Here is a 72,089-nt window from a genome sequence, read left to right as displayed (position 1 = left end):
GGGTGCAAACAAAAAAATACACAAATCTAGACAAAAATAGGTGTAAAGGCATTAATGAATCTGCACAATTATTAGACGATCAAAATAGGTCAATCCAAAAGGTTAATAAACCTTAAACCTGAATATTTAAAGGGAACCTGTCAGGTCCCCCATGCTCTCCAACCCTTCTTTTCAATAAAAGTCATTAGCCTTCCACCCATGGAGTCTGTTAGTTTCTTAATCTGTTGACAATCAACTTTTTGGGCAGCATCAACAACAGCCTCCCAGACACTGTTCAGATAGGTTGGACTGCTTTCCTTCATTCTAAATATCCTGTTTAAGAAGGACCCACAAGTTCTCAATAGGGTTTAGGTCAGGTGAAGAAAGGGCCATGTCATTATTCTATCATCTTTAGGGCTTTTACTGGCTAGCCAATCAGTGGATTACTCTGATGAATGCAATGGAGCATTGTCTGGCATAAAAATCATGATTTTCTTGAAAGATACATACTTTTCTCCTGTACTCCAGTATTGCTTGAAGAAAGTGTCTTCTAAAAATTGGCATTAGGTTTGAGAATTGATTTTGAGTTCATCTTCAACCGAGAAAGGTCCAACCAGCTCACCTTTAATACTACTAGCCCACAGCAGTACCCCTCCTCCATCTCACTGGCATTGAAGTGGAGGTCTGTGCCCATTATTGATCCAGCTGAGGGCTCATCAAGAGTCACTCTCATCTCATCAGTTCATAAAACATTTAAAAAATTTGTCTTCAGGTACTCCTTGGCCCAGTCTTGACTTTCAACTTATGTGTCTTGTACAGTGGTGGTCAGGTTTCAGGCTTCCTTATCTTTGGCATGTCTCTGAGCACTGAATACTTTGTATTTCTGGGCAGGCACTACATGTGGGTTACAGTTCTGGAATACGACAGCTCTGCAGTATAATATGTTCCTGGACGCTTGACGTTGGATTTTTCTCTAATCTCTAACAGTTAATGTGCATCTTTTTTCCTCAACACATTTTTTGAGAACCTGTTGACTATTTGCACCAAAACTTTTGATTGTTCTGTTATCACTCCCCAAATTCTTAGCAATTTCAGGAGTGATGGATCCCTCTGTAAGACTTTTAAAAATTTTTGAGTTTTTAGAGTTAATCAAATTTCTTTTTTGGCCCAAGACAAGCTGCCTAATAATTCTGCACAACTTGATAAAGGGTATTGTATCCTTAGGCCGCACCCTGCCTCATTATATAAATACACATAATTTGATATGCTTCATCCAATAAGCATTCATGTTTATATAGCTTGGAGGTGGAAAATATGCATAAAAATGAGCATGTGGTGAAAATACTCATCTAATAATTGTGCAATTGTGACTGATGGGAGTAATGTCTTAAAATATGGAGGCCTTGGTTGACTTTTATAGGAACATATGGGTAGAATAATGAGAATATGATCTGCAAGGAAAGAAAAGGAGAATTGTAATGTAGTAAATAAGGAGATCTGTATATAATTTTCCATTTACAGTATTTTTCGGACTATAAGACGTACTTTTTTCCTCAAAAATTTTGGAGGAAAGTGGGGGGTGCGTCCTATAGTCCGAATATATATACAGTACAGACCAAAAGTTTGGACACACCTTCTCATTTAAAGATTTTTCTGTATTTTCATGACTTTGAAAATTGTACATTCACACTGAAGGCATCAAAACTGTGAATTAACACATGTGGAATTATATACTTAACAAAAAAAGTGTGAAACAACTGAAAATATGTCTTATATTCTAGGTTCTTCAAAGTAGCCACCTTTTGCTTTGATGACTGCTTTGCACACTCTTGGCATTCTCTTGATGAACTTCAAGAGGTAGTCACCGGAAATGGTCTTCACTTCACAGGTGTGCCCTGTCAGATTTAATAAGTGGGATTTCTTGCCTTATAAATGGGGTTGGGACCATCAGTTGTGTTGTGCAGAAGTCTGGTGGATACACAGCTGATAGTCCTACTGAATAGACTGTTAGGATTTGTATTATGGCAAGAAAAAAGCAGCTAAGTAATTAAAAACGAGTGGCCATCATTACTTTAAGAAATGAAGGTCAGTCAGTCTGAAAAATTGGGCAAACTTTGAAAGTGTCCCCAAGTGCAGTTGCAAAAACCATCAAGCGCTACAAAGATACTGGCTCACATGAGGACCGCCCCAGGAAAGGAAGACCTAGAGTCACCTCTGCTTCTGAGGATAAGTTTATCCGAGTCACCAAACTCAGAAATCACAGGTTAACAGCAGCTCAGATTAGAGACCAGGTCAATGCCACACAGAGTTCTAGCAGCAGACACATCTCTACAACAACTGTTAAGAGGAGACTTTGTGCAGCAGACCTTCATGGTAAAATAGCTGCTAGGAAACCACTGCTAAGGACAGGCAACAAGCAGAAGAGACTTGTTTGGGCTAAAGAACACAAGGAATGGACATTAGACCAGTGGAAATTTGTGCTTTGATCTGATGAGTCCAAATTTGAGATCTTTGGTTCCAACCACCGTGTCTTTGTGCGACGCAGAAAAGCTGAACGGATGGACTCTACATGCCTGGTTCCCACCGTGAAGCATGGAGGAGGAGGTATGATGGTGTGGGGGTGCTTTTCTGTTGACACTGTTGGGGATTTATTCAAAATTGAAGGTATACTGAACCAGCATGGCTACCACAGCATCTTGCAGCAGCATGCTATTCCATCCGGTTTGCGTTTAGTTGGACCATCATTTATTTTTCAACAGGACAATGACCCCAAACACACCTCCAGGCTGTGTAAGGGCTATTTGACCAAGAGGTAGAGTGATGGGGTGCTACGCCAGATGACCTGGCCTCCACAGTCACCAGACCTGAACCCAATCGAGATGGTTTTGGGTGAGTTGGACCGCAGAGTGAAGGCAAAAGGGCTTACAAGTGCTAAGCATCTCTGGGAACTCCTCCAAGATTGTTGGAAGACCATTTCCGCTGACTACCTCTTGAAGCTCATCAAGAGAATGCCAAGAGTGTGCAAAGCAGTCATCAAAGCAAAAGGTGGCTACTTTGAAGAATCTAGAATATAAGACATATTTTCAGTTATTTCACACTTTTTTGTTAAGTATATAATTCCACATGTGTTAATTCATAGTTTTGATGCCTTCAGTGTGAATGTACAATTTTCATAGTCATGAAAATACAGAAAAATCTTTAAATGAGAAGGTGTGTCCAAACTTTTGGTCTGTACTGTATATATATATATATATATATATATATATATATATATATATATATATATATATATATATATATATATATATATATATATATATATATATATATATACACACTGTGGACATGGGGAGAAGTGGATATTCATTTTCCTTAAGAGCGCACACACTGTACCCGCAGCATGGCTCCTGCAGCTGCTCGGCGGTCACATGTGCCCGTTATTAAAGACCATGAATATTCAATATAATCAACTCACATGGGGGTGGGGAGTAGTGAATATTCATGCTCTTTAATAGCGGGCACACGCGATCGTCGAGCAGCTACAGGAGCCGCGCTGCGGATACAGTGTGTGCGCTATCAAGGAGAGTGAATAGTCACTACTCCCCACGTCCATAGTCCCGGCGTGAGGAGGGAGCAGTGACTATTCCGGCAGACCATCTCACAGTGTGAGGGCGCATGGCCATCTTGCGTGGCTCACACTGTGAGATGAGTGCTGGCAGCAGAGCAGGACGCAGCGCTGGAGCAGAGGGAAAAAAGGTGAGAATAATTGTTTATTTTTTTGTGTGCAGCATAATGAGGATGGAGGTGCCAAGAATACCAGGAAGAGGGATGAGGGGGCCATGCATACCAGGAAGATGGATGAGGGGGCCATGCATACCAGGAAGCGGGATGAGGTGTGCCATGCATATCAGGATTGAGGGGTGCCATGCATACCAGGATGAGGGGGGCCATGCATACCAGGAAGAGGGATGCCATGCATACCAGGATTGAGGGGTGCCATGCCTACTAGAGTTGAGGGGTGCCATGCATACCAGGATTGAGGGGTGCCATGTATACCAGGATGAGGGGTGCTATGCATACCAGGATGAGGGGGACCATGCTTACCAGGATGAGCAATGAGGGGTACCATGCATACCAGGATGAGGGATGAGGGGTGCCATGCATACCAGGATGAGGGGGACCATGCATATCAGGATGAGGGATGAGGGGTGCCATGCATACCATAATGAGGGGGCATGCATACCAGGATAGGGATCAGGGGGTGCCATGCATACCAAGATGGGGATCAGGGGGTGCCATGCATACCAAGATGGGGATCAGGGGGTGCCATGCATACCAGGATGGAGGAGTGCCATTCATACCAGGATGGGGATAAGGGGTGCCATGCATACCAGGATGGGGATTGGGGTGTCATGCATATCAGGATGGGGATGAGGGGTGCCATGCTTACCAGGATGGGGGATTGGGATGTCATGCATACCAGGATGGGGATGAGGGCCACATATAAGAGGAAGGAGGGGGCCATATGTACCAGGATGGGGGATATTAACAGAATTGGGGGACATAACCCCTATAACAGTGACAGCAGCAGACCCCCTCCCCCTAAACAGTGCATCATGACCACATTTTTTGCTTACATTTTTTTTCTATTTTCCTCCTCTAAAACCTAGGTGAGTCTTATGGTCCGGTGCGTCTTATAGTCCAAAAAAATATGGTGCTTCTCTGCCTCACCTTTCTGATCCTGTTTTAAGATGAGGGTAGGCACTGTATATAGGGGAAAGCTAGGGTAAAAAAAAATAAGAAACAAAATAGACGAGGATAAAATTACACACAAATGTACTTTATGATAAATGTAGAAATAAAGAAATAAAAATCTACAACCAGATAATTTTAATCTGAGTTTAACAGCTGCTAAAAAAAAAGGAAAAAAATAGAAACAGAAGAAACACTTAAGTCATAACCATTGGATAGTTGTACTCAAAACTTCAGCTTTAGGATCTGATATTAAAGAACCCCATGGGTACATGGTTGCAGTAATAGCAACCTCATCCCCAATCCTGGTATGTATGGTACCCCTCATCCCTATCCTGGTATGCATGGCCCCCCTCATCCATATCCTGCTATGTATGGCCCCCCTCATCCCTATCCTGCTATGTATGGCACCCATCATCCTCCAATACTAGTATGTATGGCACCCTTCATCCCTATCCTGGTATGCATGGCCCCCCTCATTCCTATCCTGGTATGTATGGCCCCTCATCCCTATCCTGGTAAGCATGGTACGCCTCATCCCCTAATCCTGCTATGTATGGCCTCCTCATCCTTATCCCAGTATATATGGCCCCTCATCCATATCCTGGTATGCATGGTACCCCTTATCCACATCCTGGTATGCATGGCACCCCCTCATCCCCAATCCTGGTATGCATGGTACCCCTTCATCCCCAATCCTGATATGTATGGCCCCCTCATCCCTTTCCTGGTATGTATGGCACCCCTCATCCCTATCCTGGTATGTTTGGGCTCCTCATCTCAGTCGCTCACACATTTATGAAATAAAATAAAAATCTGGCTGCAAAATATAGCTTAAAATACCATGGTAAACATTGTTTCTCTGTTGCTCCAGCCCTGATACTCTCATGGTTTCCCATCTGGTCTCTGTTTTCTGCAGCAATAACATGCCATATTAGCTTGTAAGGAGCGAACATTGAAATTATGGTGCCATTTAGCAAAATTGCTAATTGTCCCCTCCCCAATAATATTTGGCTTAGTAGGTGGTGTCACGGCACATAGTCACAATCACAGAAGGGCATACATTTCACTTTTAAAGACAGGGAAAAGGACATATATTGCAACATGAAGACAGTAATTGTACTGCTACTAATGCCCTTTTTTTTTTACCTTTTTATTTATTATGCTAATTAGTAAGGAATGTACTACATCGGAAACACGTACAATGCTGCTGTGGCTGTCAATTCATCTGTTGGCCATGGAGCACCGAGGTCTAGTTATGCAAATTTAGATCTGTTCAAGCCCACGTTACCTTGATTCAAGTTCACAAAATTGATGTAAACCCTGTTGGGGGGAGTATGCAATTCCTTTGTCAAAATATCACTCAGTAAAGTAGTGTACTATTCATTATGTGGACCTCCAATCTTGCCAATGCTCTTCAAGTTGCAAAAGGCACAAGATTTTGTTGTGCCTCCAAAGCTCATCATCTGATCAGCCAGGATGTGCACATCAATGTAATCGGCCGGCTTGCCAGTCACCTTAGCTAGTTTCTCCTTCAGGCTTCACAGGAGATATTCAGGAATGGCATACCGGGCCACGTTAGTGAATAGCTCAAAGGTGGGCATGTTGTGTCTGTGTAGACAGTGGCGGGTGATGGGTACTAAAGCCCCTTTATGTCCTCAGCCACTTTGATACTCCTTTCATTGCCCCCATAGAGTATGATGGCAAAAAAAATTCTCCACATTCACAATATGATGTCCCCATGGTGAATTATACACTGAGCCCCAACAGTACCCCACACATGCACAGTATGATCACCCTACAGTGCCGCCATCAAAGTATGATGTTCCCAGAACCACCAACACCATATAATAACAATAAATCTATAAACCATTAGCTCTCCCACTTCAGTATATAAAGTTGCTCTCCATAAAGCACTTACTGCCTTCATGCTGCTGGATAAAAAAAACAAAACAACATGAGTGTAGTGTACTTATATGTCCTAGATCTATAAAATCAAAAGGGGCACTGATTTATCCCCAAAATTTTACGGTGTGAAATGCCTAAATGTAAGATTATATTAGAGTCCTACCATTCAAGTGATCTAAAATATTGGTACATTTCTTACCTACCTTAAAAAAACAACCTTAAAAAAGGACAGTATGCCACTCGAACAAATCCAGTTAATCAGTAAGTTATACAATTTTTTTACCCATGATTATTTTAAATGCAATAATGATTTTTATTTACAGAAATGGGGTACTGTGATGGTGACCAAATTCGCATCGGATTTCACAAATCTGTATGTGGGTCAATGGGAGGAGCTTAACTTGACCCCCATTGTACAGCCTGGTATGAATTTGGTCCTCTGGAAATATTTTTTATTTGACCTAGGAGGGATATATATAACCCTCGCAGTCAGGGCACGACGCATGCACCACTGGGGCTATCATAGGGGAAAATCTCACAGGTCCACCTCCTGCACTTGGAGCAAAAATTGCTGCAGCCGGAGACTTGTTCACTGGCACAGATGGTGGAGAGAGTGATGATGGTTTGGTTCCATTTGCTGCCAAAGCCGGTCCAGTTGGTTGGCCAGGGAGATCCCCAGAATGCAGATGACCTGGTCGGCATAGTGGAGAGGTACCTGGCGGTTGAAAATTTCCTGGGGAATCAAGGGGATTTTAGGTCACCTTTCTGGGATTCCCAAAGGGGGACTGACTACAGAAGAAAGAAGGCTAAATCCTCACCTATGGGGCCTCCAAAGTCCAAGGAGGGGTCAGAGTCTGGTTTAAGGGCTACAACTTGGGACATTATCTGTTGAAGGTGTCGTAGCCCGGGAATATATCGACTAATTGTCACCTGACCTCGGAGCCAATGGACTTCGGCATAGGCATGCACTGTTCCTACGTCACCCACCCTGCCTGCAACCCACCCTGCCTGCAGTGCTGTGCCTCAACCTGGCAAGGGGCCTCAGGTGTGCTGGGTGATGCCTAGTGACTGGACTTCTGAACTCCAGGAGTGTGGTGACCCTGGTAGGGGCTACATTTCCACATGTGCCAGTCCCTGGGGAGTTGTTTTGGGGTGAGGTATATCCATAGGGAAGCCAAGAACTTTCCGATGGCTTAGATCGACTGTAGTTCCATGACAGACGAAGTGGGAGTGGTAAAAGGCTTGAAGCATCCAGTGATAAGCGGACGGGACTTTCCTGTGTTATGGGAGATGTGGAGCTAAGCAGTGTCACTGGGTAATTTGGATTGCAGCCAGGTCCTATTTACAGAAACCTTGTCACAGGCCGAAGCTGGCGGGTTTCTGTTTTTTGGGTTTGTTGGTAATAAGTAAGAGGTAGCATCCCTTGAAGCCAATGTTCCTGAGCTGGGTGAATCCAGGGTAAATGTTGGAACTGTCCAACTCAGGGACTTAGGTAATAAAAAGACTTGGGTAAAAGTAAGGCTGCGAAACATGATTCCCCTAGAGTCAGATCCTGTTAGCTATGTTCCGCAGTTGGCTGGGCATAAGGGTCAATTATGTCAAGGGACCAAAGTGAGGGGACAGGAATAACAACACATTCTCAAGGCACGAGGGGTTCAATCCCTGGGGGATTGTTGGTTGACCTGCATGAAGAGATTTAAGCCTGGGGATCGGGTGTGGGTGTTGGCACACACAGAGGAGAGCACATTCCTGGCCAAGTGGTAAAGTCCCTATGGAGTAGTGGAAACGGTTGTAGAGGGCCACTACAAAGTTCACTGATCAGATAATGCGGATGCCCTCTCAAGAGACCACGGTATGGTGGTGGAAGGTGCCCTGCCCCCGGCTTTGGGCAGAGGGGGAGGGTATTTAGACAGGCAACAAGCTGGCATCTGCTGTCAATAGGTCTGGGATGGAGTGGATGTGTCACCAAGGTACCTGGCCTGGGTGATGTGACACCTGAAAAAGTCTCCAGCATTAATAAGGTGCTGAGTAGTGATGAGCGAACGTGCTCGCCACTACTTGGTAGTCGCCTGAGTATCACGGTGCTCAACAAGCACGGCGAGTATTTCCGGGTTGCTCGGGTGGGAACTCGGGTCCGCGCCCTGCATGTTTGGCGCTCTTTAGAGAGCCAATGAACATGCAGGGATTGCTTGCCACGCACTGTAATGCCGTAGCCATGTTGGTTGTGGGCATTACAGTGATTGGCTGGCCGCACGGCATCATCAGGTCTATATAAGACCTGCCGCCGCTATGCTCGTCACAGTCTACCCCGGAAACAGGCAGAGTAGGGAGAGCTGCTGCTGAGTCAGGAAGAGATTTGCTTGTTTATAGTTAGTATAGGCTTTCCACAACATATACATATATATATATATATACATATATATATATATATATATATATCCATCTGAACTAACAGTCCTTTTGAGGACTAATCCAGCTGCATATATTCAGTGGTGATAGCAGGAGTTAGGCGGGCAGGCAGGCAGTGTATATGGCAGACTGCAGTGCATATAGTGCAAGAGGGTCCATTGAACGTTCTGTCTGCTGCTGCTGTTCTTACAGATATTTGTAGACATAGCCCCAAATATCAAGGGTCAGGGCAATTTTTGTTTTCTTAATCCTGGTTATTTGCTTTAAAACCAAGGCAGGCAGGGTATGTGACAGATTGCAGTGCATGATACAGTGCAAGAGGGTCCATTGCATATTCAACTTCTGTCTGATCCTGCTGTGACAAATATTTGTAGACATAGCCCCAGGTATCAGGGCCAGGGCAATTTTTTATACCTTAATCCTGGTTATTTGCTTAAAAACTAAGGCAAGCAGGGTATGTGACAGATTGCAGTGCATGATACAGCACAAGAGGGTCCATTTTCATGTTCAACTTCTGACTGATCCCGCTGTGACAAATATTTGTAGACATAGCCTCACATATCAGGGGCCAGAGCTGCTTTTTTTTTTTTTTTTATCTTAGTCCTATTTTTTTGCTTAAAAAGCAATCCAGAGTACACAATTTTTCTGCTCCATTTGCTTGTTAGCACTGCAGAATACAGCCAGAACTTTTCCATATTACAGCGATAAAAATCCAGAAATTTGTAGTGAACATGAAAAATATTGGCCTTAATTTTCATTTTGTTGCAGTGTGTCAGTGAAGCTATTCACACGAGGTTGCTGTGAAGAATAGTACTAGTAAACTACAGGCCCCCTTTTTAAAACTGTGGTTCTCCGTCAGACGTATCACATATAGCTGCGTTCCAAAATTTATAGTGAATGTGGAAAATATTGTCCTCCATTTATAGATTGTAGCAGTGTGACAGTGTACACCATTTTACAGCTCCATTTGCTTGTTCAGAGAATACAGACAGATTTTTTTAGCGTTATTCAAATTACGGTATTGTGGAAACAGTGGAGCTTTTTTCAACGATCAGATGCACGTGATCCATATGACTGCCGTAATAATACAGAAATTTTGTGGAGCGTGCCAAATATTCCTCTCCATTTAAAGTCAGCTACCTGTGTTTTGTTGAACCAATTGACACTTGGTCGCTGATAAATACCATACTATTAAGCTACTGCCTGAAACCGTGGCCATCAGACGTTATCCCATATGACTGCCCTAATAATCCAGCAATTTTTGTGAGCATGTCAAATATTACACTCCATTTATAGTATTGCAGTTGGGGGTTCAAACCTATTCACAGTTGGCCGCTGACAAATAGCATATCTGTGAACAATGTTATCAGAGTATTACGCCACTTTTATGGACTGACAAAAAAAACATACAAAAAACAAGCTAAAATGGAAAAAATGTTAAGAAACATTCTTTCCAGGGTAATGACTTGTATATAAGGCCAAAGAAATAAAAATAAATAATGTTATGGACTGTGGAAGACATATATGTGACCAGAAAGAACACTCATCTGTAGCTGGTGATGATACCACCTAGCGGCATCTGTCCCTATTGTAAATGCATCTAACAGCTGTAGCATCGGTGTCTCTGCCTCCTGCCGGGCAGAGACGCCGTTCCCCTCACCGCCGCGGTCCTGGTCCGGCGTCTTCTTGCTCCCCTTCTGCTGTTGTTATGGTGCGCAACACGCGCAGTTTCCCAGGCACCGTCCTAAAGAGTCCCCGGACAATGGCCGGAGGACTTCCCCTTTATAAGGCACCTCCTCTGAAATGGAGGTGCCTGTGCAAGGTTGTTGTTTTGTGTGCTAACACTATCCTCAGCCCTCAGGTCCCGCTGTTATGTTCTGCTACCAAAGCTAAGGAAAGAGAGGAGATCTGTCCCTACTATAGGACTCAGCTGAATCCCTACGATGTAACAGGGAACCTGATCCTGCGATCAGACCTGCTAAAGTCCTAATCTAGTCTGTACGGAGACCTATAGATGTGGGGAGGGAATCCCTACAAGTACTAAGGACTGGGAGGAATATGGGACACCTCCTAACAGAAATAGTAGCAGACAGACGAACAAACAAAATAGATAGAACATAGAGGTCCGTAGACCAAGCAAACTAACAGAGTTAGATACAGAGCACAGGCTAGCTAGAAAGTAGATATACAATGAAGTCCAGCAAAGCCAGAAGGGCGGAGCAGGATTAAATAGGCCAACAAGGTCATGTGACCAGCAAAGGAAAAAAAACCTAACAGCAAGGTTCTAACAGTACCCCCCCTTCTAAGAGGATCCTCCGGATCCCCTAGGACCAGGCTTATCAGGAAATCTCCTGTGAAACGCTCTGATAAGTCTGGACGCGGAAACATCATCTGACCTCACCCAAGAGTTATCCTCGGGTCCGAAACCTTTCCAGGCCACAAGATACTGCAAACTACCTCTATACCGTCTAGAGTCAAGGATGCGAGAAATTTCATATTCCCCGTCCTCCACCACCGGAGGAACAGAGGCAGAGGCGTCACCATCCGACACAACAGCTTTTTTTAACAGAGAGACATGAAAGACCGGATTAATTCTCCAGGAGGTAGGAACCTCCAACCTAACAGCAGATTGGTTGACAACCTGAAGCACCTTAAAGGGCCCTACAAACTTGGGACCCAATTTCTTAGAAGGAATCCTCAACCGCAGATTCCTAGAGGACAACCAAACCATGTCACCAACAGCGAACAAAACCTCCTGTCGTTTCCTATCAAAGTAGTCTTTAGATTTTCTGTTGGCCTCCTGAAGATTACCACGCACATCCGTCCAAACTCTTTCCAAATCACCGGAAAAATTCTCCTCCTCAGGCACGGCAGATCCCAACTTGGAGAACGACCCAAACGACGGATGTCTCCCAGAACAACAAAAAAAAGGCGAACAACCAGCAGAAGAAGATGTATGATTGTTCAGAGCAAATTCGGCAAGTGGCAGAAACTCAGACCACCCCTCTTGATTGTCTGCCACAAAACAACGCAAGAACTGCTCAACATCCTGGTTTTTCCTTTCTGTCTGGCCATTAGATTCAGGATGATATCCGGACGAAAACGACAAATGAATTCCCAACCTGTCACAAAAGGCACGCCAAAAACGAGCCACGAACTGAGGACCCCTATCAGAAACAATGTCAGTAGGAACGCCATGAAGTCTGACAATTTCCTTGACAAAGGCCTTAGCGAGAGTTTTAGCGCAGGGCAGTTTGATGAAGGGAACCAAGTGACACATCTTGCTAAAATGGTCCACGACCACCCAGATGACAGTAAAACCCTCAGAGGGGGGAAGGTCAGTTATAAAGTCCATAGCCAAATGTGTCCAAGGAGCACTGGGGACCTCCACAGGACAAAGCAACCCCGCAGCAGGAGTATGTGAGGACTTAGATCTAGCACATATAGTACATTGTCGCACCCACTTAATGACTTCCTTCTGCCATCCAGGCCACCAAAAACTGCGACCCACCAGTCTCTTGGTCTCAGAGATTCCGGGATGACCTGCCAACCGAGATTCGTGACACTCAACAAACAAATCTCTCCTAAAGGTCCCAGGCACAAACAACCTCCCATGAGGAGTGTTAGATGGGGCATTCTCCTGAGCTTTAAGAATCTCATCTTCCAAAACGGAGTCTAAAGCAGCTATCACAACACCTTCTTGTAAAATGTTTTCCTCTTTCTCAGCACCGACTATGGGAGAAAAACTGCGAGACAAGGCATCCGCCTTAACATTCTTAGTACCAGGGATGTAAGTAACGGAGAAATTAAACCGCGAGAAAAACAGTGCCCACCTAGCCTGACGGGCATTCAGGCGCTTGGCAGCATCAAGATATATCAGATTTTTATGATCCGTAAGAACCTGAACGGGAAATTCCGCACCTTCCAAGAAGTGGCGCCAGTGTTCAAATGCGAGTTTAATAGCCAATAATTCCCGATTACCAATATCGTAATTCAGTTCAGTCTCCGAAAATTTTTTTGAAAAAAAGGCACAGGGATGTAATCCATCCCCGTTATCCTGAGACAATACTGCGCCAACCCCCACAGAGGAAGCATCAACCTCAACCAAAAACGGCCTAGTAACATCAGGCTGCATAAGGATGGGAGCAGAGGTGAACCTCTCCTTGAGATACACAAAAGCTTCAATGGCCTCAGAAGACCACTGAACCGCATCAGCACCTTTCCTGGTGAGATCAGTCAGAGGTTTGACAATACTAGAAAAATTTTTTATGAATTTTCTGTAGTAATTGGCGAAACCCAAAAACCTCTGTATCGATTTCAAACCAATAGGCCTAGGCCATTCCTGCACAGCCTGAACCTTAACCGGATCCATCTCAAAACCTTTGCTGGAGATAATGTAGCCCAAAAAACTAATTCTCTGTACAGCGAACTCACATTTCTCCAGCTTAGCAAAAAGTGAATTGTCCATTAATAACTGTAATACCTCTCGCACGCTCCGCCAATGAGACTCCAGATCTGGCGAATAAATCAAAATGTCATCCAAATACACAACCACATTTTTACCGATCAAAGGTCTAAGGATGTCATTAATCAGATTCTGAAAAAATGCAGGAGCATTAGTAAGACCAAAAGGCATAACCAGATTCTCAAAATGACCCACAGGAGTGTTAAAAGCAGTCTTCCATTCATCACCCTCCTTCATGCGCAACAGATTGTATGCCCCCTTAAGGTCAATTTTAGAGAACCACTTGGCCCCCAATAACTGGTTAAACAGATCAGGAATCAATGGCAGTGGGTAAGGATTGCGTACCGTAATTTTGTTAATCTCACGAAAATCCAGACAAGGACGTAAACCGCCGTCCTTTTTTTTTACAAAAAAAAATCCAACCGCCACAGGAGACTTAGAGGGCCTAATGTGACCGGCGGCCAAACTTGTCTGTATGTATTCCTCCAAAGCCTTCCTCTCAGGAATAGTAAGGTTAAATAAACGACTTTTAGGAAGAGTCGCTCCAGGGACAAATTCAATAGAACAATCATAGTCTCTATGGGGAGGCAAAACCTGCGATTCCTTCTCAGAAAAAACTCTCCAAAAATCCTGAATAGGAACAGGCAATTCTCCCCTATCCAAAGCTGCAATACGCCCGTTACAACACTTGTCATAACATTTATGACTCCAGGATTTAATTTCACTGGTAGACCAATCCAGTACAGGATTGTGAAATTTTAACCAGGGCAAACCCAATATTACTGGAGAAGGCAAGTTATTCAACACTACCAAATCCAATTTCTCATGGTGAACACCATTAATAGTGAGAGGAAATTCACTGACCTTGAGAGTAATATTCTTCAAAGGGGAGCCATCCACAGAAACCACAGCAATGGGGGATGATAAAGGTTCAGGTTTTAAATTGAGTTTTTCCACGAATCCCCCATCAATTACATTCAGTGTAGACCCGCAATCAACAAACACCCGAAATTCCATTAATTTTTCCTGAGCAATCGTGGAAGCAGCTAAAAATATACCCTTGGAATTTAAACAGGCAATACGGGCGTGACTGACCATTTTTTTTTCTTTTTCTTTCTTCATACGAAGCTCACAGCCTTTAATCAAATGACCAGATTTTCCGCAATAGAAACACAAGCCTTCCGAAAAACGACGGTCTTTTTCTTGAGAGCGAGGTGCCACCGATCCAATCTCCATCGGTTCACCACTGTTAGTACACACATTATCATAACCAGAAACTGACATAGCAGAGGATTTGCTCTCATTAACCCTAGCACGCAGTCTTCTATCCACCCGTATAGCTAATTGCATAGCCTGTTGCAAATCCTCAGGTGTAGGATAAGCAATTAGCAGGTCTTTAACCCTTTCACTGAGCCCAGCAAGAAATAGACTTTTCAGAGCAGAATCGTTCCACCCTGTTTGAGTGGACCAACGACGAAAAGGAGTACAATATTTTTCGACATTACCTGATCCTTGTTTTAAACGTCTCAACTCAGTCTCAGCTGATGCCACACGGTCAGGATCATCATATAATAGTCCTAAAGCAGAAAAAAAACTATCCACTGATCTGAAGCATGTATCACTAGGTTGCAAAGAAAAGGCCCACTCCTGAGGCTCTTTGCACAAAAGTGACATTATGAACCCTACGCGCTGGGATTCATCCCCAGAGGACTTGGGTCTCAAACGAAAATACAATAAGCAAGCATTTTTAAATGAAAAAAATTCTCGATGTTCACCAAAAAATAAATCCGGCAAACATACCTTAGGCTCCAAGAAATATGCTCCAGGACAGTTACTCACATGCTGACGGAGCTCGGCCACTTCCAGAGAGAGTCCCTGCAGGTGTTTAGCCAAATCCTGAACCGACACCATGATGGAACAAAAAAAAAAAAAAATCTTTCCTTAGAGAATTTGCAGGCTGGACTTACTGTTATGTTCTGCTACCAAAGCTAAGGAAAGAGAGGAGATCTGTCCCTACTATAGGACTCAGCTGAATCCCTACGATGTAACAGGGAACCTGATCCTGCGATCAGACCTGCTAAAGTCCTAATCTAGTCTGTACGGAGACCTATAGATGTGGGGAGGGAATCCCTACAAGTACTAAGGACTGGGAGGAATATGGGACACCTCCTAACAGAAATAGTAGCAGACAGACGAACAAACAAAATAGATAGAACATAGAGGTCCGTAGACCAAGCAAACTAACAGAGTTAGATACAGAGCACAGGCTAGCTAGAAAGTAGATATACAATGAAGTCCAGCAAAGCCAGAAGGGCGGAGCAGGATTAAATAGGCCAACAAGGTCATGTGACCAGCAAAGGAAAAAAAACCTAACAGCAAGGTTCTAACACCCGCTGCCTATCAGTCCAGCCCCCTGTCTGTATAACAGTCTTGGCCGCCAGTCTGTCAGTTACCTGTCGTGCCCGCCAGCCTGCTTACCTGGAGCACCTGCCTGTTACTTGTCGTGCCCGCCAGCCGGCCTACCTGGAGCACCTGCCAGTTACCTGTCGTGACCACCTGCCTGCCTACCTGGAGCATCTGCCAGTAACCTGTCGTGCCCGCCTGCCTGCCTACCTGGAGCACCTGCCAGTAAGCTGCCGTGCCCACCAGCCTGCCTACCCGGAGCACCTGTCTGGCTATCTGCCGTACCCGCCTACTTGTCTACCCGGAGCACCTGTCTGGCTATCCGCCGTACCCACCTGCTTGCCTACCCGGAGCACCTGTCTGGCTACCAGCCGTACCTGCCTGCTTATCTACCCGGATCACCCACCTGCGTACCTGCCGTGCTCATCTGCTGTACCAGTCAGCTTCTGTCATCTGACCCATGAGAGTCACCTGCTCTCACACAAGGTCGGTCCAGAGTGGCACCTGGTTCACTAAGCCGCCGTGTGACCTGGGTCGGTCCGAGTAGGCACTTAGTTATGCCCCTCTGGTCCCTCCTTGCACCGAAGCTCAGAGGTTCCACCACCCGGACCCGTAACAATTTGCACAGGCCATGGAGTCCCACAGTGGCTCCCAGGCTCCTTCGCTCTCTGACCTGTACCTGGAGGTCTCTCGTCAGAGATCCCAACAGGATACTATCCTGTCCTATCTGCGGACAGTCAACTCTCGCCTGGACACGTTGTCCATCCCGACTGTGTCCGTCTCTAGCCGAGCGGTACCCAGTCCGGCTACACCTCAACCCAGTGGCGCTGTGGCACCCGGCTTTGGACCCCGGCTTTCTGTGCCTTCACGTTTCGATGGTGACCCTGTCCTAAGCCGGGGCTTCATAAATCAGTGCACGCTGCACTTTGAACTCCTGGCACACCAGTCCATCTCCGACCGAGCCAAGGTGGCATTCATCATGTCTCACCTCACCGGAGAGGTGTTGGCGTGGCTTAACCCTCTGTGGGAGAGAGGGGATCCTCTGGTGTCCGATCTCCAGTCCTTCCTCGCGGCTTTCCGGAAGGTGTTCGATGAACCTGGACGAAGATCCTCTACTGCCTCCTCAATTCTCTGACTCCGTCAAGGGACTCTCTCTGTGGGACGCTATGCCATGGATTTCCGCACTCTCACATCTGAACTGGCTTGGAATAATGAGGCACTGGTGTCCACCTTTTTGGGAGGGCCTGTCCGGACGGATCAAGGACGACCTAGCCGGTCGTAACATACCTTCCACCCTGGACGACCTGGTCTCATTAGCTACCCGGGATTGGCATCTGTTTTCTGGAACGTGCTAAGGAGACGACCCGGGAGAGAAGATTTTCGCATCTCGCTCCAACGTTCCAAAGGCCAGCCTCGCAACAAGCAATCCCCCGGGCATGTTCGTCAGAACTAGTGATGAGCGAGCACTAAAATGCTCGGGTACTCGTTGCTCGGGTCGAGCAAATTGGAATACTCGGGTGCTCGACCCGAGCAATGAGCCCAATGTCAGTCTATGGGAAACTCGAGCATTTTTCAGGCGGCTCCCCCTGGTGGTCTGCAGAGGGCCTAAAAATTGCCCAAATCGATGGGAACAGTGCTCAAATGACATGGGGACAGCATGGGGAAGACCCCTGGAAGCATTTCTGACTCCCAGGTCACTTCTGTCAACAACGTTGTCCGATGTATTACGCCACTTTTACGGACTCACAATAAAACATACCAAAACGAAACCAAAATGGATTTTCCTGGGAAATATGTTAAGGAACATCCTTTCCATGACATGTACAATGTATATAAAGCAAAATAAATAACCAAAGACAAAAATACTCCTCCACACCTTGGGCTATGTTCACACGTAGCGTTTTTGATGTGTTTTTGCACTTTTGCATTGCTTTCAACCAAGACAAATGCATTCACCAGAAAATTTCATTTTAACATTTTACAACCTTATCTGGCCATGTGTTTTGTGACACATCATCAGACACATGCATACAGTGCTGAGAAGTCATGGGAACAGCATGGGGAAGACCTCTGGAAGCATCTCTGACTCCCAGGTCACTGCCTAAAAGTGTGCCCATCATAAGTGATCCTTGGCGCATGCAAAAATGCCATAAACCTGTCGTTGCAGACTTGCAACAATCACCGTCCACGTCCTTGTCCCACTTCAGCGTTCAGTTGTCCCTACCCCATTCCTTGGAATGCAAGCGCAAGTATGCAGGCAGCCAGCCACCCACCCACCCACAGGCTGCAATACTATACTGCCAAATTTTTGACAGCTGCTTGCACTTGAAATGTGGCCTTTTAGGCTCGTGGAGGTGGAAGCTTTTCATAACCTCATGCCAGCGGCAGCCGGGTGTCCATACTTGGTCCCCAGCCGCCACTATATTTCCCGGTATCACCTCCGCCTTCCACAAGCACGGGTCCCACAACATTACCCGTGCCCTCCCCAGTGCACTTACTAGGAAGGACCGCCTAACCACAAACACGTGGACAGGTGAATGTGGCCAGGGACGGTACGGAGCCAGTCCACAACTTTTTTTGCTGACAGTTGTATTTAGCTCGGTGAAAGGACTGGCATAGAGGGAAACCATATGTACCCTGCGTGTCATTTCTCCCAGGAAGTCCTGTAATTGAGCTTGTTGCAGAAGCAATGGCAGCCCGTCCAACATCAACTCGCCCTTGTCGGTGGTGCTTTGACACACACATATCTTTCTTTGCGCATTTAATTTCTTGAATACAGAGTTGGACAATGGCCTGATCTGTAATGCGGTTTGAGAAATAACATGCATAAGCATGGCCGATCCACATTAAAAAAGCAGCCATAGAATGTCCGGAAACCTTCCCCCACATTTTTGTTAGCCAGGACTGCTTTTCGGCAGGGTTGGATGGGCCCACCAGAGAACCGGAGACTCCGGCGGGCCCTGGCTTCTACTTCAGGAGAGTTCATAGTGCCAAGGTGAGGCCATGATGATGATAGAGGCCACCATCTGCTTAGTTTTCTGTTACTTGGAATGCAAGTGCAAGTAGGCAGCCAGCCACCCACCCACCCACAGACCGCAAAACTAAACTGCCAGATTTCTGGGCAGCTTTTTGCACTTGAAATATGGCCTTTTAAGCTCGTGGAGGCGGAAGCTTTTCACAACCTCATGCCGGCGGCGGCCGGATGTCCATACTCGGTCCCCAGCCGCCACTATATTTCCCGGTATCGCCTCCGCCTTCCACAAGCACGGGTCCCACAACATTACCCGTGCCCTCCCCAGTGCACTTACTGGGAAGAACCGCCTAACCACAAACACGTGGACAGGTGAATGTGGCCAGGTGAATGTGGCCAGGGACAGTACGGAGCCAGTCCACAACTGTTTTTGCTGACAGTTGTATTTAGCTCGGTGAAAGGACTGGCATAGAGGGAAACCCTATCTACCCTGCGTGTCATTTCTCACAGGAAGTCCTGCAAAGCTGCTTTCGCTTGAAATGTGGCCTTTTAGGCTCGTGGAGGTGGAAGCTTTTCACAACCACATGCCTCATGCCTCGTGTCCATACTCGGTCCCCAGCCGTCACTATTTCTCCCGGTGTTGTCTCCGTCTTCTACAAGCGCGGGTCCCTGAACATTACTGCTGGTACTTTTCTGTGGGAATTTGCTTGCCTCCTACCAGCCTGGAATATTTCCAGCAAACTATGGTACGACGCCATGGTATTAGCACTGCCCCCAGTACCAGTAGCGTAGTCATCCACAATTTCCTTCTCAGGAATTTTATTTGGTAGACTGAGTGGCTGCCCAAATACATTTTCTCACAAAGGAGCTGAAGATAGAGTGGCAGTAGGTGCAAGTTTCTCCAGCCTGTTAGATATTAGAGGGTGAATGGCAGCACATTGGATCAGTGGTTAGCACTGAAGACTTGCAGCGCTGGCATCCTGGGTTCAAATCCCTGCAAGGACAACATCTGCAAGGACTTTGTATGTTCTCCCCGTGTTTGCGTGTGTTTCCTCCTCAGTGAAAAAGCAGCCATAGAGTGTCCGGGAACCTTTCCACACACTTTTCTTAGCCAGTACTGCTTCTTGGCAGGGTTGGACGGTCCCACCAGAGAATCCTCTGGTGTGCCTTGGCTTCTACCTCAGGAGAGTTCATGATAGCGCTAACTTTGCAGCTGCTATGGGGCTCTTGAGCGAGGGAGAAAGGTTAGCCCTCAGAATCAAATCCTCTGGTGGTCACAATGTTTTTCAATCTGAAACAGCTTCTCAGTGGGAATTGTATTTCACCACTGTCATATTCTTTAGCTCAGTGAAAGGACTGGCATAGAGGGAAACCGTATCTACCCCGGCTGTCATTTCTCCGTCACCAGGTTCCGCCCATTGTCACACACGACCAGGCCTGGCTGTATGTCCAGCGGTGAGAGCCACAGATCAGGCTGCTGTGTTACAGCTTTCAACAACTGTGCAGCGCTGGGCGGTTTGTCAATTAAGCATTAAGCATGTTATCTTAAGCACAGCCTGTTGCCGCTTGTCCAAGGCAGTGCTGCAGTGCTGTCAGCTTGTGACTGATGTGGTCATTTCGGAGATGGAGGAGGAGGTGCATGAGCTGAACAATGTGATTACATTGTTGTTAAATTGGTGACGCTGTTTTTTATACTAAAGAAAGATCCTATTGTTTTGGTTTTTTTTAAGTTTTTTTTAAGACTAATGCATTCACCGAGAAATGTCATTTTAACATTTTACAACCTTATCTGGCAATGTGGTGTGTGACACGTCATCAGACACATCCTGTTTTATTTATGATGGAGGGACTCTGAAAGTCATAAAGCCTATTTTTATAGGGACATCAGATGGCCCTTACTATTCTTAAAAGGCCAGCAGTCGGCCCTAGCTATTGTTAGACAGCCATCAGTTGGCTATGCTTTGTTGTTCCCATTATTAACAAGTGGGTCTCCTATACTGTTATTGCGTATCCAGTGACTGCAAGGGCTGCCAAAAATTTGGACGCAACCCAATACCCCTTTGAAGAGACATAGAGGAGGGTCTCAGTAAAAAAAATGTTCCCATTATAAAGGAGCGGGTCTCCTATAGAGGTAATGCCCATGCTGTGACTGCAAGGGCTGCCAAAATTTGGGAAAAACCCCACTAAGAATTTAAAGACACATAGAGCAGGGCCACAGAAACAAGTTACGACATGTTCCCATTAGAAAGGAGAGGGTCTGCTATACAGTTATAGGGTATGCAGTGAGTCCAATTGTTGGCATATACAACAGATTAAGACTTATTATAAGTGAAAGGAGGACTTTATACTAACCAGACAGCAGATGGCGATAGTGTGTAAAGTTATATGCTTGCTGTAATAGGGGAGAAAAGCTCTCAATTGTTGGTTGTTTTTACTTCCTGTGTTTTCTTTCTTTCCTGAATGTGTTCTGTCAGCAGCACACGGACTGTGTGACACTGAATTGTATCTCATGTTTAACCAGTATGAAGTAAATACTGTTTACTCAAGATATCTTCTTGATTGAAGCTCTCGTAAGTACAGTGGTGACTGTAAGAAGATGCACTCTGCGACACCAATGGCTGACATTTTTAGGAAAAACCCCACTAAGAATTTAAAGACACATGGAGCAGGGCCACAGTAACAAGGTACGACATGTTCCCATTAGAAAGGAGAGGGTCTGCTATACAGTTATAGGGTATGCAGTGAGTCCAACGGCTGACAATTTTAGGAAAAACCCCACTAAGAATTTAAAGACACACGGAGCAGAGCTACAGTAACAAGCTACGACATGTTCCCATTAGAAAGGAGAGAGTCTGCTATACAGTTATAGGGTGAGTCCAACGGCTGACCAATTTTAGGAAAAACCCCACTAAGAATTTAAAGACACACACAGCAGGGCCACAGTAACAAGGTACGACATGTTCCCATTAGAAAGGAGAGAGTCTGCTATACAGTTATAGGGTGAGTCCAACGGCTGACCAATTTTAGGAAAAACACCACTAAGAATTTAAAGACACATAGAGCAGGGCCAGAGTAACGACAAATTCCCATTAGAAAGGAGAGAGTCTCCCATAGTGTTGGCCTATGCAGTGAATGCAAGGGCTGCCAAAAATTTGAGGGCACTTCAATGTCCCTTGGAAGAGACGTGGAGGAGGGCCTCATAAAAAAATGTTCCCATTAGAAAGGAGCGGGCCTCCTATACTTGTAATGCCCATGCACTAAGTGTATGGGCTCACAAACATTTACCCCTGGGGGGTATACATGAACATACTGTATCAAATTTTTTTTTACGGTATCATAAACCTTTAAAAAAATTAGGTGGGTGTTGCATCACGGACTACGGTCACCCTGGTGATATGGTAATGGAGGATGAGGAGAAGGAGGAGGACAAGAGCAAATAGCCAAAATCAGGAAGCGTATACCCATGTGTGGGTGTGAAAAGGTGCATGGGAATACACCTCCCAAGAAAAGACACTGGATTGGAGTTTATGTTATGCTGCTATCATTCGGTGGTGTTTTGAAGTCTTGCCCAATCCAGCCCTTGTTCATTTTTATAAGAGTCAGCCTGTCAGCAATTTTAGTTGACAGGTGGATGCGCTTATCAGTTATAATTCCACCAGCGGCACTAAAAACCCGCTCTGATAAAAAGCTGGCAGGCCAGGACCTCCAAGGTATAGAGAGACCGTTCATTCCGCGTATCCAGCTTGGATACCCAATAAGGCACAGCGGAATCACGGAGGATGTTGGTACGGTCGGCAAGGTACTCCCTCAGCATCTTCCCAAACTTTGCACTCCTTGTGAGAGTACCCCACGACTCAGGGCCTGTCCGATGGGAGGGTCTGAGAAAACTTTCCCAGAACTTTGACAGTGTTCCCCTGCCTCTGCTGGATTGAAGTTGTGTCTCTCTCGCCTGTTCTCCTTGGTTGTCCAACGACGTGTGCCCTCTGCCGCCAGCTTTTTCAGATGGGTATTTTTTTAATAGTTTCGCAACAAGGGCCTTCTGGTACAGCCCCATTTTTGTAGACCTGTCCGCCTCAGGAATAAGAGATATAAAGTTCTCCTTGTATCGTGGGTCTAGAAGTGTCACCAACCAGTAATGACTGTCACCCAAAATTTTGAGACCGCAAGGGTCATGGGAAAGGCAGCTTAGCATAAACTCGGCCATGCGTGCCAGACTACTAACAGGCAAGACTTCTGTGTCCTCACCAAGAGGATGACTGACCATGCTCTCCTCCTTCTCCTCTCTGTCCTCTGGCCATCCACGCTGAACAGACGGTATGACAGCTGTGCAGGTAGTACCGTCTATAGTGCATGAAACTAGCTCCTGTCCTTCCTCTTCCTCCTCCTCTTCTTCATTGTCACCATATCCACATTGGGATGAGATGAGGCTTGGCTGTGTGTAATCACCCTGTATGCTTCCTTGCTCCATCTCATCGTGCTCCGCCTGCAATGCATCCTCTTTGATTGTGAGCAGAGAGCGTTTCAGAAGACAGAGAAGCGGGATGGTGACGCTAATTATGGCTTCATCGCCACTCACCATCTTGGTGGAGTCCTCAAAGTTTTGGAGGATGGTACATATGTCTGACATCCATGTCCACTCCTGAGGTCTTATGTGTGGAGTTTAAACTGAATACCGACGGCCTTGTTGATGCTGGTACTCAACAACTGCCCTCTTCTGCTCACAAATCCTTCCCAACATCTGCAGTGTAGAGTTCCAACGTGTGGGGACATCACACACCAGTCTGTGAGCCGGAAGCTGCAAACGCTGCTGAAACACTGCAAGGGCGGTGGAAGCTGTAGCTCAGGGTTCCCCAACTCCAGTCCTCAAGGCCCACCAACAGGTCATGTTTTCAGGATTTCCTTAGTATTACACAGGTGATAATTGCATCACCTGCACAGGCAATAATTCCATCACCTGTGCAATACTAAGGAAATCCTGAAAACATGACCTGTTGGTGGGCCTTGAGGACTGGAGTTGGGGAACCCTGCTGTAGCTGACTTTCTAAAATGGGCACACAGGCGGCGTACTTTAACAAGCAGATCCGGCAGCTCCGGGTAGGATTTGAGAAACTGCTGAACCACGAGGTTAAGCACATGGGCCAGGCATGGTACGTGTGTGAGCTCGCCTCCCTCAGAGCCGCCACCAGGTTGCGGCCATTGTCACACACGACCATGCCTGTCTGTAGGTTCAGCGGTGTGAGCCACAGATCTGCCTGCTCTTTCAGAGCTGTCCACAACTCTTCAGCATTGTGCGGTTTTTCACCTAAGCATATTAGCTTCAGCACAGCCTGTTGCCGCTTGGCCGAGGCAGTGCTGCAGTGCTTCCAGCTTGTGACTGATGTGTTCATTTCGGAGATGGAGGCTGAAGAAGAGGAGGAGGCTGAGGAGGATGAGGTGCAGGAGCTGTAGAGCATGGGGGCAACCCTGATTGACCTAGGGTCCACAATCCTTGGCGTCGGGAGGACGTGTTCCGTCCCAAGGTCTGACTGGGTCCCGGCTTCCGCTATGTTAACCCAGTGTGCCGTCAGCGAGATGTACCGTCCCTGCCCACAAGCACTTGTCCACGTGTCCGTGGTTAGGTGGACTTTACCGGTAGCTGCGTTGTTGAAAGCACGGCTAATGTTTTGGGACACGCACTTGTGTAATGCGGGGACGGCACACAGGGAGAAATAGTGGCGGCTGGGCACCGAGTACCGAGGGATGGGCGCCGCCATCAGGTTGCGGAATGCTTCCGTCTCCACGAGCCTAAAAGGCAACATTTCGAGCGCAAGCAGTCGTAAAATGTGAGAATTTAGTAGTGTGGCCTGTGGGGCGTTGGTTGCATATTTGCGCTTGCGTTCCAAGGCCTGTGGTATGGACAACTGAACGCTGTGCTGGGACAAGGACGTGCTTCCTGATGCTACTACTTGAGAGTGTGCAACGACAGGTGCAGGGCAGGAGGCATCTTCGCATGCACCATGGACAGGGGATTGGCTTGCATGCACAACAGCGGAAGAAGTAATGGTGCCAACCGCAGACACTGTTCCTGGACCCTGGGGTTCGGCCCACAAAGTCGGGTACTTTGCTGCCATGTGCCTGATCATGCTGGTGGGGGTCAGGCTGGTCGTTTTGCCACCCCTGCTGATGATGGCCTGGCAGGTGGCGCAAATGGCCTTTTTGGGGTTATCGGCAGAGTCTTTAAAAAACAACCAGACTCGGGAAGACCTAACAGTTGTACTGGCAACTTCCTTCGTGTTGGTGTTACGGGGAACGGTTGCCTGCTTTCTGTCTGCTGCCACCACACTGCTTCTTCCTGCCTGTTGGGGTGCTCTGCCTCCCTCCCCCTGTGTGCTGCTGTCCTTGCTCTGCATGTCCTCCTGCCAGGTTGGGTCAGTTACTATATCATCCACCACCTCGACTTCCACTTCCGCACCCTTGTCCTCCTCCTGGCTTTCTGGCAATTGTGTCTCATCATGGTCCACCTCTTGTGACACTTTCCCACCGTCGCCTTCGTGTGACCGTGGCTGCTCAAATATTTGGGCATCGCTACACGCGATCTCCTCTTGCCCCGCTTCAAGTGGACCGGGCGAGAGTCCCGAATCTGTAAATGGAAAAGTGAACAGCTCTTCGGAGTGTCCAAGTGTGGGATCAGTTGTCTCTGGGTACTCGGCCTGGTGGGAGGAAGGAGGATCAGGGTGAGGAATATGCGGTCCAGACTCACGGCTAATGAGACTTTACCATGTGGAAGACAGTGTGGTGGTAGCTAAGTGACTGGAAGCATTATCCGCTATCCAACCAACAACCTTTTCACACTGCTTTGGGTTCAATAGTGCTGTGCTGCGGTCCCCTAGAAATTGGAACAGGAAGGTCAGATGAGAAGATGTGGGTGTTTGTTGTGGCACAATTTCGGCTTGCCCACGGCCTTGTCCTCTGCATGCAACATTACCATCACGTCCAGTTCCCCATCCCTTGCCACGTGCCTTGGCCATTTTAAATGGAGGACAGTATCTTCCACGCTCACTACAAATGACTGAGTTTAGAGCGAACTTATATGTGATCCGTGTGACGGAGAAAACACAGTTTTAAATACCTGGCCTGTAGGTAACTGTTTTGAACAGCAAACCAGTGTCAAAAACTTTGCTGACACGCTGAAAAAAATTTTTATGGAGGCCAGAAATGGCAGTATTTTTTGAAAACGTATATGTGATCCGTGTGATGGAGAAAACACAGTTTTAAATACCTGGCCTGTATGTAACTGTTTTGAACAGCAAACCAGTGTCAAAAACTTTGCTGACACACTGAAAAAAAATTTAATGGAGGCCAGAAATGGCAGTATTTTTTGAAAACGTATATGTGATCCGTGTGACGGAGAAAACACAGTTTTAAATAGATGGATTTTTAGCGCTGTAATATGGAAAGGACCTGGCTGTATTCTGCAGTGCCAACAAGCAAATTGCGCAGAAAAACTGTGTTCTCTGGATTGCTTTTTAAGCAAATAATGAGGATTAAGATGCAAAAAAAATTATTCCTGGCTCCTGAGACCTGGGCCTATTTCCAGAAATATCTAACAGCAGCAGCCGACAGAACTGAAATGGAGCCTCTTGTGCTATGTGCACTGCAGTCTGCTATATACACTGCCTGCCTGCCTATATATACTGCCTGCCTGATATCTCTGCAGATGGATTAGTTAGTCCTCAAAAGGACTGTTTGTTAAGATGGATATGTATAATGTACGGTTTTTCTCCCTACACTACCTAATACACAAGCAAATCTCTCCCTAGCTCAGCAGCAGCTCTCCCTAAACTGTCTGATCCGGAGTGACTGTGACGAGCATGGCGGCGCCATGTCTGATATACACCTGATGACTCTGTGCGGCCAGCCAATCACTGTAATGCCCACAACCAACATGGCTATGGCATTACAGTGCATGGCAGGCAATCCCTGCATGTTCATTGGCTCTCTAAAGAGCGCCAAACATGCAGGGAGGGGACCCGAGTTCCCGCCCGAGCAACCCAGAAATACTCGCCGAGCGCCGAGCTTGTCGAGCACCATGATGCTCGAGCGAGTACCGAGTAGTGGCGAGCACGTTCGCTCATCATAGTCAGAACCTATGCAAATTGACCAAACCAAGATGGTCAAGTCTCGCCTGGAGACACGCTGAGCTGAGGGGAGTTGCTTCTACTGTGGCAGTATAGAGCATCTGATCCGTTCCTGCCCGGTGAGGCCGGGAAACTCCAGTGTCTAGGACCACTCGGAGAGGTCATCCTAGGCAAGAGTAAATCCTCTCCGTCTTTGTCTGTTTCCATTTCCAGTGGTGAGACCCGCTCCTTCGAAACAGCCTATCTGGTTTGATGAGCCGCTGGAGATCTCATTCAACAGGCCGTCGTGGAGCGTTACCAGATTCCTATCGTACGTCTGGCTGAACCGTTGGCGGTTGCCTCTGTGGATGGGAAGCTGCTCCCAGAAACCATCTTGCTTGTCACTGAGCCTGTAACCCTTCAGGTGGGAATGCTGCACTCGGAGAAGATCTCCTTTCATGTGTTGTCCGGTCTCTCTCACTCCCTCTTGCTTGGTCTATCCTGGTTACAAAGACATGAGCCTGTCCTGAATTGGAGATCGGGTGAAGTGCTCCGTTGGGGTCAGGAATGCCATGAGTCCTGTCTGGTTCCGGTTCATCCTGCTCAACCCCCGTCTACCCTGGCTAATCTACCTGGTCTGCCAGCACCCTACTGGTCCTTTGCGGATGTCTTTGACAAAAAGAAGGCTGAGACACTACCACCTCATAGGCCGTATGATTGCCCCATCGACCTGATACCTGGTGCTTCTCCTCCCCGTGGGTGAATCTATCCTTTGTCGCTGGCCGAGACCCGTGCCATGTCTGAGTACATAGAGGAGAATCTTGCTAGGGGAATTATCCAGAAATCCACCTCTCCGGCTGGAGCAGGATTCTTCTTCGTCAAGAAGAAAGACCGCTCTCTACGTCCCTGTATCGATTACAGGGGCCATAACCAGATCACCATCAAAAATAAGTACCCCCTGCCTTTCATCTCGGAGCTGTTTGACCACCTTAAAGGCGCGAAGATATTCACCAACCTCGATCTACGTGGGGCGTACAATTTGGTCCGGATTCGCCAGGTAGACGAGTGGAAGACGGCTTTCAACACCCGGGATGGTCACTACGAAAACCTCGTTATGCCCTTTGGTCTCTGTAATGCTCCAGCCGTCTTCCAGAAGCTGGTCAATAGTGTTGAGCCACCCCCGTAGTGTTCGAGTTCAGTTCGGTTCGTCGAACACCCGTGTGTTCGCCGAACTGTTCGTAGAACTGTTCGTCGAACACCTTCGAACACCGTTAAAACCAATGGCAGGCAAACAAAAACACATAGAAACACATAGAAAACACCTTCAAAGGTGTCCAAAAGCTGACAAACTGCTCAGAAGACACAACTAACACATGGAAAAGTGACAAGTACATATAGTCATGCGAAAAGAAAAGAGGTGGAGGAGTAAAAGGAGGGGGAGACACAGATATAGGCATGTCATGCCCTTCTAAAATCCAAAAAGTGAGAAGCCGACACGTTCAGTCCGCTCCTGCCCGTGCCACCTCCGTGTCGCCGGGTTTGTGCCAGAGCCGCGGTGAACCCTGACGGCCAGCCCCCCTCTCCCAATACTGGTGCCTGTCCGCTGGTGGGTCGAGCGAGCCCCCCTGTGGTGGAGGCAGCTCTAAGCTTTTTAATTTAAATTGTCTCTCTAATTTGAATGAATACACTTTAAATCCATTTACAAGGATCTATTGGAGGGCAAGTCTCATGCCAGCAGCCGCGTAATTCCAGCTCCAGTAGCATCCACTAAAGCTGCTGCAGTTAAAAAGCTTTTATAAGGATCGAGCTCGGCTGTCCACCGCAAGGCATCCTACTGCCAGTCCCAGCCCCTATGCCTTGGGGTGCCTCCTGATCCTCTTCACTGAGTATCCCGTGGTCCTGAAGCATTTCCTTTGAAAAAATTAAGTGTCCAAACTACAGGTGGTGTAGCTTGCTTAACAGCCGGGATAATCCGCTGACTAGCAGACACTGCTACTAGGCACAAAGTATTTCCTGGGCTAGATGCAGTTAAAAATTTGTAATTAGATACTCTCGTTGGATGCTGAGAAAGCATTCCATAGAGTCTCCTGGCACGCCATATATGATTCTCTTAAAAAGCTTGGGGTAGGGGTCTAGGGGACCCTTTTATAGCCAAAATCATGGCCCTGTATCACAATACGTCACCTAGGCTGAAGATAAATGGAACTGTAGCACCCTGAGGGCTCGGTTGCTACAGAGGTATTGCACCTCACCCAGAGGTGTGATATCTCACTCTCAGGTAAGGATGGAGTGTGGATCAGGACCCGACACCTGCATGCATTACACCACATTGCCGTGGGGCAGGGCGACCAATATGCCTCTGAGATGGGCACAACAGTCCCTGTCCCTGGCTGGAGTGGGGGGAGGGAACACTGAGGAAGGGGAACCCTGTAGTGCAGGAGCAGGGAGGAAGCAGTTCCTGGGTGCATTGAGAAGGGAGTATAAAAGGTGGGCACCATCCTAGTTCAGTGCAGAGAAGTATGAGCAGAAGTGGCAGGGAGCAGGGGCTCTGCATGAGCTCTGCTCCGGAGGCGGGCCTAGTAACAGAGGCCCAGGCCTGGAAGAGGGAGAAGGAAGGAAGAGGAGCGGAGAAGGCTCCAGGAACGAGGAATGAAGGGATCCCAGGGGTGCAGACGGGCGAGTCGCCACCGCACGCCCGAATCCACCTGCGTAGAGGGGTCAGGCCAAAGGGGGAGACCGGTCCCCGAAACTAGTGGAGGCAGGAAACGACCCTCAGCTAGAAACCGGAGGCTGTGACATTTTATGTGGCGCAGCCCCTCGCTACACCCGCTAGGAAGGCACCACATAGGGTCAGGGAAACTGGCGCCAAGTTTACCAAGAGGAGGCCCGAGGCAGCCGGACAGAAGGGTTGGTAAGAAAGGCCAGACAAAGGACACACAAAGGGGGTCCTGTGAAGCGCTCCAAAGTTATCTGGGAGTTGTCTGAGCCCCTCACCTGGTGAGCACAGTACGACGTGGGCAGCCGTTACCTGCAGACGTGGTCTGGATAATAAGAACTGTGAGTAAAGGCCCTGGACTGCATCACTGACTCCATGTCGTTACTGCTGCTGCCCTGCACCATCACCCCCATCCTCCGCATACACTGCCCTGAGGCTATACTCCTCCCGTGGGGAGTTATGCTGCGCTCTGCTGCACCCACAACACCAGCCTCAGCGGTCTGCCCTGGAGCGGCGGTTCACTCTGACCGCAATCCACGGGTGGCGTAGTCGGACATTTAAACATCAAAACCACATAAATAGTTCCGCCACTGGTTTGACCGCCCTGAGCCACGGAACCGGGTCGCCGCCACGGAGACTACAACCACCAGCATCCACCAAAAAGGGTCCGGCTCCAGGTGTCCCAAGGCCCAGGGGTTGCGTCAGAACATTTTCATCACCTTTCATAATCACTAATGGGACAAGGCAGGGATGTCCTCTGTCCCCTCTCTTATACATCCTAGTGACGGAGCACCTGCTCTCATCAATTCGCCATAACCCCAATATTAGGTGGATTGAGGTGGGAGGCACCGAGTACAAGTGCTCTCTATTTGCTGATGATGTCCTAGTATATATAACTCAATCACATATATCCATCCATGCTGTTATGGCTGAAATAGATCACTTTGTTACATGGTCAAATTTTAAAATCAATGCAGCGAAGTCTGAGGCCCTCGATGTCTCCCTCCCCAAATCCATATAGGATTCCATCCAGTCCAACTTTCGCTTTGCCTGGCCCTCACAGGGTATCAAATACTTAGGAATTCCTATTCATAGAGACCTCTCCCATCTATGTTATCTTAATTTTGGGCCCTTTATTGAACAACTCCATACAGACCACGGTTGGCAAGTTAGAACTAAGATTCACTACGTGAACCACTGGTGTTTTGTGGAAAAGCACATGTACACTGTGTTCCAAATTATTATGCAAAAAGTGTTTAGGAGTGATAAGGGAAGAATTTGTTTGTTTGTCAGTTAAACTCATTGATGGTGATGTGTGTCAGGGCTCTTTATATCACTGTAAGCAATTGCAGACACCTGTGCTAATTAGTTTGGCAGGTGTGTCCAATGAAAGGCAAGACTACTTAAGAAGGCTGTCTCACATTATTAAGCAGCCTACATTTTCTGCCAAAATGGGAAAGAAAAAGGATGTGTCGGCTGCTGAGAAGCAACAAATTGTGGAGTGTTTAGGTCAAGGCATGACTACAATCAACATTGTGCGATGATCAGGATGAAGTGTCTTGGCAATCAAGAAGTATGTAGCTGATTCACAGTACACACGTGTGCGTGCTGATAAGGGCAAATTGAGGACTCTTTCCTACAGGCAATTACGTCAGGTTAAAAGAGCAGCGGCAAAAAAGCCTCGTCATAGCAGCAGACAAGTTTTTGAAGCTGCTGGTGCCTCCAACGTCCCCCGAACAACAAGATGCAGGGTCCTTCAGAGGTTTGCAGCTGTGCATACGCCATCCTGTCGACCTCCTCTATCCACTTCACACAAGCAGAAACGGCTCCAGTGGGCCAAACATTACATGAAGACTGATTTCAAAACTGTTTTGTTCACGGATGAGTGCCGTGCAGCGCTCGATGGTCCAGATGGATGGAGTGGAGGATGGCTGGTTGATGGACACCCCACGCAAACACGGCTACAGCGCCAACAAGGAGGAGGTGGAGTAATGTTTTGGGCTGGAATCATGGGGAGAGAGATTGTCGGCCCCTTTAGGATCCCTGAAGGTGCTAAAGATGAACTCCATAATGTATGTGGATTTTCTCAAACAGCACTTCCTGCCATGGTTCAATAAGAAGAACCGTGTATTTCACAGCAAGATCATTTTTTTGCATGATAATGCACCATCTCATGCTGCACATAAAACATCTGCATCTCTGGCTGATATGGGCATAAAAGGGGACAAACTTATGGTGTGACCCCCATGCTCCCCTGACCTCTACCCCATTCAGAACCTCTGGAGCATCATCAAAAGGAGTGTCTATGATGGCGGGAGGCAGTTCACATCTAAGCAACAGCTCTGGGAGGGTATTCTGTCCTCATGCAAAACAATTGAAGCAGAAACCATCCAAAACCTGACAAATTCAATGGACGAGAGAGTTCAGAAGCTCCTTTCGAACAAGGGGTCCTATGTGAAAATGTAACATCACCTAGAATAAAGTTTTGAGTTGAAAACTGTTTGATTTCAGTTTCTAATAACCTGCTAATGCTTATAATTTCAAAAATGACCATTTTTTTGGTCTTTATTAAAATGAAAAGGTTGATCGAAAAGTTTGGGGGATCTAAGAGTGTGGCAACCCAGTAGTCATGATTACTTCAAATTCTGACAATATGAGGGTCATGTTGCAGGTAGTGCAGCAAGAAGGCACTTATGTGTCTTGCGCATCTAGGAGCCCCAAAATTATTTTCCGGGCTAGATGCAGCTAAAAATTATTATTAATTTTAAATCTGGTGGAGCTTAGTATAGATGGCCTAATAGGATCAGTGCTGCACACTGCTACAAAGCCCAAATTATTTTCCAGTCAAGATACAGATAAACATGATTAGTAATTTTAAATCTGGTGGAGCTTATTATAGATGGCCTAATAGAATCAGTGCTGCACACTGCTACAAAGCCCAAATTATTTTCCAGTCTACGTGAACGTGAGTCTGTCTACATTATCAGTGGAGAGCCGCGTGCGCTTATCTGTCAGCACACCACCAGCGGCGCTGAGCACACGTTCAGACAGAACGCTGGCTGCGGGGCATGACAAGATCTCCAAGGCGTAAGTGGCTAGCTCCGGCCATTTATCCAGATTGGAAGCCCAAAAAGAGCAAGGGTCCAGTGACACAGTCATGGCTTCAATGTTTACTTGGAGATACTCCTGTACCATCGTCTCTAGGCGTTGACTATGTGTCAGACTTCTTGTCTCCTGTGGCCTTGCAAAGGATGGGCTAAAAAAGTGGTGAAATGATTCCGCAAAATTGATGTTACCAGCAGATACTGTGGTTCTGTTACGGTTTGAGTGCTGAACACTTGACGGTCCCACGGTTGGCAAGTTGGAACTGTGAGATTCACTACGTGCACCACTGGTGTTTTGTGGAAAAGCACATGTAAGATTCTGCAACAGTCTCTGCTGATACTCCTGCATGCGTGCATCCCTTTCTATGGCAGGAATAAGTTCTGCTAATTTACTTTTGTACCGGGGATCTAACAGTGTGGCAACCCAGTAGTCAGGATTATTTCTAATTCTCACAATTTGAGGGTCATGTTGCAGGTAGTGCAGCAAGAAGGCACTCATGTGTGTTGCGCATCCAGGAGCACCAAGTCCCTGTTGTGTTGGTGGCGAGGTAACAATCATGCTTCCTTCCTCTGTCCTCTCCCCCCAACCTCGCACAACAGAAATGTGATCAAGGTCTCCCTCATCTGATGAGTCTTCCATCAGTTCGTCCTCCACTTCTTCTTGGGTTCCTGCACCTTCCTCACTAGTTTGGCTGCTACCATGCGCCCTGGTAAAACCATCTCCCCCACCCTCACATGCCTGCCGCTTTGGTGCTGCCGACCGTCTGGACCTTGCAGATGTTAGCCCTTCCGCATACAACTCCTCCTCCTCTACTTCCTCCACCTCCTCTTGTGCCACTACCTGACTCCGAATTCTGTTTAACATGTGCTCCAGCATGTAAATCACCGGAATAGTCATGCTGATAATGGCATCGTCAGCACTAAACATCTTCCTCGCCATTTCAAAACTGTGCAGAAGGGTGCATAGGTCCCTGATCTGAGACCACTCCTCCAGCGTGATTTGCCCCACCTCTGGATCTCGTTGGCCCAGGCTATACGTCAGAACGTATTGCACCAGGGCTTGTCGGTGCTGCCACAGTCGCTGCAACATGTGCAGAGTTGAATTCCACCGGGTAGGCACATCGCATTTTAGCCGGTGAAGTGGCAGGCCCAACGACTTCTGTAGAGATGTAAGTCGCTGAGCTGCGGGATGCGAACGGCGGAAGTGAGCACACAGCGACCGTGCCCTCTGCAGAAGGCCATCTAGTCTGGGATAGTGGGCTAAAAATTGCTGGACAACCAGGTTCAACACGTGAGCCATACAAGGCACGTGTGTGACATTGCCCCGGCGAAGGGCCGCACCCAGGTTTGCAGCATTGTCGCACACGGCCTTCCCTGGTTTCAGGTCCAGTGGAGACAACCATTCATGAAATTGGTTCTCCAGAGCTGACCACAACTCCTCAGCTGTGTGACTCACATTTCCCAGACATTTCAAAGTAAAAACCGCCTGATGACGTTGAGCCCTACTGCCAGCATAGTAAGGAGGTGTGCAGGATCCCTTCTGCGCAGTTAGAAAGCTTGTGGCATGACCAGACAGGCTTTGGGTGCAGGTGGAAGACCGAGAGGAGGTTGAGGAGGCAGAAGCAGTGGAGGAACTTTGACATAAAGAGGATTGACGCACAACTCGTGGGGACGGCAAGACTTGGACAGCAGCCCCTTGTCCTGCTGTCACCATAGTTACCCAGTGCACAGTCAGCGACATGTAACGACCGTGTCCATGCCTACTCGTCCAAGTGTCTGTGGTGAAATGCACCCTGTCACACACAGAGTTTCTCAAAGAAGCGGTGATGTTGTGTGCGACATGCTGGTGGAGCGCAGGCACACCTTTCTTTGAGAAGTAGTGCCGACTGGGCATCTGGTACTGGGGCACTGCGACGGACATAAGGTCTCGAAAATCCTCTGTGTCCACCAGGCGGAAAGGCAGCATTTCTGTAACCAAGAGCTTGCAGATGGTGAAATTCAACCTCTTAGCTTTCTCATGGCTAGGAGGAAATGGTCTTTTACTTGTCCACATCTGAGGGACCGAGGGCTGGCTATTGTAGTTAGACGGGGTTGATAAGGGTGTCCCCGGCAAACTGCCGGTCTGTGAGGAAGATGCAGGCGGACATGTTAGGTTGCCTTGATCCAAAGGTGGTGCTATCGATGTCGGACAGCGCTCAACACCAGCTGGTGTTACCACCTCCAAAGAAAATGATGACCTGCCAATCACGCTGGCTGTTGCGGGTAAAGAGGTGGCAGGTCTGCGCCCCAAAACAGGTGTGACTGCTGTCCCCCCAGTCACAGAGGATGAAGAGGCCGCGGATGCACAAGATATGGCAGACGGTGGTTGGCCCGGCCGGCTAGGCCGCATTGTAGCACAGTGAGCTTCCCACTGCAACTTATGCTTCATGTCCATGTGCCGGTTCATGCATGAAGTACTCAAACTATGTATATTTTGGCCTCTACTTAGCTTTTGCTGACAAATGTTACAGATAACACGAGTTGGGTCATCTTTATCGATCTGAAAAAATTCCCAGGCTATGCAAGGCTTAGCACCCATGCGACCTGAAGAGCCACCACGACTTGTGGTGAGAGGCAGAGTTGTGTTTGAGGATGCAGTTGTTGACGTGCTTCCAGTACTACGTCTCTGTCCAGGAAGGCGCAACCTGACCTCGTCGTCACTAGCATCTTCCTCCACCTCCTCTGCTGACCTCATCTCTTGGCTGACTGTGGGTTGACAGTAAGTGGGATCTCCAACCTCATCATCATCACCCTGTGCGTTATCACACCCGTCGTCCTCAGAGCCAACCTGTTCCTGCCCTGACAAAAAACTAAAGTTGTCGCTCCAATCAGGTATTTGAGTCTCATCATCGTCTTCCTCATTGTCTCCACCAACAGGAGTTACAGTTTGGGAATGAGGGTCTACATTATGGTCAGAACCTTCTGCGTCTGGTCCTGGATCCGACTCAAAGATTCTGGGCATCAGTGCAGATCATTTCCTCGTCTGGATTCACAGAAGCGCTGGAGTCGACCTCTGATTCCCAGGCTATAGTATGAGTAAACAGCTCTGCAGACTCAACCATCTGTTCTACCTCATACTCAGACGGGCAGCTGGAGATTTGGGAGCTGTGAGGAAGCAAGTGCGATTGGGGTGACACCTTTGAGGACTGGAGTATTTGTGATGTTGAAGTTGATGTGGAGGAGAGCCCACTTAAAGGAGCACTTGATATCCGTTGAAGCACCTGCTGTTTTTGTGCCTCATCTGGAATTTGTAGCGATTGGCGTGGCTGTAAGAAAGGGATCTTATCACATTGTCCGCTAAAAGAAGTAGACATTTTAGTTTGGCTGGAAGATGGTCTTTCTTCTGCAGATGTTACTGTTGCTTTAACACCTACCCCACGGACACAACCTTTTTTCCCCCTTCCCAACACGCCTATTCCCCTTTCCACCAGCAGCAGGCCTTTTTCCACTCATTTTGGTGGTTAACTAATTCACAACTCTGGAGTTGTTTGCACAAAAAAACAATGGATGGGAACCGAGCAGAGCTGAGTGGCCAAACTGTGGTATTAGGCCAAAACTATTGGCTGGGTTAGATGCAGAAAAAAAATATATTCAATTTGCAACCTGATGGAGGTCAGTATAGATGGACTAATAGAACAAGTCCCACACACAGCTAGAAGCCCAAATATTTTTTCAGAGGTAGATGCAGAAAAAAAATTATTTTTAATTTGCAACCTGATGGAGGTCAGTATAGATGGACTAATAGAGATAGTCCCACACACTGCTAGAAGGCCAAATATTTTTTCAGAGCTAGATGCAGACAAAAAATTATTTTGAATTTGCAGCGTGATGGAGGTCAGTATAGATGGACTAATAGAACAAGTCCCACACACTGCTAGAAGGCCAAATATTTTTTCAGAGCTAGATGCAGAAAAAAATTATATTCAGTTTGCAACCTGATTTAGGTCAGTATAGATGGACTAATAGAACAAGTCCCACACACTGCTAGAAGCCCAAATATTTTTTCAGAGCTAGATGCAGAAAAAAATTATATTCAATTTGCAACCTGATGGAGGTCAGTATAGATGGACTAATAGAATGATGCTATGCCCAAAAGATTTTACTTCACTAGGTGCAGTAAAAAAATTGGTATTCTATACACAGGTGGTATATCTTGCAACACAGATAGGCTACTCCACTGACTAACACACTCTGCAATAGGCCAAAAAGGATTAGCTTTGCTAGATTCAGCCAAATGCTGTGAAAAAAACTTGCACAGCACTGGCACAGACCTGCCTGGCAAAACTGATAGGAACTGATGTAACCTAGTCCTGAAAAGGACTGCAATTACAATTAGTCTTTACTCCCACAATCTATCTATTTAAGAGCACAGACCTGCCTGATAAAAGTCGTAGGAAATGCTGTAACCTAGTCCTTAAAAGGACTGCAATCACAACTATTCCTTACTCCCAAGCTATCTGTAGATTTGTGCGAAAATTGGCTTGAAATTAACAAGGTATAGCGCACACAGCAACAGCAGTGCCGTCTAACACGCAGCTGCAGCAGTGAGAAAATGGTGGCGACGGGGAAAATGGCTTGCTCTTATAGGGCAAGGACATGTGACATACACTGCCAATGACACATGCCCTTGCTTGTGTGAAAAAAAGCACTTCGCTCCGTGTGTGCGCTGCTGATAGGCTGACAGATTGCACCTCCCCACTGTAAATGCGGAGAAGAGAAAAAAAAATGGAGATCTTCATTGTTCCTGCAGAGATCCATCCCCTGCCCCTCCCCCCACCCCGCTGTACACTCAAACTGCGTATAAACATTAATTTTCATCATTACTGAGAAAAAATCCAGTTATGATTTTGGTGCACGTACAGTTATCGAACATAACCTCGAACAGCCGAATTTTTCTCAAATCGTTCGTGTTCGCCGAACGGCTCGAACACCGCCCAAAACAGCTCGAATTTGAGATTGGCGAACAGTTCGAGTCGAACAACGCTCATCTCTACTGGTCAATGACATCTTCTGAGATCTCCTGTATTCTTGTGTGGTGGTGTACCTGGACGATATCTTGGTTTTCTCTCCAAATCTGCCTTCACACCGGAGGGATGTTCGTCAGGTTCTGCCGAGGCTCCGTAAGAATCGCCTACACGCCAAATACGAGAAATGCCTCTCTGAGCAGACCTCCCTGCCGTTCCTGGGCTATATTATTTCCGAGACTGGTCTGTGGATGGATCCCGAGAAGGTGTCTGCCGTCTTAAAGTGGCCCCGACCTGAGGGGTTGAAGGCGATTCAGCGATTCCTGGGGCTTTGCAAACTATTACCGCCTCTTCATTCCACATTTCTCCTCCCGGACAGGTCCCATCTCTGCGCTCGCCCGTAAAGGAGCAAATCCCAGGGAATGGACTTCCGAAGCGGAGAAGGCCTTTGTCTCCCTTAAACAAGCCTTCTCCTCTGCTCCTGTGCTACACTGTCTGGATTGCAACAAGCAGTTCTTCCTGGAGGTTGATGCATCCTCCTCCTGGGCCGGAGCAGTGGTCACCCAGAAATCCTCATCTGGGCATATGGTGACCTGCGGATTCTTCTCCAAGCTCTTCTCCTCGTCCGAACGCAACTACTCTATAGGAGATCGAGACCTGCTGGCCATCAATTTAGCGCTGGAGGAGTGGCGCTATTTGCTTGAGGGGGCTCTGCACCCGGTGGTCATCTACAATGACCATAAAAACCTCGCTTATTTGCAGAATGCCCAAAGACTCAATCCCAGTCAGCCCAGGTGGTCTCTATTCTTTGCCCAATTCTGCTTCATTCTGCACTACCGCCCGGCAGACAAGAACATTAAAGCTGACACTCTATCCCGCTCATTCCTTTCTTCCGACCAAGAGGAGGAGCTTCTACATATCATTGACCCCTCCAAAGTAATGACTGTTGCTCTGTTGGAACAGTCTCATCTTCCACCCGGTAAGACCTTTGTTGCGGTTCCGGATCGAAAGAAGATTCTACTCTGGGGCCATTCATCCAAACTCGCCGGTCATGCTGGCCAGAGGAAGACCTTTCTGCTCGTTGCCCGACATTACTGGTGGCATTCCCTGCACAAGGATGTTGCGGACTCTGTCGCGGCTTGTTCCTCTTGTGCCCGTAACAATGTTCCCAGTCACCTTCCAGCCGGCCGTCTCCTTCCTCTTCCCGTGCCTTCCGCTCCGTGGCAACACACTGCAATGTACTTCATCATGCATCTCCCTGTTTCTGCCGGTTGTACTGTCATTTGGGTGGTCGCCGACCGCTTTTCTAAGATGGCCCACTTCATCCCTCTGCCTGGTCTCCCGTCTGCATCTGTGCTGGCTAAGGACTTCATCCATCACATCTTCCGTCTCCACGGCCTACCCCTCCACATTGTCTCGGATCGCGGAGTTCAATTCACTTCACGCTTCTGGAGAGCCACGTGCAAGCTGCTGGATGTCTCTTTGGATTTCTCTTCTGCTTATCATCCTCAGTCCAATGGTCAAGTGGAACGTATCAACCAGATCCTTACCAGATTTCTTCAGCATTTTCTCAACGCTCACCATAGCGATTGGGTTGAGCTCCTGCCCTGGGCCGAGTTCTCCTATAACAACCATGAGAGCGAGTCTTTTACTAAATCCCCTCTTTTTGTGGTCTATGTTCGACACCCCCAGATTCCGTTTCCCGTCTCCTCTTCAGTGGACAATCCTGCTGTGGAGTCTCTCGTCAGTGAATTTTTCGGCTATTTGGGAAGACACTAGATCTGCGCTTCTTCAGTCCTCCGAGCGGATGAAGAAGCATGCTGATAAGAGATGTCTGGATCCACCTCAATTCCATCTGGGAGACAAGGTCTGGCTTTCCTCCAAGCTTCCTTCTTATAAGTTGGGTCCACGGTTCATCAGTCCGTTCGAGGTTCTGAACCAAAGTAATCCCGTGGCTTACAAGCTGAAACTCTCGGTCACCTTACGGATTCCGAACTCCTTTCATGTATCTCTCCTCAAACCAGTTGTTCTTAATTTTTTCTCTGACTATCCAGGTACCACTGCAGCTCCAGTCTCCGATGAGGACGTCTTTGAGGTAGAGAACATTTTGGCCACCAAGAGGGTAAGAGGAAAAACCTTCTTTCTTGTGGATTGGAAGGGGTTTGGCCCTGAGGAGAGGTCTTGGGAACCCATGGAGAACATTCATGCCCCTCATAGTCTTAAAAAATTTCTCGCGGGCCTAAAGAAGAGAGGGCGTAAAGGGGGAAGTACTGTAGCATCGGCATCTCTGCCTCCTGCCGGGCAGAGACGCCGTTTCCCTCACTGCTGCGGTCCTGGTCCAGCGTCTTCCTGCTCCCCTCCTGCTGCTGTTATGGCGTGCACCGCACGCAGCTTCCCGGGCACTGTGCTTAGGGTGCGCGCGCGCTCCCTCCCTCTTAAAGGGACTGTGTGCGCTGTCCTAAAGAGTCCCTGGCCAATGGCCAGAGGACTTCCCTTTTATAAGGCACCTCCTCCAAAATGGAGGTGCCTGTGCAAGGTTGTTGTTTTGTGTGCCAACACTTTCCTCAGTCCTCAGGTCCCGCTGCCTGTCAGTCCTGCCCGCCATTCTGTCAGTTACCTGTCGTGTCCGCCAGCCTGCCTACCTGGAGCACCTGCCAGTTACCTGTCGTGCCCGCCAGCCTGCCTACCTGGAGCACCTGCCAGTTACCTGTCGTGCCCGCCTGCCTGACTACCTGGAGCACTTGCCAGTTACCTGTCGTGCCCGCCTGCCTACCTGGAGCACCTGCCAATAACCTGCCGTGCCCACCAGCCTGCCTACCCGGAGCACCTGTCTGGCTATCCGCCGTACCCGCCTGCTTGCCTACCCGGAGCACTTCCCTTTTATAAGGCACCTCCTCCAAAATGGAGGTGCCTGTGCAAGGTTGTTGTTTTGTGTGCTAACACTTTCCTCAGTCCTCAGGTCCCGCTGCCTGTCAGTCCAGCCCGCCATTCTGTCTAACAGTCCTGCCGCCAGTCTGTCAGTTACCTGTCGTGCCCGCCAGCCTGCCTACCTGGAGCACCTGCCAGTTACCTGCCGTGACCATCTACTGTACCGGTCAGCTCTTCTCAGCTACTTTTCCTAAATTATGAGCAAATTGAACAGGCAAACCCAGCAAAAACATCTAAAAAACATCAGCCTCCTCCATAACCCCTCTAGCAGTCTTTTCCATCTCCAAGAGAAGTGTGTTTTCTGCCACCTTAGGCAAAAAAAAAAAAGATTAATCCATTTGCTTATAATTTAGGAAAGCTCAAATTAATTTAATATTGCCAATTGTACTTCTCGAGGCTTTGAACTGGGTAGTAATATGGGTATATGTTAAACCTATAATTTATTCAAAGTTTTTCAATATTGGCCACAAAGCAGGGAATGTGTCAAACTCACAAATAGGTAGAATTTACCTAAAAACTACATGCCGCTAGCAGATTGTTGATATAATGGTCCTGCTAGTCTGTAAAAACTGTTTTGCATGACTTTTGAGATGACCACACACAGGTTACAGCTACCGCCAATCCCTGGCTTCACCAGTGATGATACTATGCTGCATGACTGCATTGGCCATTGACTAGTCACATCTGTCCTGATGGTATTGTTGGGATCTAATTGCTGCAGGCTACTCTAACAAGGACCAGCAGGACAAATGGGCACGCGGCACTGGAAATTACGTGAAGATTTACAAGGCAAGTAATAATTTTGAGTATTCCCTCCTCTGTGTCCATTTCTTAAAAATCCTATACAACTTAAAATGTACCTATAATTCATGCACAGAACATCATCACTGCAGGCCACTTAACAAAGGCTGATGGCTGTGAAGACCAGCTGTCTTCCGTGGGCGTAACACTACTCAGACAACACAGGGTGAGGGTAAAACAGCGTGGCAATACTTTATTGAACCACAAAGCAGACAATAAACACAGAACAGTCCCAGCAAATACCCAAGATGTTACAACATTACACAGGCTCACTCTTCTGCTCCGTTCACCTGAGATAGAACAGCTGCGACTTTGAGACTTCCAGGCCCCCCTACCTCATCCAGTGGCCCATGCTTCTGGGTGGTCCCCACAGAAAGAATGTAGCGGCAAGCTTGGAAAGCTAGCAGCCCATTGAGGTACAAGGCTAGGAGACCCAAGGGTCCCACCCTGGCCTCTCCAAGAGTTTCCATGGGGCCAGATGACCGGCGGGTCCCAATCTGGCTTCTCGAATGTCTCCAGTTCTTCCAGGTGACCGGTGAGTCCCTCCCGGCAACCCCAAACATATCCATAGGGCCAGGTGACTTCACCGTCCCAACCTGGCTTCTCAAAATGTATCCATGTCTCTCTGATGGTCAAATGGAGCAGATCTGTATCTTTCCAGTCAAGGCCAATACCCTTAGGCTAGAATCATGTAGAATCCGAATTTTGAATGGAGCTGCCTTGCAATCCATCTACTGTATTGAAGGATGTCTCTCATTCTCCTTTGTAAAGTATTTCTAATTTCTGTTCCAAGTCTCCTTTCAACAGGATAGATAAACCTTTTTTCTATAAACATATAAACGTAATCAGTCACAGGTCGGGGTTAGGGAGGGCATTACTCACATGGCTCAGTTCTCATTGTTTGAGCTAATCAATTTACTTAATTGGTATCACAGGGTCTCTTGTAAATAAACATCTAGCTGATAGTATAATATGTAATTAGCATAGTAACAACATTGTTCACCAAACCAAGACGAGATATCAATCAGGGTTATACAAATACTGGTCTGTCTTTTAGAAATACACAAAAATTTAAAAGTAAATTTAAACACAATAGTGTATTTCTCTTGGATTAACAAATCGAATTGTCTGGCTTATTAAGATTATAGGCTGTCTCGTCACAATGGCATTACCAGAGTGGCGTCATTAGAATCATAAATGATTTATAAGATAAGTAATAATTTTTGGTTTTTCAATACTCTTTGTTCATTACTTTTTTACAAGTCATGGAAAACTACTTAAAAAATGTACCTAAACATTATGTACAGAACAATGGTGAGGCATATCACATTCAATAACACAATACCAATGTATGAGTAAAAAACATGGTAACATATCAGCTTTAGATATTCATGATTAGAACATATTATAAACATATAACAGATTTAGATGCTCAAAAAGGGTTACTTATACTACCTTGAGGAATAATTTTTAATATCCTATTATTTTACCTTATTATCAAAAATGACAATGTCACTTCTTTTGATAATTCGGTCTTAAAGTCTAAATAATTAAAATTATTTATCTTTATTTTCAACCTCCCCCCTACCCCTATCTGACCACTATCTACTCACGTTCTCATCCCTGTCCTCCTCACCTATCACCCATGTCCAGCAACTAGCAGAAACCTTGCACATCTAGACACTCACACACTCTCCGATTCTATTCTACCACTGACATCCATATCTTCACTCCACGACACAGACAGAGTCACAGCTTTCTACAATGCCACTCTCGCATCAGTTATTGACTCGGTCGCCCCTCTTGTGCATGGCAGAATGCGACAAGTCAATAGACAACCCTGGCACAGCAACCTCACTAAACGGCTTCGGCAAAAGCCATCCCTTCATCCTACCGCCCCATATCGCTGCTCCCATTTGCCTCCAAACTCCTTGAGCAACATGTTCACGCTGAACTTTCCTCTCACTCATCATCTAACTCTCTCTTCGACAAGCGAAAATCTGGCTTCCGCCCCCACCATTCCACCGAAACTGCCCTTACCAAAATTACTAATGACTTACTCACAGCCACAACTAACAGACAATTCTCTGTACTCCTTCTGTTAGAACCCTCCTGTTAGTTTTTGCTATCTTGTGTCTTGCGGTCACGTGACCAGCTGCCTATATATTCCAGCTCCGCCCTTCTGGCTTTGCTGGACTTCAGTGTTTTTTGCCTGTCTCTCTAGCCAGGTGCTTCAGTGCCTATCTCTGTCTAGTTTGCTTGGTCCTCTGGGACCTCTAGTGCTTTTTGTCAGTTTGTCTTTTTGCTCTGCAACAACTTCTGTTAGGAGGTGTCCTATTTTTGTCCCAGTCCTTAGTTCTTTAAGAGACCCCTCCCTTTATTCTATAGGTCTCCGTTCAGACTAGCCGAGGACGAAGGCGGGTCTGTTCACAAGGAACAGGCTGCCCGCTACATTGTAGGGATCCAGCTTAGTCTTACTGTAGGGACAGCTTTTCCCATTCTTTCCTTAGTTTATGTTGCAGATCATAACACCTTCTTCTTGACCTGTCCTCTGCCTTTAACACAGTTGACTACTGCCTCCTACTACAGATTCTCTCTTCCTTTGGGGTCAAAAACCTTGCCCTATCCTGGATCTCCTCATACCTTTCTAACCGCACATTTAGTGTCTCCCACTCCCACGCCACCTCCTCCTCCCTCCCCCTCTCTGTTGGAGTCCCTCAAGGCTCTGTCCTAGGACCCCTACTCTTCTCAATCTATACCCTTGGCCTGGGACAGCTCATAAAATCCCATGGCTTCCAGTACCACCTGTACACTGATGACACCCAGATCTACCTCTCTGGCCCAGATGTCACCTTTCTGCTGTCCAAAATCCTCAGTCATATCCTCCTTCTCCTCTCGCTTCCTCAAGCTCAATGTGGACAAAACTGAACTCATCATCTTTCCCCCATTTTGCATACCTTCCCCACCTGATCTTTCTATCACAATAAATTACATCACACTTTCCCCTGTACTGGCAATCCGCTGCCTCGGAGTAACCCTTGACTCTGCCCTGTTCTTCAAACCACACATCCAAGCCCATGCCACCTCCTGTCACCTCCATTTCAAGAATATTTTCAGAATCCGTCCTTTCCTCAACCCTCAATCTACTAAACTGCTTGTGCACACCCTTATCTCCCGTCTCGACTAATGCAACATCCTCCTCTATGGTCTACCTGCTAACACCCTCTCACCCCTCCAGTCCATCCTTAACTTTGCTGCACGACTTGTTCATCTCTTGCCTCGCTACTCCTCTGCTTCCCCCCTTTGCAAATCTCTTCATTGGCTCCCAATTGCCCAGCGTATCCAGCTCAAACTACTAACACTGGCCTACAAAGCCATCCATAACCTTTCTCCTCCATACATCTCTGAACTAATCTTCCAATATATTTCCTTATGTAATCTCCTGTGCTCCCAAGACCTCCTTCTCTCCTTCCACAGTTCCTCACCCAATCGCCTCCAATATTTCTCCCGAATATCCCCCATCCTCTGGAATTCTGTGCCTCAACACGTCCCATTAGCCTCCACATTTGGATCCTTCAGACGGAACCTGAAACCCCATCTCTTCAAACAAGCTTACAGCCTACCATGACTTTGCTTGCTGCCACCTCAACAACACTGGAGCTACTGCAACCCCCCCAACCTACTGTCTCCTTCCCCATTCCTGTAGAATGTAAGCCCGCAAGGGCAGGGTCCTCTTCCCTCTGTACCAGTTTATCATTGTTAGTTTGTTTACTGTAAGTGATATCTGTGTTTGATACGTAGCCCCTTCTAATATTCGGCACCATGGAATCAATGGCGCTATATAAATAAATAATAGTGATGAGCGAGCACTAAAATGCTCGGGTACTCGTTGTTCAGGTTGAGCAAATTGGAATGCTCGAGTGCTCGGGCCGAGTAACGAGCCCAATGTAAGTCTATGGGAAACTCAAGCATTTTTCAAGCGGCTCCCCCTGGCAGTCTGCTGAGTGCCTAAAAATTGCCCAAATCAATAGGAACAGTGCTAAAATGACATGGGATCAGCATGGGGAAGACCCCTGGAAGCATTTTGGATGTCCAGGTCACTGCTGTCAACAATGTTGTCAGTGGTATTACGCCACTTTTACGGACACACAATAAAACATGCAAAAACGAAACCAAAATGGATTTTCCTGGGAAAAATGTTAAGGAACATCCTTTCCAGGGTAATGACTTGTATATAAGGCAAAATAAATAACCAAAAACAGGAATGCTCCTCCACACCTTGGGCTATGTTCACACGTAGCGTTTTTGATGCACTTTTGCATTGCTTTCAACCAAGACAAATGCATTCACTGGGAAATGTCATTTTAACATTTTACAACCTTATCTGGCCATGTGATGTGTGACACATCATCAGACACATGCATACAGTGCTGAAAAGACATGGGAAAAGCATGGGGAAGACCCTGGAAGCATCTCTGACTCCCAGGTCACTGTCTAAAAGTGTGCCCATCATAAGTGATCCTTGGGTCATGTGAAGATGCCTCCAGCCATGCACCTGTCATTATAAAACAGAGACTAGGAGTATAAATGGATTACAAAAGAAGATTGTTTATTAATAGATAAATATACAGTACAAAAATACATATTAAATATCATAAATGTAGGAGAAGGGGAAAAAAAAGTGCAACGTGCCTAAACCAAGGTCCCCAAAAGTTCACTGCATCCCATCCCAAATGCTGAGGAAGTTGCAGCCATCAGAATTTCAAGCCACACTCACCACTGCAGTAGTGGCCCAAATGGATGTGGGAAAACCCCACTTGCCAAGTAGGAAACAATATATACTCACCGCAAAGTGGATGGGAACGCAGGGAAAGGGGGAGCCTCAGGGTAGCAGACGCACGTTTCGCTGTCACAGGACAGCTTTCTCAAGCTTTCTCTTATCTGGCCATGTGGTTTGTGACACATCAGACACATGTGTAGCACCCCGAGGGCTCGGTTGCTACAGAGGTATTGCATCTCACTTAGAGGTGTGATATCTCACTTCCAGGTAAGGATGGAGTGTGGATCAGTACCCCGACAGCTGCATGCACTGCACCACATTTCCGGGGGGCAGGGCGACCGATATGCCCCTAAGTTGGGCACGACAATCCCTGTCCCTGGCTGGAGTGGGAGGAGGGAATACCTAGGAAGGGGGAACCCTGTAGTGCAGGGGCAGAGAGGAAGCAGTTCCTGGATGCACAAAGAGAGAGATATAAAAGGTGGGGGCCATCTTAGAGCAGCAGCCAGTCAGAGGAGGAAAAGAGCAGGAGCAGGGCTCTGTGGAGCTCTGCTCCAGGAGGCAGGCCTAGCCTGAGAGGCCCAAGACAGAGAGAAGACAGGGAGCAGGGCTGCTGCATGGGCTCTGCTCCACAGGCAGGGTCTGTCAGGAGGACTGGGCCTGAAGGAAGAGGGAAGAAGGAAGGGGAGCAGAGGAGGCTCCAGGAACACAGAGGAAAGAAGGGACCCCAGGGGTGTGGACCGGCTGGTAGCCTCCATGCGCCCGTATCTACCTGCGTAGAGGGGTCAGGCCAAGGGGGGAGACCGGTCCCAGAAACTAGTGGAGGCGGGGAACTACCCTCAGCTAGAAAACGGAGGCTGCGACATTTCAAGTGGCGCAGCCCCTCGCTACACCCACTAGGAAGGCACTATATAGGGTCCAGGGAAACGGAATGCACGTTTGCCCGCCAAGGCCCGAGGCAGCTGGACAGAAGCGTGGTCACTGGTGGGGTACGACAGGCCAGAGAAAGGACACATAAAGGGGGTCCTGTGAAACACTCTGGAGATACCTGGGAGTCGGCCGAGCCCCTCACCTGGTGAGCACAGTGCGACGTGGGCAGCCGTTACCTGCAGAAGTGGTCTGGATAATAAGAACTGTGAGTAAAGACCCTGGACTGCATCACTGACTCTGTGTCGTCACTGCTACTCCTGCACCATCACCCCCATCCTGCGCATACACTGCCCTGAGGCTACACTCCTCCTGTGGGGAGTTGTACTATACTCTGCTGCACCCACAACACCAGCCTCAGCGGTCTGCCCTGCAGCGGCGGTTCATCCTGACGGCAATCCACGGGTGGCATACTCGGACAATTTATAAACAATAACAAACACCATAAATAGACTGCCATTTGGTTTGACCACCCTGAGCCACGGACCGGGTCACCGCCACGCAAGAACTACAACCCCCAGCATCCACAAAAGGTCCGGTTCCGGGTAGCCCCACACACACACGGCCCAGGGGGCGCGTCACATGCATACAGTGCTGAAAAGTCATGGGAACAGCATGGGGAAGACCTCTGGAAGCATCTCTGACTCCCAGGTCACTGCCTAAAAGTGTGCCCATCATAAGTGATCCTTGGCGCATGCGAAGGTGCCTCCCGCCATGAACCTGTCATTGTAGACTTGCAACAATCACTGTCCACGTCCTTGTCCCAGCGCAGCGTTCAGTTATCCCTACCCCATTTCTTGTAATGCAAAAGCTGCTTGCACTTGAAATGTGGCCTTTTAGGCACATGGAGGCGGAAGCTGTCCACAACCTCATGCCTGCGGCGGCCGAGTGTCCATACTCGGTCCCTAGCCGCCACTATTTCTCCCGGTGTCGTCTCCGCCTTCCACAAGCACAGGTCCCACAACATTACCCGTGCCCTCCCCAGTGGACTTACTGGGAAGGACCGCCTAACCACAAACATGTGGTCAAGTGAATGTGGCCAGGGATGGTATGGAGCCAGTCCACAGCTCTTTTTGCTGAGAGTTGTATTTCACCACAGCCATATTCTTTAGCTTGGTGAAAGCACTTGGGAAGCCATATCTACTCCAGCTGTCATTTCTCCCAGGATGTCCTCTAAAGCTGCTTGCACTTGAATTGTGGCCTTTTAGGCTCATGGAGGCAGAGGCTTTTCACAACCTGAAGCCGGTGGCAGCTGGGTGTCCATACTCTGTCCCCAGCCGGTATCGTCTCCGCCTTCCACAAGCAAGGGTCTCTGAACATTACTGCTGGTACTTTTCTGTGGGAATCTGCTTGCCTCCTACCAGCCTGTAATATTTCCAGTAAACTGTGGTACGACGCCATGGTATTAGCACTGCCCCCAGTACCGGTAGCGAAGCCATCCCCAATTTCCTTCTCAGGAATTCTATTTGGTAGACTGAGTGGCTGCCCAAATACATTAGTTTCTCACAAAGGAGCTGAAGATAGAGTGGCAGTAGATGCAAGTTTCTCCAGCCTGTTAGATATCTGAGGGTGAACGGCAGCACATTGGCTCAGTGGTTAGCACTGAAGCCTTGCAGCGCTGGGATCCTGGGTTCAAATCCCAGCAAGGACAACATCTGTAAAGATTTTGTATGTTCTCCCTGCGTTTGCGTGGGTTTCTTCCTCAGTAAAAAAGGAGCCATAGAGTGACTGGGAACCTTCCCACACACTTTTCTTAGCCAGGACTGCTTCTCTGCAGGGTTGGACAGTCCCACCAGAGGCTTCTCCATCAGGAGAGCTCATGATAGCGCAAACTTTGCAGCAGCTATGGGGCTCTTGAGTGGGGGAAAAGGGTGAACCCTCAGAATCAAATCCTCTGGTGGGTCCAGTGTTTTTCAGTTTGAAACTGCTTCTCATTGGGAGTTGTATTTCACCACAGCCATATTATTTAGCTCGGTGAAAGGACTGGCATAGAGGGAAACCGTATCTACTCCGGCTGTCATTTCTCCGTCACCAGATTCCGCCCATTGTGACACATGACCATGACTGGCTGTATGTTCAGCGGTGAGAGCCACAAATCAGTCTGCTGTGTTCCAGCTTTCAACAACTCTGCAGCGGTGGGCGGTTTGTCACCTAAGCATTAAGCTTGTTATCTTCAGCACAGCTTGTTGCCGCTTGGCCAAGGCAGTGCTGCAGTGCTTTCAGCTTGTGACTGATGTGGTCATTTTGGAGATGGAGGTCGAACTGGAGGAGAAGGTGCAGGAGCTGAACAATGTGATTACATTGAGGTTACATTGGCGACTCTGGTTTTTATACTAAAGAAAGATCCTACTCTGCTTTTTTTTATTTATTTTTTTTACATTATTTTTTAAGACAAATGCATTCACTGGGAAATGTCATTTTAACAATTTACAACCTTATCTGGCCATGTGATGTGTAACACATCATCAGACACATCCTGTTTCATTTATGATGGAGGGACTCTGAATGTCACAAAGCCTATTTTTATAGGGCCATCAGGCGGCCCTTACTATTCTTAAAGGGCCAGTAGTCGGCCCTCTCTATTGTTAGAGAGCCATCAGCCGGCTATGCTTTGTTGTTCCCATTATTAACGAGTGGGTCTCCTATACTGTTATTGCGTATGCAGTGACTGCAAGGGCTGCCAAAAATTCAGACGCAACCCAAGAGCCCTTTGAAGAGATATAGAGGAGGGTCTCAGTAAAAAAATATTTCCCATTATAAAGGAGCGTGTCTCCTACAGTGGTAATGCCCATGCTGTGACTACAAGGGGTGACAAAATTTGGGAAAAACTCCATTAACAATTTAAAGACACATAGAGCAGGGCCACAGTAATGACAGGTAGCCCTTACAATAGCTTTTGTTTGATCAAGAGGCCTAAACACTCTCCCTAGCAGCTCAGCGATCTCTCCCTATGCTTATAGAATGCAGGCTCCAGACGCAATTTGCACAAAATGGCGGCGGCAGGGCTTAAATAGACCCTATGACGCTGGGCGGCCAGCCAATCACAGCAATGCCACAATCAAGATTTCTGCTTCATTACTGTGATTGGTTAAGAAGCCAAGCATGTTTAATGGCTACTAAGGAGGCACCAAAACTGCAGGGCGGGACATGCGAATATAGCGATGCGAGTACACAAATACTCGCCGAATAACGATTAACCCAAATACAGTACTATTCGTGCGAATAGCGAATAGTAATGAATACACTAGCTCATCACTAGTGGCTATAATTCTTGCAGAGAACATCATCACTGCAGGCCACTTAACAAAGGCTGATGGCATTACCGGAGTGGCGGCATTAGAATCGTGGATGATTTATAAGATAAGTAATAATTTTTGGTTATTTAATACTCTTTGTACATTTTTTTAACAAGTCCTGGAAAACTACTTAAAAATAGTACCTATAACTTATGTACAGAACAATGGTCAGGCATATCTCATTCAATAACACAATACCAATGTATGAGTAAAAAATATGGTAACATATTAGCTTTAGAAATTCATGATTAGAACATATTATAGACCTATAACAGATTTAGAAGCTTAAAAAAGGGTTACTTATACTACCTTAAGGAATAATTTTTAATACCATATTATTTTACCTTATCATGAAAAATAACAATGTCACTTTTTTTGATAATTCGGTCTTAAAGCCTAAATAATTAAAATTATAAATCTTTATTTTCACTCATTACTCTGCTTTATAAAAAGACATGTATTACATTTACTTCTCAGCTACTTTTCCTAAATTATGAGCAAATAGATCAGGCACACCCAGCAAAAACATCTAAAAAGCATCAGCCTCCACCATAACCTCTCTAGCTGTCCTTTCCATCACCAAGAGTAGTGTGTTTTCTGCCACCTTAGGCAAATAAAAAAGGTTAATCCATTTGCTTATACTTTAGGAAAGCTCATATTAATTTAATATTCGCCTATTGTACTCCTCGAAGCTTTGAACTGGGTAGTAATATGGGTATATGTTAAACCTATAATTTGTTCAAAGTTTTTCAATACTGGCCACAAAGCAGGGAATGTGTCAAACTCACAAATAGGTAGAATTTACCTAAAAACTTCCTGCCGCTAGCAGATTGTTGATATAATGGTCTCGCTAGTCTTTGAAAACTGTTTTGCATGACTTTTGATCTGACCATACACAGGTTACAGCTACTGATAATCCCTGGTTTCACCAGTGATGATACTATGCTGCATGACTGCATTTTCCATTGACTAGTCATTAGTGATGAGCGAACGGGCTCGCCACTGCTCAGTACTCGCACGAGCATCACTGTGCTCGACAAGCTCAGCGAGTATTTGCAGGTTGCACGGGCGGGAACTCGGGTCCCCTCCCTGCATGTTTGGCGCTCTTTTTTTTAGCTTAATCCTGGTTATTTGATTAAAAAGCAATTCGGAGTACACCATTTTTCTGCTCCATTTGCTTGTTAGCACTGTAGAATAAAGCCAGATCTGTTCCATATTTCAGCGATAAAAATCCAGAAATTTGAACTGAATGTGGAAAATAATGGCTTCCTTTTCCATTCTGTTGCAGTGTGTCGGTCAAGCTATTCACACTATGTATCTGTGAAGAATAGTATTAGTAAATTACAGGCCTGCTATTTAAAACCGTGGTTCTCTGTCAGACATATCACCTATAAGACTGTTCCAAAATCAGCCATTTATTCCATTTCCATTCTGTTGCAGTGTGTCGGTCAAGCTATTCACACTAGGTCTCTGTATAGAATAATATTAGTAAATTACAGGTCTGCTATTTAAATCGTGGTTCTCTATCAGACGTATCACATATAACTGCACTACAAAATCAGCCATTTTTCGTGAACGTGGAAAATATTGTCCTCCAATAAAATGGGCAGGTGCGTGGCAAAGGACGGGAAAGTGGACGTGATGGTGAGGGTGCATGCAGAGGCCGAGGACGTGGCCGTGGGCAAGCTGAATTTGTGCCACAACAAACACTCACATCTTGTCTCTCGACCTTCCTGTCCCAATTACTAAGGGACCACAGTATACCACTATTGAACCCAGAGCAGTGTCAAAAGGTTTTTGGTTGGATAGCAGATAATGCTTCAAGTCACTTAGCCACCACCACCACCCTTTCTTCCACACGGTCAAGTCTCAGTAGCCGTGAGTCTGGACCGTATATTCCTCACCCTGATCCTCCTTCCTCCCACCATGCCGAGTACCCAGAGACAACTGATCCCACACTTGGACACTCTGAAGAGCTGTTCACTTTTCCATTTGTAGATTCAGGCCTCTCGCCCGGCCAGCTTCAAGTGAGTCAAGAGGAGAAGGCGTGTAGTGAAGCCGAAATATTGGAGCAGCCACAGTCAAACAAAGGTGATGGTGGGAAAGTGCAATTACTGTCACAAGAGATGGATGATGATGATGATGAGACACAATTGCCAGAAAGTCAGAAGGAGGACCAGGGTGCGGAAGTAGAAGGTGAGGTGGTGGATGATATAGTTACTGACCCAACCTAGCAGGGGGACATACATAGCGAGGACAGCAGCACACAGGGGCAGGGAGGCAGAGCACCACAACAAGCAGTGTGGTGGCCGCAGACACAAGGCGGGTAAGCGTTCCTCGTAACTCCAACACGACGGAAGTTGCCAGTACAACTGTTAGGTCTTCTCGAGTCTGGTTATTTTTTAAAGACTCTGCAGATAACCCCAAACAGGCCATTTGTACCACCTGCCAGGCCAGCATCAGCAGGGGTAGCAAAACTAGCAGCCTGACCACCACCAGCGTGATCAGGCACACGGCAGCAAAGCACCCGACTAAGTGGGCCGAACCCCAGGGTCCAAAAACAGTGTCTGCAGGTGACACCACTGCTTCTTCCGCTGTTGTGCGTGCACGCCAATCCCCTGTCCATGGCGCATGCCAAGATGCCTCCTGCCCAGCACCTGTCGTTGCACACTCTCAAGTAGTACCATCAGAATGAACGTCCTTGTCCAAGCGCAGTGCTCAGTTGTCCCTACCCCAGTCCTTGAAACGCAAGCGCAAATACACAGCCAACGCCCCACAGGCCACACTACTAAATTCACACATTTCGCTAATGCTCGAAACGTTGCCTTTTAGGCTTGTGGAGATGGAAGCTTTCTGCAACCTGATGGCGGCGGCCGTCCATCAGTACTGAGTCCCCAACCGCCACTATTTCTCCCGGTGTGCCGTTCCCGCATGCGTCCCACAACATTAGCCGTGCCCTCAACAACGCAGTTACTGGGAAAGTCCACCTAACCATGGACACATGGACAAGTGCTTGTGGGCAGGGATAGTACATCTCGCTGATGGCACACTGGGTTAAAATAGTGGAAGCCGGGACCATGTCGGACCTTGGGACGGATCACGTCCTCCCGACGCCGAGGATTGCGGGCCCTGGGTCATTCAGGGTTGCCCCCATATTCTACAGCTCCTGCACCTCCTCCTCCTCCTCTTTAGCATCCATCTCTGAAATGATCACATTAGTCACAAGCTGGAAGCATTGCAGCACTGCCTCGACCAAGTGGCTACAGGCTGCGCTGAAGCTAATATGCTTAGGTGACAAACCGCACAACTCTGAGGAGTTGTGGACAGCTCTGAAAGAGCAGAAAAATCTGTGGCTAACATCGCTGACCCTACAGCTAGGTCGTGTATGACAATGGCCGGAACCTGGTGGCAGCTCTGAGGCGAGCTCACACACGTACCATGACTGGCCCATGTGCTTATCCTCGTGGTTCAGTGGTTTCTCAAAACTTACCCGAATCTTCCGGATCTGCTTGTCAAAGTACGCCGCCTGTGTGCCCATTTTAGAAAGTCAGCTACAGCTTCAGCCGGCCTTGCCATGCTTCAGCAGCGTTTGCAGCTTCCAGCTCACTGACTGATCTGCAGTGTCCCCACGCATTGGAACTCTACATTACAGATGTTGGGAAGGATTTGTGAGCAGAAGAGCTCAGTTGTTGACTACCTGCATCAACAAGGCCGTCGGTAATCCGTTCCACACTCCACACATAAGACCTCAGGAGTGGACATGGATGTCAGACATATGTACCGTCCTCCAAAACTTTGAGGACTCCACCAAGATGGTGAGCTGCGACGATGCCATAATTAGCATCACCATCCTGCTTCTCTGTCTTCTGAAACTCTCTCTGCTCACAATTAAAGAGGATGCATTGCAGGCAGAGCACGATGAGATGGAGCAAGGAACCATACAGGGTGATTCCACACAGCCCAGCCTCATCTCATCCCAACGTGGATTGGGTGACAATGAGGAAGAGGAGGAAGAGCAGGAGCTTGTTTCCAGCGCTATAGATGGTACTACCTGCACAACTGTCATACCATCTGTTCAGCATGGATGGCCTGGGGACCGGAAGGAGGAGGAAGAGGAGGAGGAGGAGGAAAGCATGGTCAGTCGTCCTCTTGGTGAGGACATGGAAGTGTTGCCTCTTTACAGTCTGGCACACATGGCTGAGTTTATGTTACGCTGCCTTTCCCGTGACCCTCGTGTTGTCCAAATTTTGGGTGACAGACATTATTGGTTGGTGACTCTTCAAGACCCCTGCTACAAGGAGGACTTTCTCTCTCTTATTCCTGCGCAGGACAGGCCTAATAAAATGGGGCAGTATGAGAAGGCTCTTGTTGCGGAATGATTGAAAAAATTCCCATCTGAAAACGCTGGCGGCAAAGGTCACAGTTCATTGGACAACCAAAGGAGTACAGGTGAGAGACACACAAATGCAATCCAGCAGAGGCAGGGGAACTCTGTCAAAGACCTGGGACAGCTTTCTCAGACTCTCCCATCACACAAGCCCTGATGGGTGGGGTACTATCACAAGGAGGGAAACGTTTCGGAAGATGCTGAGAGAGTACCTTGTCGACCGTACCAATATTCTCCGTGATTCCTCTGTGCCTCGTAATTATTGGGTATCCAAGCTTGACACATGGCATGAACTGGCTCTCTATGCCTTGGAGGTCCTGGCCTGCTAGCATTTTGTCAGAGCGGGTTTTTAGTGCCGCTGGTGGAATTATAACCGATAGGCGGTGGAATTCTAACCGATAGGCAACTTAAAAATGCTGACAGGCTGACTCTTATAAAAATGAACAAGGGCTGGATTGGGCCAGACTTCTCAACACCACTGAATGATAGCAGCATAACATAAAATCAAATACAGTGTCTTTTTTTGGGAGGTCTAACTCTATTCCCATGCACCTCTGTCTTTACACCCAGTCATGGGTATACTCTTCCCGATTTTGTCTATTTGCTATTGGCCTCCTCCTTCTCCACATCCTCATCCTCCACCACCATATCACCACCATATCAACATATCTACGTCTCTTGCAAGGGGCATTGGAGTTCCTCCAAATTTTTGGCAGGCGTTGCTTCACTGCATAGGTAAACAGTATGGGAGACCCACTTCCTAATAATGGGAACATTGTTTTCAGGAGCCCTCCGACCTTTAAGTCTATTGCAAGGAGCATTGGAGTGCCTCCAAAGTTTTGACAGTCATTGCATTACTGAGGTCCACCTCTATGTATCTTTAAATTGTTATTGGGGTTTTTCCTAAATTTTGGCAGCCGTTGGACTCACTGCATTCCCTATAAATGAATAGCAGACCCTCTCCTTTCTAATGGGAACATGTCGTACTCGATACTATGGCCCAGCTCTATGTGTGTTTAAATTGTTAGTGGGGTTTTTCCTAAATTTTAGCAGTCGCTGGTGTTACGGATCTGGGTGGTGGAACCTCTGTGCTGCGGTGCAAGAAGGGACCAGAGGGGAGCAACTAGGTATCAACTCGGACCGACCAAGGTCGTGCGGCGCCTCAATCGACTCCGTGACCAGGGAGAGACCGAGCAGAGGGACCAGGTGCTACTCTGGGGAGCAACCTTGTATGAGAGCAGGTGACTCCCACGGGTCAGAAGTCAGGGACTGACCGGTACAGCAGATGATCACGGCAGGCAGGCTGACGGGTGATCCGGGCAGACGGACTGGCAGGCACGGCAGGTAACAGGCAGGAGCCTCCAGGTAGGCTGACTGGTAGGCACGGCAGGTAACAGGCAAGTGCTTCTAGGTAAGCGGGCTGGCAGGCATGGCAGGTAACAGGCAGGAGCCTCCAGGTAGGCTGGCTGGCAGGCATGGCAGGTAACAGGCAGAAGCCTCCAGGTAGGCTGGCTGGCAGGCACAGCAGATAACAGACAGGAGCCTCCAGGTAGGCTGGCTGGCAGGCACAGCAGGTAACAGGCAGGAGCCTCCAGGTAGGCTGGCTGGCAGGCACGGCAGGTAACAGGCAGGTGCTTTCAGGTAAGCAGGTGGGCAGAGCCCATAGACAGACTGGCGGACTGTTAGTAGGCAGACTGTCGGGCTGGAGAGTAGACAAGCAGACGGACTGGACTAGTAGTCCAGATGGCGGACTGGACTTGTAGTCTGGCTGGCGGGCTGGACTGGTAGTCAGGCTAGCAGCGGGACCTGAGGGCTGAAGCAGAGTATCACACACAAAGCTACAACCTTGCACGGGCACCTCCATATTGGAGGAGGTGCCTTTTATAGGGGAAGTCCTCCGGGTATTGGCCGGGGAGTTTTTAGGAAGGTGCGCGCGGCCCCTTTAAGAGGGCGGGAGCGCACGCACGCCCTAATTACAGGGCCAGGGAAGCTGCTGCAGGGAGGCCAGAAGACGCCAGAGCAGGACCAAGGCGGTAAGTGGACGGCGTCTCTGCCGGGCAGGAGGCAGAGATGCCGATGCTACAGTACCCCCCTTACACCCCCTCTTTTTCAGGCCAGCAAGAAATTTTTTAAGGAGAAGCGGGACGTGGATGTTCTCCCTGGGTTCCCAAGTTCTCTGCTCTGCATTAAACCCCTTCCAATCCACCGCAAAAAAGGTTTTTCCTCTTACCCTCTTGGTGGCCAGAATGTTCTCTACCTCATAGACGTCCTCAGCGGAGACCGGTGCTGGGGAGGTACCTGTATTGTCAGAAAAAGAATTAAGCACAACTGGTTTGAGGAGAGATACGTGGAAGGAGTTGGGAATCTGTAAGGTGGCCGTGAGTTTTAACTTGTAGGCTACTGGGTTGATTTGCTTGAGGACTTCGATGAACCGTGGACCCAACTTATATGAGGGTATTTTGAGACGAACATGTTTGGAGGACAGCCAAACCATGTCTCCCGGACGGAATTGAGGTGGATCCAGACGTCTCTTATCAACATGCTTCTTAATCCGCTCAGAGGATTGAAGAAGTGCGGATCTAGTGTCCTCCCAAATAGTGGAAAATTCGCTGACCAGAGACTCCGCAGCCGGGTTGTCCACAGAAGCGGAAACGAGAAACGGAATCCGGGGATGTTGACCGTAGGCCACAAAGAATGGGGACTTGGAAGAAGATTCGCTCTAATGGTTGTTGTAGGAGAACTCGGCCCAAGGTAGGAGCTCCACCCAATCGGTATGGTGAGTGTTGATGACGTGCCGAACGTAGCTGGTAAGGATCTGGTTGATACGCTCCACTTGGCCATTGGACTGCAGATGGTAAGCGGAGGAGATATCCAGGGTGACATCCAGCAGCTTACATGTAGCTCTCCAGAAGTGCGAAGTGAACTGGACCCCTCGATGAAGGGGTAGGCCGTGGAGACAAAAGATGTGATGGATGAAGTCTTTAGCCATCACAGATGCAGACGGGAAACCAGGCAGAGGAATGAAGTGGGCCATTTTAGAGAAGCGGTCAGTGACCACCCAAATGATCGTACAACCGGCAGAAACAGGGAGATCCGTAATAAAGTCCATAGCAATGTGTTGCCACGGGGCAGCAGGTACGGGGAGAAGCAGGAGACGGCCGGCAGAAAGATGTCTGGGAACCTTGTTGCGGGCACAGGACGAACAGGCCGTGACGAATTCTACCACATCCTGGCACAGGGTAGGCCACCAGTAATGCCGGGTAATGAGCTTCTGGCCAGCATGGTCGGCTAGTTTAGATTAATGACCCCAGTGAAGAATACTCTTACGATCCCGAACCGCTACTAACGTCTTACCGGGTGGGAGACGAGACAGATCCAAGGGGGCCACATTCATCACTTTAGAGGAATCGATGATATGCATAGGCTCCTCCTCTTGATCGGAAGACAGGAAGGATCGGGACAAGGCATCAGCTTTAACGTTCTTGTCCGCTGGGTGGTAATGTAGGATAAAGTTAAAGCGAGCGAAGAGCAAAGACCACCGGGCCTGACGCGGATTGAGTCTTTGGGCGTTCTGAAGATAAGTCAAGTTTTTGTGGTCAGTATAGGTGACCACCGGGTGCAGAGTCCCCTCGAGTAGGTAACGCCACTCCTCCAGCGCCAATTTGATGGCTAGCAGTTCTTGGTCTCCTATGGAGTAGTTGCGCTAAGACGAGGAGAAGAGCTTGGAGAAGAAGCCGCAGGTTACCATTCTCCCGGATGAAGATTTCTGGGTGAGCACCGCTCCGGCTCCAGAAGAGGAAGCATCAACCTCCAGAAAGAATTGTTTGTTGTTATCCAGATGGTGCAGCACAGGGGCAGAAGAGAAGGCTTGTTTTAAAGAGAGGAAGGCCTCCTCCGCTTCAGACGGCCATTCCTTAGGATTTGCTCCCTTTCGGGTGAGCGCAGAGATGGGAGCAGTCCGGGAAGAGAAATGTGGGATGAAGAGACGGTAATAGTTGGCGAAGCCCAGGAATCGCTGAATCACCTTCAACCCCTCCACACGGGGCCACTTTAAGACGGCAGAGACCTTCTCAGGGTCCATCCGTAGACCTGTCTTAGAGATAATAAAGCCCAGGAACGGAAGGGAGGACTGCTCGAAGAGGCATTTCTCAAATTTTGCATACAGGTGATTCTGCCTGAGCCTAAGCAGGACCTGACGAACATCCCTCCGATGTGAGGGAAGATCCGGAGAGAAGACCAAGATGTCATCCAGGTACACCACCACGCAAGAATATAAGAGGTCACGGAAGATGTCATTAACTAATTCTTGGAAGACGGCAGGAGCATTACAGAGACCGAAGGGCATCACATGGTATTCATGGTGACCGTCCCGGGTATTAAATGCCGTCTTACACTCGTCTCCTTGGCGTATCCGGACCAGGTTATACGCCCCACGAAGATCGAGCTTGGGGAAGATCTTCGCTCCTTTAAGGCAGTCGAACAGCTCAGAGATGAGCGGCAGGGGATATTTGTTTTTGACAGTGATTTGGTTGAGTCCTCTATAATCGATACAGGGACGTAGTGAACCATCTTTCTTTTTAACGAAGAAGAATCCGGCTCCAGCCGGGTATGAAGATTTCCGGATGAATCCCCTAGCCAGATTTTCTTCGATGTACTCCGACATGGCCCGGGTTTCGGCCAACGACAATGGGTAGATATACCCACGGGGTGGAGTGGCACCGGGTATCAGGTCGATAGAGCAATCATATGGCCTATGGGGTGGAAGAGTCTCTGCCTCCTTCTTGTCGAAGACATCAGCAAAGGACCAGTAGGGTGCCGGTAGACCGGGTAAATTGGTCGGAGAAGATGGGGGTCAAGCCGGGCGAACCAGAACCAGGCAGGTCTCATGGCAATCCAGCCCCCAACGGAGCACCTCACCGGATTGCCAATTCAGAACTGGTTCATGTTTCTGTAGCCAGGGTAGACCTAGCAAAAGGGGGTGAGAGAGTCCGGAAAGCACATGGAAGGAAATCCTCTTGGAGTGCAGCATTCCCACCTGCAGGGTTACGGGCTCTGTGACGAGCAAGATGGTCACCGGAAGGAGTCTTCCATCCACGGAAGCGACTGCCAATGGTTTGGCCAGAGGTTTGGTAGGAATCTGATACTTCTCTACAAGGGACTGGGATATGAGATTCCCAGCGGCTCCGGAATCCAGATGTGCGGTTTCAAAGAAGCGGTTCTCTCCACAGGAAATAGAGACGGATAAAATCAAGAACGGAGAGGATTTACTTCTGCCTAGGACGACCTCTCCGTGCGGTCCTAGACACTGGAGTTTCCCGGTTTCACCGGGTAGGAAAGAATCAGGTGCTCCTTACTGCCACAGAAGAAACAGCTCCCCTCGGCTCTGCGTGACTCTTGGCGAGATTCGATCATCTTGGTCTGGTCGATCTGCATAGGTTCGGGCGAGCGTGCCCGGGGAGATGCAGGTTGGGAAGCGGGTCTCTGGAAAGCAGGAGCAAGATGAGGAAATCTTCTCTCCCGGGTAGTCTCCTTAGCACCTTCTAGGAAACGGATGTCAATCCGGGTTGCAAGGCCCTTCATCTGGGTTCATCGAAGACCTTCCGGAAGGCAGTGAGGAAAGCCAGAAGATCGGACACCAGGGAATCCCCTCTTTCCCATAGAGGGTTAAGCCATGTCAATGCTTCCCCGGTGAGGTGAGACATGATGAACGCCACCTTGGCCCGGTCGGAGGGAAACTGATGTGGCAGAAGTTCAAAGTGCAGCGTGCACTGGTTCAGAAAGCCCCAACATAGGACGGGGTCACCTCCAAAACGAGGAGGCGCAGAAAGCGGGGGCCTAGGCTGGATGCCGTGGTATGCGTAGGTAGCAGCGCTGCCGGAGCGGGTATCGCTCGACTTGGGGCGGACACAGATAGTACAGACAGCGTGTCCAGGCAAGTGTTGACAGACCGTAGGTAGGTCAGGATGGTTTCCTGTTGGGATCTCTGACGAGAAACCTCCTGGTACAGGTCAGCAAGCGGAGGGGCCTGGGGGCCACCGGGTTCCATGGCCCGTGCAAACTGTTATGGATCCGGGTGATGGAACCTCTGTGCTGCGGTGCAAGGAGGGACCAGAGGGGCGTAACTATCAACTCGGACCGACCAAGGTCGTACGGCGGCTCAATCGACTCCGTGACCAGGGAAGAACCGACCAGAGGGACCAGGTGCTACTCTGGGGATCGACCTTGTATGAGAGCAGGTGACTCCCAAGGGTTAGAAGGCAGGGACTGACTGGTACAGCAGATGAGCACGGCAGGCAGGCTGATGGGTGATCCGGGCAGACGGACTGGCAGGCATGGCAGGTAACAGGCAGGAGCCTCCAGGTAGACTGGCTGGTAGGCACGGCAGGTAACAGGCAGGTGCTTCTAGGTAAGCGGGCTGGCAGGCATGGCAGGTAACGGGCAGGAGCCTCCAGGTAGGCTGGCTGGCAGGCACGGCAGGTAACAGGCAGGAGCCTCCAGGTAGGCTGGCTGGCAGGCACGGCAGGTAACAGGCAGGAGCCTCCAGGTAGGCTGGCTGGCAGGCACGGCAGGTAACAGGCAGGAGCCTCCAGGTAGGCTGGCTGGCAGGCACGGCAGGTAACAGGCAGGAGCCTCCAGGTAGGCTGGCAGGCACGGCAGGTAACAGGCAGGTGCTTTCAGGTAAGCAGGCGGGCAGAGCCCATAGACAGACTGGCGGACTGGCAGTAGGCAGACTGTCTGGCTGGAGAGTAGACAAGCAGATGGACTGGACTAGTAGTCCAGATGGCGGACTGGACTTGGAGTCCGGCTGGCGGGCTGGACTTGGAGTCCGGCTGGCGGGCTGGACTTGGAGTCCGGCTGGCGGGCTGGACTTGGAGTCCGGCTGGCGGGCTGGACTTGGAGTCCGGCTGGCGGGCTGGACTTGGAGTCCGGCTGGCGGGCTGGACTTGGAGTCCGGCTGGCGGGCTGGACTTGGAGTCCGGCTGGCGGGCTGGACTTGGAGTCCGGCTGGCGGGCTGGACTTGGAGTCCGGCTGGCGGGCTGGACTTGGAGTCCGGCTGGCGGGCTGGACTTGGAGTCCGGCTGGCGGGCTGGACTTGGAGTCCGGCTGGCGGGCTGGACTTGGAGTCCGGCTGGCGGGCTGGACTTGGAGTCCGGCTGGCGGGCTGGACTTGGAGTCCGGCTGGCGGGCTGGACTTGGAGTCCGGCTGGCGGGCTGGACTTGGAGTCTGGCTGGCGGGCTGGACGTGGAGTCTGGCTGGCGGGCTGGACTTGGAGTCTGGCTGGCGGGCTGGACTTGGAGTCTGGCTGGCGGGCTGGACTGGGAGTCAGGCTAGCAGCGGGACCTGAGGGCTGAAGCAGAGTATCACACACAAAGCTACAACCTTGTACAGGCACCTCCATATTGGAGGAGGTGCCTTTTATAGGGGAAGTCCTCCGGGTATTGGCCGGGGAGTTTTTAGGAAGGTGCGCGCGGCCCCTTTAAGAGGGCGGGAGCGCAAGCACGCCCTAAGCACAGGGCCAGGGAAGCTGCATGCACCAGCAGCAGCTGCAGGGAGGCCAGAACACGCCGGAGCAGGACCATGGCGGTAAGGGCGACGGCTTCTCTGCCGCGCAGGAGGCAGAGATGCCGATGCTACAGCTGGACTCACTGTAAACCCTATAACTGAATAGCAGACCCTCTCCTTTCTAATGGGAACACGTTGTACTTGATACTGTGGCCCACCTCTGTGTGTTTAAACTGTTAGTGGGGTTTTTCCTAAATTTTAGCAGTCGCTGGACTCACTGCATACCCTATAACTGAATAGCAGACCCTCTGCTTTCTAAAGAGAACATGTCATTACTTTGGCCCAGCTATATGTGTGTTTAAATTGTTAGTGGGGTTTTTCCCAAATTTTGGCAGCCCTTGCAGTCACAGCACGGGCTTTACCACTATAGGAGTCCCGCTCCTTTATAAAAGGAACATTTTTTTACTGAGACCCTCCTCTATGTCTCTTCAAAGGGGTATTGGGTTGCGTCCAAATTTTTGGCAGCCCTTGCAGTCACTGCTTATGCAATAACAGTATAGGAGACCCACTCGTTAATAATGGGAACAACAAAGCATAGCCGGCTGATAACTCTCTAACAATAGAGAGGGCCGACTGCTGGCCCTTTAAGAATAGTAAGGTCCGCCTCAAGGCCTTATAAAAGTAGGCTTTGTGACTTTCAGAGTCCCACCATCATAAATGAAACAGGACGTGTCTGATGAGGTGTCACACACCACATGGCCAGATAAGGTTGTAAAATGTTAAAATTACATTTTCCGGTGAATGCATTTGACTTGGTTGAAAGCAATGCGAAAGTGCAAAAACACATCAAAAACGCTAGATGTGAACATAGCCCAAGGTGTGGAGGAGCATTTTTGTTTTTGTATATTTATTTTGCCTTGTATACAAGTCATTACCCTGGAAAGGATGTTCCTTAACATATTTCCCAGGAAAATCCATTTTGGTTTCATTTTTGTATAATTTATTGTGAGTCTGTAAAAGTGGCGTAATACCTCTGACAACATTGTTGACAGCAGTGACCTGTGAGTCAGAAATGCTTCTAGGGGTCTTCCCCATTCTGTTCTCATGTCATTTCAGCACTATTCCCATCGATGTGGGCAATTTTTAGGCCCTCTGCAGACCGCGGGGAGGGGGACGTCGGAAAAATGTTCGAGTTTCCCATAGAGTTACGTTGGGCTCGTTACTCGGGCCGAGCACTCTAGCATTCCAGTTTGCTCCACTCGAGCAACGAGTACCCGAGCATTTTAGTGCTCGTTCATCACTGCTAGTCATATCTGTCCTGATGGTATTGTTGAGGTTAGAGTAGCCTGCGGCAATTAGATAAGGACCAGCAGGACAAATGGGCACGCGGCACTGGAAATTACGTGAATGGTCCCGCTGGTCTTTGAAAACTATTTTGCATGACTTTTGAGCTGACCATACACAGGTTACAGCTACCGCCAATCCCTGGCTTCACCAGTGATGATACTATTCTGCATAAATGCATTGGCCATTGACTAGTCATATCTGTCCCGATGGTATTGTTGAGATCTAATTGCCGCAGGCTACTCTAACAAGGACCAGCAGGACAAATGGGCACGCGGCACTGGAAATTACGTGAAGATTTACAAGGCCAGTAATAATTTTGAGTATTCCCTCCTGTGTGTCCATTTCTTAAAAATCCTATACAACTTAAAATGTACCTATAATTCATGCACAGAACATCATCACTGCAGGCCACTTAACAAAGGCTGATGGCATTACAGGAGTGACGGCATTAGAATCATGGATGATTCATAAGATAAGTACTAATGTTTGGTTATTCAATACTCTTTATACATTATTTTTTTTACAAGTCCTGGAAAACTACTTAAAAAATGGACCTATAACTTATGTACAGAAATATGGTCAGGCATATCTCATTCAATTACACAATACCAATGTAAGAGTAAAAAACATGGAAACATATCAGCTTTAGATATTCATGATAAAAACTAGTGTTGAGCGAGCATGCTCGACACTGCTCGGTACTCGCACGAGCATCTCACTACTTGGGATGTTCGGCGAGCACCGAGCATTTTCGGGTTCCTCGGCGGGACCTCGGGTCTCCGCCCTGCATGTTTGGCGCTCTTTACAGAGCCAATGAACATGCAGGGATTGCCAGCCAGTCACTGTAATGCCGCAGCCATGTTGGTTGTGGGCATTACAGTGATTGGCTGACCGCACAGCGTTACCTCGAGCATTTAAAACCGGGCGTCACCATCTTGGACACAGTCGCTCCGGATCAGACAGTGTAGGGAGAGTGCTGTTGAGCTAGGGAGAGATTTATACTGCGAAATAGGTAGTGAAGGGACTGTAAAGCCTGTAAAATCAAACAAACAGTCCTTCTGAGGTCTAATATCCATCCCAGATATCAGGCAGGCAGGCAGGCTGTATAGGACGCAGTGGTTATACCAACAAACACAGCATTACAGTCCTGTGTGCTGCGGCTGCTCAAATTGCTAGACTTAGCCCCAGGTCTCAGGGGCCGGTAAAAATCCTTTTTTTTTCATCTAAATCCTCTTTTTTTTTTCCCTCAGTCAGACTGTACAAATACCCGTCTTATTAACCTTTTGCCATTCCCCCCCCCCCATAAAAAAAATTGAGTGTGTCTGTGAGTGTTCAGACACAAATATATTCAAAAGAGTCTGGTATACGCCAGGAAATTAGAACTGTGGTTTTCCTCTTCCACGGTTCAAATCTGGGTGTAATCCACCTTTTTGCCTTTTTTTACATAAAAAAAAAATGTTTGAGTGTCTCGCTGACTGTTCAGACACAAATATATCTGTTTATAAGATTCTGGTGTAGGCCAGAGAACTAGAACTGTGGTTTTCCTCTTCCACAGTTCAAATCTCCTTTTTATTACCCTTTTGCCATTAATAGTGCGAGTGTAAGCTATTTTACTTCATTTACAATGTGCAAGGCGCATGGCAAGGGACGTGGAACTGGACGTTCTGGTGATGGTGCGTGCAGAGGACGGGGCCGTGGCCAAGGTGAAAATGTGCCACAACCAACAGCCACATCTTCTCGCTCCTACTTCTTGACCGAATTACTAGGGAAGCACACAACAACACCACTATTGCCAACTGATCAGTGTGAACAGGTTATTAATTGGATAGCAGATAATACTTCCAGTCACCTGGGCACCACCACCTCCGGTCTGTCTTCCACATGGTCAAGTCTTAGTAGCCGTGAGTCTCGACCACATACTCCTCCTCACCCTGATGCTCCTTCCTCTCACCATGCCGATTGTCTCAGACAGGAACTGATCCCACAGTTGGACACTCTGAAGAGCTGTTCACTGGTACATTTCCATATTTGGGCCCCTCGCCTGCTCCGCTTGAAGTGGTGGAAGAGGAGATCCCATGTAGCGATGGCCAAATATTTGAACATCCACGGCCACAGGAAGGCGACATTGGCAATTTGTCACAAGAGGTGGACGATGACGAGACACAATTGCCACGAAGTGAGGAGGAGCACTGTGGTGCGGAAGTGGAAGAGGAGGAGGTGGTTGATGATCTAGTAACTGACCCAACGTGACAGGAGGACACACAGAGTGAGGCCAGCAGCACATGGGGAGGGAGGCAGAGTACCCCAACAGGCAGGAAGAAGCAGTGTGGTGGCCACAGACAGAAGGCGGGCAACCGTTCCCCGTAACACCAACACGAGGGACGTTGCCAGTACAAGCGGTAGGTCTTCCAGAGTCTGGAATTTTTTTAAAGACTCTGCTGATAACCCCAAAAAGGCCATTTGTACCACCTGCCATGCCAGCATCAGCAGGGGTGACAAACTACCAGCCTGACCACCACCAGCATGATCAGGCACATGTCAGTTAAGCACTCAACATTGTGGGACGAACCCCAGGGTCCACGACCAGTGTCAGCGGGTGTCACAACTGCTTCTTCTGCTGTTGTGCGTGTAAGAGAACCCCCTGTTGTGCATGCAAGGCAATCCCCTGTTCATACTGCATGCACAGATGCCCCATCCTCTCAGTCTTCACTTGTTATGGCAGTTTCTCAAGAAACAGCATCAACGTCCACGTCCACGTCCCACCGCAGCGTTCAATTGTCCATATCCCAGCCACAGTCCTAAATTCGCACATTTCATGACCGCTTGCATTGGAAATGCTGCCTTTTAGGCTGGTGGAGACTGAATCCTTCCGCAACCTTATGGCGGTGGCTGTCCCTCGGTACTCGGTCCACAGCCGACACTATTTTGCCCGGTGTGCCATCCCCGCACTACACAAGCACGTGTCCCAAAACATCTGCAGTGCCCTCAACAACGCAGTTACTGGGAGAATCCACCTGACAACGGACACGTGGACAAGTGCTTGTGGTCAGTGACGGTGCATCTCCCTGAAGGCACACTGGGTAAACATAGTGGAAGCCGGGACCCAGTCGGACCTTGGGACAGAACACATCCTCCCCACACCGAGGATTGCGGGCCCTATGTCAGTCAGAGTTGCCCCCACCATGTACAGCTCCTGCGCATCATCCTCCTCATGTTCAGCCTCCATCTCAGATGTCACCACATCAGTTACAAGCTGGAAGCACTGCAGTACTGCCTCAGCCAAGCGTCAACAGGCTGTGCTGAAACTCATAAGCTTAGGTGATAAACCTCACACTGCTTGTGAGTTGTGGACAGCTGTGAAAGAGCAGGCAGATCTGTGGCTGAGACCACTGAACCTACATCCAGGCATGGTCGTGTGTGACAATGGCCTTAACCTGGTGGCGGCTCTAAGGCGAGGCGAGATCACACATGTACCATGCCTGGCTCATGTGCTTAACCTCATGGTTCAGCGGTTTCTTAAATCGTACCCCGAGTTGCCAGATCTGCTCGTCAAAGTATGCCGCCTGTCAGCTCATTTTCGTAAGTCGGCTACAGCTTCCTCCACATGTTGCAAAGGATTTGTGAGCAGATGAGAGCAGTTGTGGAGTACCAGCTGCAACAAGGCCGTCGATATTCAGGTCAGACTCCCCACATAAGACCTCAGGAGTGGACCTGGATGTCTGACATATGTACCATCCTGACAAACTTTGAGGAGGCCACCAAGATGGTGAGTGGCGATGACGCCATCATTAGCGTCAGCATCCCACTTGTCTGTCTTTTGCAACGCTCTCTGCAGAGAATTAAAGAGGGGGCATTGCAGCCAGAGTATGATGAGATGGATCAAGAAGCCATAGCAGGCAATTACACACAGTCCAGCCTTATCTCATCCCAACGTGCATTGTGGGACAATAAGGAAGAGGAGGAGGAGGAGGAGGAGGAAGAACAGGAGCTGGTATCATGCGCTGTAGACGGTAGTACCTGTACAACTGTCATACAGTCGGTTCAGCATGGGTGGCCTGAGGACTGGGGGGGGGGGGGGAGGAGGAGGAGTAGGAGGAGAGCATGGTCAGTCCTCATCTTGGTGAGGACACGGAAGTCTTGCCCGTTACCAGTCTGGCACGCGTGGCTGACTTTATGTTACGCTGCCTTAACTGTGACTCTCTCATTGACAAAATGTTGGGTGACAGTCATTACTGGTTGGTGACACTTTTAGACCCCTGCTACAAGGAGAACTTTCACTCTCTTATTCCTGAGGTGGAGAGGTTTACAAAAGTGGGGCAGTTCCAGAAGGCCCTTGCTGCAGAACTGTTAAAAAAATTCCCATCTGAACACGCTAGCGGCAGAGGTCACAGTTCATTGCCCAACCAAGGCGTACAGGCGAGAGTGACACAACTCCAATCCAGCAGAGGCAGGGGAACACTGTCAATGTTCTGGGACAGTTTTCTGAGACCCGCCCAGCTTACAGGCCCTGAGGTGCGGGGTACTCTCACAAGGAGTGGAAAGTTTCAAAAGATGGTGAGGGAGTACCTTGCCGACCGTACCAGCGTCCTCCGTGATTCCTCTGTGCCTTTTAATTATTGGGTATCCAAGCTGGACACTTGGAATGAACTCGCTCTGTACGCCTTGGAGGTCCTGGCCTGCCCTGCCGCTATCGTGTTATCGGAGCGTGTCTTTAGTGCCGCTGGGGGAATTATAACTGATAAGCTCACTCGCCTGTCAACTGACAATGCTGACAAGCTGACCCTTATCAAAATGAACAAGGGCTGGATTGGGCCAGACTTCTCATCACCACCAAATGACAGCAGAGTAACATAAAGTCAAACCCACTGTGTTATTTCAGGAGGTGTATTCCCATGCACCGCTTCACACCCACACATGGGTATACGCTTCCTTATTTTGGCTGTTTTTTGCTCTTCTCCTTATCCTCAGCCTCCACCACCACTATACCAACAGGGTGACCGTGGTCCATGTTGCCAGCATTGCAAGTTCCTCCGTCCTAATTTTTGGCAGCATTTGCTTGGAAGGCATAGGCAAAGACTATGGGAGACCCACTCCCCAATAATGGGAATGTTTTTAATATGCTGTACTGCATGGCTCTTGTAAGAGGCATTGCAAGTTCCTCCGTCTTAATTTTTGGAAGCTTTTGCTTGGAAGGCATAGGCAAAGACTATGGGAGACCCACTCCCCAATAATGGGAATAACGTTTTTAATATGCTGTACTGCATGGCTCTTGTAAGGGGCATTAAAATCGTCTTGTTAAGCTACTGTGACCTCCACGTCTCTTCCAAAGGTCATTGATAGTCTTTTTGTTCCACTGGGACATCCACCACTCTTCCAAGGGGCATTGATATTGTCTTTTTATTCCACTGTGACCTCCACATCTCTTCCAAGGGGCATTAAAACCGTCTTTTTAAGCTACTGTGACCTCCACGTTGTAGTGCCGGCGTCCCTGCCCTCTGCTAGGCAGGGACGCTGTTCCCCTCACCGCTCTGCTCCGTGCCCGGCGTCCCTCTCCCGCTCTGCTGGCAGCGCGCGCTCCTTCCCGGTCACTGTGCTTAGGGCGCGCGCCCTCCCTCCCTCTTAAAGGGGCCGCGCGCGCCGTCCTAAGGAGTCCCCGGCCAATGGCCGGAGGACTTTACCATATATAAGGCACCTCCTCCAAAATGGAGGTGCCCGAGCAATGTTGTTGCACCGTTCTACTCTGCTTCAGCCCTCAGGTCCCGTTGCCAGTTACCTGCCAGTTACCTGCCAGATTCCTGCCAGCTTGCTGTCCTAATCCTGCCTGATTTCCTGTTACCTGCCTGCCTGCCTGAGGTCCGACGGTCTGCCTTACAACTCCGGTCAGTCTGTCTAAGGACCAACTTGCCCGCTCACCTGGGAGCGCACATCAGCTACCTGCCTGCTTGCCTGAGGTCCGACGGTCTGCCTTACAACTCCGGTCAGTCTGTCTATGGACCAGCTTGCCCGCTCACCTGGGAGCGCTTCTCCGCTACCTGCCTGCTTGCCTGCCCGGAGGCTCCGCTGTCACGTGCTGTGACCACCAGCTATTCCAGACTCTTGCCCGCTCACCTGGGAGCGCTTCTCCGCTACCTGCCTGCTTGCCTGCCCGGAGGCTCCGCTGTCACGTGCTGTGACCACCAGCTATTCCAGACTCTTGCCCGCTCACCTGGGAGCGCTTCTCCGCTACCTGCCTGCTTGCCTACCTGGAGGCTCCGCCGTCACGTGCTGTGACCACCTGCTATTCCAGAGACTCTCGCTTGCTCACCTGGGAGCACACATCCTCCATCTGCCTTGCTAGCCTACCTGGAGGTTCAGCCATCACAGGTCGTACCTACCCCTTACCTAGAGACTGCCCCGGTCACTTGCCGTGATCTCCAGCCCGTTCTTCCAGAGACTGCCCCGGTCACTTGCCGTGACCTCCAGCCCGTTCTTCCAGAGACTGCCCTGAACACTTGCCGTGACCTCCTGCCCGTACACCCAGAGACTGTCCCGGTCACCTGCTGTGACTGCCTGCCTGGTCGCCACCCGCTCCCTTACAAGGACCGCTCCCTTGTATAGTAGCCCAGAGGTTCCGCCTCCCAGACCCGTTACAGTTTGCTCGGGCCATGGAACCCGGTGGCACCCAAGCTCCCTCGCTCTCGGACCTGTGTCATGAACTGTCCCGTCAAAGGTCCCAACAGGAGTCCATCCTGGGTCACCTGCGGAATGTCAATACTCGCCTGGACACTCTGACTGTTCCACCAACAACCTCTGCCAGTGCCATGTCTCGCAATCCGGCAGCTCCGCTGTCCACTAACACCATGATATCCTACCCCGGACCTCGGCTTTCTGCACCTCCTCGCTTCGGAGGCGACTCAGCCCAGGCTCGGGGCTTCATAAATCAGTGCACCCTGCACTTTGAACTATTGTCCCACCAGTTTAACTCCGACCGAGCCAAAATTGCATTCATCATGTCCCATCTCACCGGGGAGGCCCTGGCCTGGCTAAATCCTCTATGGGAGAGAGGAGACCCCCTGGTGTCCAACTTGCCTGCTTTTCTCATGGCTTTCCGGAAAGTCTTCGACGAACCCGGACGGAAGACCTCATCCGCATCATCGTTGCTATGCCTCCGTCAGGAAAGTCTCACCGTGGGCCAATATGCCATACGGTTCCGTACCCTTGCCTCGGAGCTGGCCTGGGATAACGACGCTCTGGTTTCCGTCTTCTGGGAGGGTCTGTCCGGCCGTATTAAAGATGAACTTGCCGGTCGGGACATTCCTACCACTCTCGATGACTTAATAACTCTTGCCACCCGGATTGACCTACGGTTCCAGGAGCGTGCCAGAGAGGTCACCCGTGAGAGGAGGTTACCACGTCTAGCTCCTACTTTTCAGAAACCCGTCACTCCTTCTGTCTCTAACCAGGTACACCCTCCTGAGCCTATGCAGGTCGACCAGACCAAGATGGTCAAGACCCGTCAGGACTTACGGCGTGCCGAGGGGACCTGCTTCTACTGTGGCAGTAAGGAGCACCGGATCCGTGCCTGCCCGGAGAGGTCGGGAAACGCCTGTGTCTAGGTTCGCTCAGAGAGGTCCACCTAGACAAGAATAAATCCTCTCCATCCCTGCTGTTGTCAGTTTCAATCGTCTACGGGGAGAACCGTTATTTCGAACTAGCCCAACTGGACTCTGGAGCAGCCGGGAATCTTATTTCACAGTCCCTGGTAGAGAAATACCGCATCCCCACCAAACCTCTGGCTGTACCCTTGTCTGTTGCTGCCGTGGATGGGGGGCTCTTACCACGCCCCATCCAACTCATCACCGAATCCATTACTCTGCAGGTGGGAATGCTGCATTCTGAAAGTATCTCCTTCCATGTTCTGCCTGGACTCTCTCACGCCCTCTTGCTAGGCCTACCTTGGCTCCAGAAACATGCACCCGTTCTTGACTGGCAGACCGGAGAAGTCCTTCGCTGGGGACAGGGCTGCCATAAGACCTGTCTGGTTCCCGTTCATCCCGTCCGTCCTTCTCCTACCCCAGCTAATCTACCTGGACTTCCGATTCCTTATTGGTCTTATGCTGATGTCTTTAATAAAAAGGAGGCAGAGACACTACCCCCTCATAGACCATACGACTGCCCTATCGACCTGTTACCTGGTACTTCTCCTCCCCGTGGGCGTATTTATCCATTATCCGCTGCTGAGACCCGGTCGATGTCCGAATATATTGAGGAGAATCTGGCCAGGGGATTCATCCGGAAATCTACCTCCCCGGCGGGAGCAGGCTTCTTTTTCGTCA

This window comes from Phyllobates terribilis, unplaced genomic scaffold (genome assembly GCF_046119375.1).
Source record: "Phyllobates terribilis strain yellow unplaced genomic scaffold, ASM4611937v1 Scaffold_1__5_contigs__length_1240528914, whole genome shotgun sequence".
Taxonomy (NCBI): Eukaryota; Metazoa; Chordata; class Amphibia; order Anura; family Dendrobatidae; genus Phyllobates; species Phyllobates terribilis.
Note: the sequence above shows the minus strand (reverse complement) of the source record.